This window comes from Haematobia irritans, chromosome 4, assembly GCF_050003625.1.
Source record: "Haematobia irritans isolate KBUSLIRL chromosome 4, ASM5000362v1, whole genome shotgun sequence".
NCBI lineage: Eukaryota > Metazoa > Arthropoda > Insecta > Diptera > Muscidae > Haematobia > Haematobia irritans.
In genome coordinates, this window is record NC_134400.1 from 153,459,216 (window position 1) to 153,531,304 (window position 72,089).

A 72,089-nucleotide genomic window follows, 5' to 3' on the forward strand; every position below is an offset into this window, starting at 1 on the left:
GTAAGCCAACACACTATCCACTGAGCTATGTAGCCGTTATTGTCATCAATAGATAATTACCCATATAAGTTATATTTATATAGCATAGCTTGCGGCGCCCACGAGCCGATTAAACAAAGTTTATTTCACAGAAAAATACATTTAGTTGGGCACCATGGAGCAGTGGTTGCTACGTCTGACTTGCATGCCAAGGGTCGTGGGTTCGATCCCTGCTTCGACCAAAGTTTTTTTTTTTTTTTACATATATTCCAGATATGTTAGGAAGATTCCGAAAAAATGTTCAACATTACGTTATAGTATATTAAATTTTGAACTGTAAAATGTGTCTTATTAAAGGCCTAAAGTCAGAAAAGAACAGTGTTTGATATAAACGAAATGGACTGTGTTGTTGATTCAAAAATAACTTTTTTTTATAAAAAAATTAAGATTTTGTAACAAACGAATTTTTTTGGTGATAAAAGTGTATTCTTTTCGAAGCAATTCAAAAAACTCTAACAAAAGAAAAACGTTTTCGGTACACGTTTTTCAAACGTTTTTTTTTTCTTTGCGTGCATCAGATCTGGTTGAAATTTGGTAAGTGGTGTTTGTATATGACCTTTAACACCCATGCCAAAATTGATCAATATCGGTTCATAATTGTATATAGCCCCCATGTAAACCGATCCTTAAATTTTGTTTGCGCATCCTCTTGGAGGAGCAAATTTCATCCGATCCGGATGAAATTTTGTACTTGGTAGTAGTCTACAGTTTCTAATATTCACGCTAAAATTGGTCCGTATAGGTCCATAATTACAAATAGCCTCCACATAACCCGATCGCCAGATTTGACCTCCGGACCCTCTTGGAGGAGCAAACTTCATCCGATCCGCTTGAAATTTGGTACGTTGTGTTAGTATATGGTATCTAACAATCATGCAAAAATGTATTCATATCGGTTCATAATTATATACAGCCTCTATATAAACCGATCCCCAGATTTGACTTCCCTCTTGGAGGGGAAAATTTCATTCGATCCGGTTGAAACTTGGCACGTGGTATTAGTCTATAGTCTCTAACATTTATGCTAAAATTGGTGTGTATAGGTCCATAATTTATATAGCGTCCATATAAACCGATCCCCATATTTGACCTCCGGAGCCTCTTGGAGGAGCAAATTTGGTTCGATTCGGTTAAAAGTTTGTACGTTGTATTAGTATATGGTCTCTAACAACCATGCAAAAATTGGTCCATATCTGTCCATAAATACATATAGCCCCCATATAAACCGATAGCCAGATTTGACCACCGGAGCCTTTTGGAGAAGCAAAATTCATCCGATCCGGTTGAAACTTGACACGTGATGTTAGTATATGGTGTTGTTAGCCACAAAAAGTGGTCCATATGGGTCCATAGTTATATAGAGCCCACATATCAATCTTCAGATTTGACTTCTTCCTGGATAAGCAAATTTCATTTGATCTTGCTAAAATTTGGTACTAATCACACAAAAATTGAGCCTTTATGAACCTAAATTGTATATAGCCCCTGTATAAACCGACCCCCATATTTCTCTTCTGCCTCTTTTTATACCCTCCATCATAGGATGGGGGTATATTAACTTTGTCATTCCGTTTGTAACACATCGAAATATTGCTCTAAGACCCCATAAAGTATATATATTCTGGGTCGTGGTGAAATTCTGAGTCGATCTGAGCATGTCCGTCCGTCAGTCCGTCTGTTGAAATCACGCTAACTTCCGAACGAAACAAGCTATCGACTTGAAACTTGGCACAAGTCGTTGTTATCGATGTAGGTCGGATGGTATTGAAAATGGGTCATATCGGTCCACTTTTACGTATAGCCCCCATATAAAGGGACCCTCAGATTTGGCTTGTGGAGCCTCTAACAGAAGCATATTTCATCCGATCCGGCTGAAATTTGGTACATGGTGTTGGTATATGGTCTCTAACAACCATGCAAAAATTGGTCCACATCGGTCCATAATTATATATAGCGCCCATATAAACCGATCCCCAGATTTGGGTTCCGGAGCCTCAAAGAGAAGAAAATTTCATCCGATCCGGCTGAAATTTGGTACATGATGTTGGTATATGGTCTCTAACAACCATGCAAAAATTGGTCCATATCGGTCCTTAATTATATATAGCCCCCATATAAACCGATCCCCAGATTTGGCTTGTGGAGCCTCTAAGAGAAGCATATTTCATACGATCCGGCTGAAATTTGGTACATGGTGTTGGTATATGGTCTCTAACAATCATGCAAAAATTGGTCCACATAGGTCCATAATTATATATAGCCCCCATATAAACCGATCCCCAGATTTGGCTTGTGGAGCCTCAAAGAGAAGGCAATTTCATCCGAGCCGGCTGAAATTCGGTACATGATGTTGGTATATGGTCTCTAACAACCGTGCAAAAATTGGTCCACATCAGGTCATAATTATATATAGCGCCCATATAAACCGATCCCCAGATTTGGGTTCCGGAGCCTCAAAGAGAGGCAAATTTCATCCGATCAGCCTGAAATTTGGTACATGATATTGGTATATGGTCTCTAACAACCATGCAAAAATTATTCCACATCGGTTCATAATTATATATAGCCCCCATATAAACCGATCCCCAGATTTGGCTTGCGAAGTCTCCAAGAGAAGCAAATTTCATCCAATCCGGTTGTAATTTGGAACATGGTGTTAGTATATGATCTTAACCAAGCGTGCCAGAATTGGTCCATATCGGTCCATATCGGTCCATAATTATATATAGCCCCATATAAAACGTTCTCCAAACGATTTGACCTCCGGAACCTCTTGGAGGAGCAAAATTCATCCGATCCGGTTCAAATTAGGAATGTGGTGTTAGTATATGCACCCTCAAAACAAAATCGCCTCTCTAACATATGTTCCAAACATATTTTGCAGGAAGCACATATATTATTGGATTCTGCCGAAACATTAATATGTTTGTTTTATGTGAACATATTCTATTTTTGGAAGCATTTTGAGCCAAAAATATTATATGCTTGGAAGAATTTTCCCTAAAGAAGATTGTGCTCATTCCCTAACATAATTTTCACTTCCAAGAAATTTTTTAGTTCTTGGCACCTTTTTCTGTAATACAAATAATGTTGAAGAAATTATTCAATTTTATAATTTTTTTAAATTTTACCTTTCGCCTGGACGGAGAATCGAACCGAGGACCATACAGTTTGTAAGCCAACACACTACCACTGAGCTACGTAGCTGTTATAGTCACCAGAAGACAATTATCGTCATAAGTTACATTTATATAGCATAGTTTGCAGCGCCCACGAGCCCATGCAAACATAACATTATTTAACAGAAACATACATGTGTTGGCAACGTGGAGCAGTGGTTAGCATGTCTGCCGTACATGCAAAGGGTCGTGGGTTCAATCCCTGCTCCGACCAAACACCAATTGTTTTTTTTTTTTAATTTACACATTTATATTTATACTATATTAAATTTTTATAATGAAACTTCGAAATGTGGGTTATTAAAGATTTACAGTCAGAAACAGTGCTTGATATAAACGAAATGGACTGAGCTTTTGGATAAAATATTATTTTTTTATTGCAAAAATAACAATTTTGTAATAAAAAACTGGTTTTGGTATAAAAGTTTGATATTTTGGAAGGAATTCAAAAGCTCTAACAAAGGAAGAACGTGGGGTCGAGTATAAACATACATAAATAATTTTATAATATACACAAATTAAATAATATTTAGACTTAAATTAAATAATATTTAGACTTAAGCGTATAAAATTTTTGGCCTTATCATAAAGCAGTTTTCGAAACAACATATAAGCGGTTTCACAGAAATTGCTCTCTTTCGATTCTCTCGCTGTGTTAATTTGATATCTTTCGTCAACCCTCCCGGTTTTTATCTCTATTTCTTTCTCTATACTCTCTCTCTCTCTCTGTCGCTCTCTGAATAAAATATCACAACATATATATGTTTACTCGAAATTTGTAAATTTATATATGTTTACATTCACACATATAATTTTTATGAAACATGCATGCCCCAAACATAATGTATTCTAACATATTAACATATGTGTTCCAAACATTTAGTGTTAGTTTGAGAACATTACATGTTTGCACTTAAATATATTGTGTTTAAAAATTGTGCCCGAAACACATTTTGTTTATATCGAAACATATTGTTACGAATTTGATAATTATAGATTTAAGCTTATTTAAATTTCAAATTGTAACGATAAAATTTCGCTATCACTTGTTGGAATCATCTACTCATTTTCTAGTATTTTCCTGAACTTCTTTTATGTTCTTTTGTTTGCTTACTGAAATGTTTAGTTCTTACTCTCTCATAGAATAGCAACCCCTTTGCTTTGTTATTCTGCATTCTCATTTTATCTCATTGTCTATTGTCATTGTTGTTGTAGTAATGCGAGCATATATCTATGTGAGTGTGTATGTGTTTGGCAGCCACCAGACGAACAACTTAATGGTCGTAGATCCTTCTAGCATTGTCTAAGAATGTTCTGGCGTTGCCAGAATATTGTAGTGCTACCAGAATGTTCTCGTATTGCCACACCGTCATATATAAAAGCGCTCGCATGCTGCTAACGAGTCAGTCTTAATTAAAGCGTCAAACGAATAACTTCAGTGTGAACGAATTGTAAAGTGTGAAGTCATAGTAAATAAATTGTAGATTGTCGTTATTTAAAAGAACTGTGTTTTAATTGTCCGGTAATTAAAAACGCCTAAATATAAAAACGTAACAATTGGTGTCAGAAGTGGGATAACGAAAAAAATCTACAATGAAGTTTAATGAGCTTCGAGTGGAAGACTTAAAAAAGGAATTGAGCAAACTGGAGCTGCCGACAACAGGCAATAAGGCCCAGCTTCAAAAGCGTCTACTGGAAGAGTTTGAACGGCGTAATATGGACATTGCGACGCATGAGTTTGATTATAAGGAAGACATTGATGAATCAATACTCGTCAATACAAGCAGTGTAGAAACTCCGTCTGTGGCTTCGAGTGTTGTAGATTACACATCAATGCTCAGTGTTTTGAGTAAAATGATGGAGGAAAACTCTAGAAAAATCATGGATGAGAATTCTAGAAAAATAGAAGCAAATTCTAGAAAATTGGAAGAAAAATTCGACGAAAATTCAAAAAAGATGGACGAAAATTCAAAAAAGATGGACGAAAATTCTAGAATTCTCAATGAAAAACTTCAAGAAATTTCTGAAAGCATGGAGAAACGTGTGGACCATATAGAAGGTCAAATTATAGAATTGGATAAGAAAGTTCTTTCCGTAGATGAGAAAATTGTGGTTCACGATGAGAAACTTCTACACCTGGAGAAAAAAATGGCTGACCTGGAAATTAAAGGTTGTCCCGTGCGCGTAATCGACGGCCCAAAAATCAAAACTCCTGTTTTTGATGGCTCAACGTCATTTGATGTCTTCAAATTCCAATTCGAAATGGTTGCTTGTAAAAATTTGTGGAATGACGATGATAAAGCAATTGAACTTCTATTGGCATTAAAGGGCAATGCTGCTGATGTGATACAAAGCATTCCCGCTGCTTGTAGAAATAACTATAATGAAGTAATAGCGGCACTTCAACGCAAGTATGGTGGAGAGCACAAGCAGGACATCTTCAGAATGGAATTGAGAGGAAGAATCCAGAAATCGAATGAAACCCTACAAGATTTCGCAACAGAAGTTGAGCGGCTAGTGCTTTTGACATACCCAGGTGAGAGTCATCCTCTTGTGGACCGCATCAAGATTGAGACCTTCGTCAATGGAATTCGAGATCCAGATATAAAATGTGCAACATATGCGTCACAAAAGGCTACATTCGCTGAAACAGTAACATTCGCACTTGCACAGGAGACTGCAAGATTGCTAGCACGGCCTCAAATTCACAAAGTACGCAGAGTAGAGACCGAGTGTGAAGAATCGAAATCTATCATTGACTCGATGAAAGAGGCAATGAAGCAGGTAATGCAAGAATTGAAACAGGATGCAACTAAATCCCGAATCAAATGCTATAACTGTGATAAGCCGGGACATTTAGCTCGAGAATGCAAAGCACGACGCAAACGGTCAAGATCCACATCACCATCTACATTAAACAATAGCCATAAGAAGGTGACCCCACAGTCAAGTGAGTCACCTTTAAACTAAATCGAGCTAGTTCAGCGGGGCAAGAGCTGGCTCCCACAGACGATGGCCCCACCATCTCCATAGCAATAGTTCAACAGAAAAATAACAATTTAACTATTGCGGGTGTTATTAATGGCGACAAGCGTACTTTGACGTTGGATACTGGTGCATCAAAGTCTATCATTAGATCTGATTTAGTAAAAGGAAAAGTTACACCACTGATTGGAGTCAAGCTACGCACGGCTACAGGGGAACCCGCAACCGTATATGGAAAGGTCGCCGTAAAATTAACTATTGCTAACAAATCCGTTACTTATGATTTCATTGTGGCCGATATAGTAGACGAAGTTATAATTGGAGCGGATTTCATGATTGCTTTTGGTCTCAATTTGGATATGAAGCGTCGTGTAATGACATGGTGCGATGCCGAAATAACGGTAAACGTGGGATACGACGAGAATACACCTGTCAGACGTTTGACAACGAGCCAGTCAGAGTCTATACCACCGAATGCCGAAGCAATTATATGGGTTTCTATGAATGGAGATTGTGAAGTCGGCCAATTGTGGGTTGTTGAACCAGCAGAAAACAAAAGCAACAACATCTTGATAGCAAATGCCCTGGTAACAACGAACGAAGAGAGACTAATACCAGTTCGTGTCTTGAACTTGTCTGACAATCACGAGCAAATTGTAAAATTTTCTGACATTGGCAAATGTACACCAGCTGAGGCAATAGTCAATTTGGAAGGCAACTCATCAAAGACACATGGAGCAGTGAGAAAACATCTAGAAGGGTATGTCGAGGCTTGGACACGTCATCTATCGCCGTCAGAGAGAAATAAAGCCAAGCAATTGTTGTGGAAAAACGCCTCTGCTTTTGCTTCTGAAAAGGGAAATCAAGGAAGAACATCTGTAGTGAAACATGAAATTAAAACCGCAGAAGAAAGGCCCATAAAACAGGCACCACGAAGTGTTCCCCTGGCAAAAAGAGATGAAGTTCAAAAGCTCATAAAGGAAATGGCGGAGAGTGGTGTGATCGAGCCGTCATCAAGTCCTTGGTGCTCCCCAGTTGTGCTGGTCAAAAAGAAAGATGGAAGTACCCGATTCTGCGTGGACTACAGAAAACTGAATGATGTCACCAGAAAGGACAGTTATCCGCTTCCACGCATTGATGACACGTTGGACACACTAGCCGGAACAACATGGTTTTCTACGCTTGATTTGCAGAGTGGATATTGGCAAGTAGAGATCGCCGAGAAAGACAAGGAAAAGACGGCTTTTGGCGTTAATGGCGGTCTCTGGCAATTCAATGTAATGCCGTTCGGGCTCTGCAACGCTCCGGCTACCTTCGAAAGATTGATGGAGCGGGTACTGAAGGGGTTGCACTGGAAATCGTGCATGATATACTTGGACGACATCATAGTGATGGGCAAAACATTTGACGAGCACCTTAAGAACTTGAAAGACGTTATCCAGCAATTGTCAGCCGCTGGTCTACGCCTTAACGCCAAGAAATGCTCCCTTTTCCAGCGGGAAGTTAAATACCTGGGTCATCATGTGACTGCAGAGGGCATATCCACCGATGAAGACAAAATCCAAGCTGTCAGAGATTGGCCACGACCCCGAAATCTCCACGAATTAAGAAGTTTCCTTGGGTTATGTACATATTACCGACGATTCGTCCCAAACTTCGCCAGCATCGCCGCTAGTCTCCATAAATTGACGCAGAAAGGTCAGAAGTTCCAGTGGAGCGACGAACAGGAGGATTCATTCCAACATTTAAAAGAACTTTTATGTTCAGCTCCTGTTCTAGCGTATCCTATTCCGGGCGAAAAATTTGTTTTGGATACAGATGCTAGCGCGCATGGTATTGGAGGTGTGCTATCCCAACACATAGACGGCAAGGAGAAGGTCATCGGATATTTCAGCCGAACGTTGTCCAAGCCCGAAAAGAACTACTGTGTAACGCGACGAGAGCTGCTAGCCGTCATAGAGAGTGTAAAACATTATCATAAATATTTGTATGGACAACACTTCTTGCTCAGGACTGATCACTCAGCTCTACGATGGTTGCTCCAATTCAAGAATCCGGAAGCTCAACTGGCACGTTGGATCGAGAGGCTCCAAAGCTATGATTTCAGTATCGAGCATAGAAAAGGTGGAAAACACGATAACGCTGACGCTTTGTCACGTCGACCTTGCAGTATAGAATGCAAGCACTGCTCGAAAGCTGAACATAAGGAGGAGATTGTTGATATTCGGCTGTTACACATCGAATCTGGAGTGGACTGGCCAACAGAACAGCGTAAAGATCCCATTTTGAACAAAATTATTTCGGCAAAGGAAGAGAACGAGAAGTCCAGTAAGAAAGACATCGCAGCCGAAAGTCCACTTATGAAATCATACTGGGCTCAATGGGATAGTTTAGTTCTAGTCAATGGATCCCTGCAACGTAAATGGGAAAGCGAAGATGGCAAGAGCAGCCGAAATTTGATCATCGTTCCAGATTCCAAAATAAGAGACGTTTTGGCGGAGTTCCATAATGGTCCCAGTGGAGGTCATCTGGGAATAACCAAAACCGCCGAGAAAGTGAAGCAACGATTCTACTGGGTTGGATGCCAGAAATCAATTGCTGAATGGGTAGCCAATTGCGAGAAGTGCATGAAGGCGAAAGGTCCAACAAGGAAAAGTCGAGGTCCTATGCAAGAGTATAGACCAGGAGCCCCGTTTGAAAGAATAGCAATGGACGTGGCAGGCCTTTTCCCAGTAAGTGATTCTGGAAACCGTTATGTCCTTGTGGTCATGGATTACTTCAGCAAATGGCCGGAGGTGTATGCAATTCCAAACCAAGAGGCAAAAACGATTGTGGATGTGGTCAACAAAAACTGGATATGTCGCTACGGTGTGCCGTCCGAGATTCACTCACACCAGGGAAGAAATTTTGAATCGGCCATATTCAAAGAGATATGTGAATCCCTTGGTATCAAGAAAACGAGGACTACGCCATTACATCCACAATCCGATGGCATGGTAGAAAGGTTTAATCGCACCCTGGAGGAACATCTTCGAAAAGTGGTGGACAAGGGCCAGAGGGACTGGGACGAGCATATACCAAAGTTTTTGCTGTCCTATAGATCTGCCATTCATGATTCCACCTCTCGAACACCGGCCAATGTTCTATTCGGAACTGAGTTAAAGTTGCCTGGAGATCTGATATTCGGCGCTAAACCTTATGAGCTCGCCATGGAAGAAAACAGAAACGACATCCCAAACACTTTCGGAGAAGTTCACGAATCAGTGCGCAACAAAATAAAAATGGTCAGCAACAGAATGAAGGCGAGATACGATCGTGCTGTAAATACTGAGGGCTTCCAAGAAAAAGAATTGGTTCTGCTATTTAACCCGCAACGAAAGAAAGGACTGTGTCCCAAACTGCAAACCCAGTGGGAAGGCCCATACAAAGTCATCAAGAAGATCAATGATGTTGTATACCGGATTCAGAAGGACGACAGCCCTAGATCAAAGATGAAAGTTGTACATCTGGAACGATTGGCTCCTTACGGAACAGGTTCTGTGCCTGTTCGGGACGAACAGGCTTAAGCGGGAGGCAGTGTTACGAATTTGATAATTATAGATTTAAGCTTATTTAAATTTCAAATTGTAACGATAAAATTTCGCTATCACTTGTTGGAATCATCTACTCATTTTTTAGTATTTTCCTGAACTTCTTTTATGTTCTTTTGTTTGCTTACTGAAATGTTTAGTTCTTACTCTCTCATAGAATAGCAACCCCTTTGCTTTGTTATTCTGCATTCTCATTTTATCTCATTGTCTATTGTCATTGTTGTTGTAGTAATGCGAGCATATATCTATGTGAGTGTGTATGTGTTTGGCAGCCACCAGACGAACAACTTAATGGTCGTAGATCCTTCTAGCATTGTCTAAGAATGTTCTGGCGTTGCCAGAATATTGTAGTGCTACCAGAATGTTCTCGTATTGCCACACCGTCATATATAAAAGCGCTCGCATGCTGCTAACGAGTCAGTCTTAATTAAAGCGTCAAACGAATAACTTCAGTGTGAACGAATTGTAAAGTGTGAAGTCATAGTAAATAAATTGTAGATTGTCGTTATTTAAAAGAACTGTGTTTTAATTGTCCGGTAATTAAAAACGCCTAAATATAAAAACGTAACAATATGAAAAACATATTTTTCTAACAGTGTGGTCGCTAACAACCATACCAAAATTGGTCCAATCATGGTTGCCACTAGAGCCAAAAGTAGTCTACCAAAATGTTATTTCTATAGAAAATTTTGTCAAAATATTATTTCTATAGAAAATTTTGTCAAAATTTTATTTCTATAGAAAATTTTGTCAAAATTTTATTTCTAGAGAAAATTTTGTTAAAATTTTATTCGGTTCATAATAAAATTTTCATCATTGTCAAAATTTTATTTCTATAGAAAATTTTGTTCAAATTTTATTCGGTTCATAATCATGGTTGCCACTCGAGCCAAAAATAATCTACCAAGATTTTATTTCTATAGAAAATTTTGTCAAAAGTTTATTTCTATAGAAAATTTTGTGAAAATGTTTTTTCTATAGAAAATTCTGTTAAAATTTTATTTCTGTAGAAAATTTTGTCAAAATTTTATATCTACTTTGTCAAACTGAATTATATACGTATTGGATCGATCTTTTTTGATTTAATATGTACCACGTATGGACGTACATACAATTTAGAAGATGGTGTTAGGAGGTTTTAAGATACCTTGCCATCGGCGAGCGTTACCGCAACTTAAGTAATTCGATTGTGGATGGCAGTGTTTAGAAGAAGTTTCTACGCAATCCATGATGGAGGGCACATAAGCTTCGGCCTGGCCGATCTTACGCCCGTATATACTTGTTTTACCGTAAAATTTCATACCAGTCAAAAACTGAATTATATAGGATTTTAAAATGGCTTTTTTGCCTAATGTATACCCATGTATATAATGTATAATGTATAACTTACAATTTAGAAGACGATGTTAAGGAGTTTTAAGATATCTTGCAAGTATTACCACAACCCGAGTAATTCGATTGTGGATGACAGTCTTTAGTAGAAGTTTCTACGTAATCCATGATGGAGGGTACATAAGATTCGGCCTGGCCGAACTTACGGCCGCAATTTGTCTAGCACAATATTCAATATTCAGGCTTTTGTTTTTTTACTTCATTCAGTGTTTTTTTGTTGCTTTTATTCTTAATCAAATTTAGTTGCTCCCTATAGGACCATTTTGTCTAATGTCCTATCGTCGTTTCCATTGACAATATAACTTATGGTGATCATTGCTTCTAAATTAATTGACGATAATAGTTCTTTCATGTTAAAAATAAACTCTCCAAGATTCTGAAGACGACATCTTCTTAGTCCTTAATTGTTCATGGTCGTCCTTGTTATTTAATTGCGATTTAAACTCTTTTTACTAAACATACATTAAATTGAACCCAATATCAGAATAAACGTCAATAATTAAAGGCAGTGGTGGCAATATTTTAACATCGTCAACGTCACAACTCAATCGGTGGCGGGAATACTATATTGAATAACAACGAACCCTCGACAACAGCACATGGCAACGTCAACACCATATACAAAACGAAATACTTGACTTTTCAATCGAGCCTCCATCAAAATGGGAAATCGAAAGATTTTGTCTTTGCTCTAATTGTTTTGGTATTGATTCTGAGCCAAAGAAGCGGACAATTGAAATAACGACGCATTTAAGATACAGTTCTCTTTGAAAGTTGAGTTTAGCATACTTGATTCAAGGAAACAAATCTTAATTTAGTAGCTTTTTCATATTTTTTCTACATGTGCTACACAGAAATTTTCCGTAATTAAACTAACGCTAAATTTATAACTTAGTTTTATTGCAAAAAATAAAAAATATTTGTTTCTAGTTAAATTTTATTATTTTTTTGTGGCGACAATTTCCACAGCTCAATGAAATTTTTACTTTTCATACCCCGCTCCACACTGTGGAACAGGGTATTATAAGTTAGTGCATATGTTTGCAACACCCAGAAGAAGACGAGATAGACACATAGTGTCTTTGGCAAATATGCTCAGGGTGGCTCAAGAAGTCGATATAGCGATGTCCGTCTGTCCGTCTGTCCGTGAACACATTTTTGTAATCAAAGTCTAGGTCGCAGTTTTAGTCCAATCGACTTCAAATTTGGCACAAGTATGTGTTTTGGCTCAGAATAGATCCATATTGATTTTGGAAGAAATCGGCTCAGATTTAGATATAGCTCCCATATATATATTTTGCCCGATATGGACTTATATGGCCCCAGAAGCAAGAGTTTTACCCTAATTTGCTTAAAATTTTGCACAAGAAGAACAATTAGTACTATAGTCAAGTGTGCCAAATTTTATGGAAATCGGTTCAGATTTAGATATAGCTCCCATATATATCTTTCGCCCCATATGGACTAATACGGTCCCAGAAGCCAGAGTTTTACACCAATTTGGTTGAAATTTTGCACAGGGAGTAGAATTAGCATTGTAGCTATGCGTGGTTGAAATCGGTTTAGATTTAGATATATCTCCCATATATAGCTTTCACCCGATTTCCACTCATATGACCACAGATGCCAATTTTTAACTCCGATTTAGTTGAAATTTTGCACAGGGAGTAGAATTAGCATTGTTGCTATGCGTGCCAAATTTGGTTGAAATCGGTTCAGATTTAGATATAGCTCCCATATATAGCTTTCGCCCGATTTAGACTCATATGACCACAGAGGCCGATTTTTAACTCCGATTTAGTTGAAATTTTGCACAGGGGTTAGAATTTGCATTGTAGCAATGCCTGCCAAATTTGGTTGAAATCGGTTCAGATTTAGATATAGCTCCCATATATATGTTTTTCTGATTTCGACAAAAATGGTCAAAATACCAACATTTTCCTTGTAAAATCGCCACTGCTTAGTCGAAAAGTTGTAAAAATGACTCTAATTTTCCTAAATTTCTAATACATATATATCGAGCGATAAATCATAAATAAACTTTTTCGAAGTTTCCTTAAAATTTCTTCAGATTTAAACGTTTCCCATATTTTTTTACTAACATTGTGTTCCTCCCTAGTGCATTAGCCGACTTAAATTTTGAGTCTATAGATTTTGTAGAAGTCTATCAAATTCTGTCCAGATCGAGTGATATTTAAATGTATGTATGTGGGACAAACCTTTATATATGGTATCGAAAATTTAGATCTACAAAGTGGTGCAGGATATAATATAGTCGGCCCCGCCCGACTTTAGACTTTCCTTACTTGTTTAAGTATGTCTCAAACTTGGTATGATCTAAACATGGGTATAAAATTCAATGATTGTACAGATAAGTTCAGTATGAACTAAGGTAAATGAAAATTTTCGTACGATTCCCAAAAATAGTAAGAATGAACTACTGTACGGTTAAAATGGTCATGATTTGGCGCCAATGATTTTCTTCTTTACATTTAGTTATTTTTTCCTCTATGAGAGGCCGTAATTTCGTAAACTGCAGTTTAAAAGTACAAGAGGGCATTAAATTTTCCTGGTTTTAACAACGCTTTGTGGAAATCTCAAATGTGGACTACAATTTAGTTCAATTTGCGTACGAGTTAGTTTATTCTTCCTATAAAATAGTTTATTCTTTTTTCGGTGTATTTTTTTTCAGGCTCGACTAAAAGTACAAATTATACGTCTTCGAAATAAAGTGTTAAAAACATCTCCTTTAATTAAACGCTTTTTTGCTTTGTAGCCAAGCTGCAAAAAGTCAACAAATTTAAAGACTGCGATTGCGATTGCGATAATTTAAAAGTTTTGTTTTTAGAATTAGTACACCCTCAAAAAAAATCGCTTCTTTAACATATGTTCCAAACATATTTTGCAGGAAGCACATATATTATTGGATACTGCCGAAACATTAATATGTTTGTTTTATGTGAACATATTATATGTTTGGAAGCATTTTGAGCCCAAAAATATTATATGCTTGGAAGAATTTTTCCCAAAGACGATTGTGCTCATTCCCTAACATACTCGTAATTTTCACTTCCACGAAATATTTTAGTTCTTGGCACCTTTTTCTGTAATACAAATAATGTTGAAGAAATTATTCACTTTTATAATTTTTTTAAATTTTACCTTTCGTCTGCACGGAGAATCGAACCGAGGACCATACAGTTTGTAAGCCAACACACTATCCACTGGGCTACGTAGCTGTTATGGTCACCAGCAGATAATTATCGTTATAAGTTACATTTATATAGCATAGTTTGCAGCGCCCACGAGCCCATGCAAACATAACATTGTTTAACAGAAACATACATTTGTTTGCCACGTGGAGCAGTGGTTAGCATGTCTGCCTTGAATGCAAAGGGTCGTGGGTTCAATCCCTGCTCCGACCGAACACTTTTTTTTTTTTTTTTTTAATTTACACATTTATATTTATACTATATAAAATTTTTACAATGAAACTTCGAAATGTGGGTTATTAAAGATTTATATTCATTAACAGTGCTTGATATAAACGAAATTGACTGATTTTTGGATAAAATATTATTTTTTATTGCAAAAATAACAATTTTGTAACAAAAAACTGTTTTTGGTACAAAACTTTAAAATTTGGAACGAATTCAAAAACTCTAACAAAAGAAGAACGTGGAGTCGAGTAGTAACATACATAAATAATTTTATAATATAAACATAAATTTATTTAGGCGTGAACAGTTTTTTACTAGCATTTAACACCATCGGTCTAAAATGCCTTTTATTATTCTTTAATAATTCATTTTAAAGAAAATAAACTTTTTAAATTGTTTTAGCTGCAAAACTCGAACTTAATGCCCGCTTTTATATTTGAAGGTGTCCGTCAACTCCTCTTGGACTACTTATTAATAAAGAGGAACTAAACTTTGTTTTTATACATTTTACTGTGTAATTTTTCACTATTTCCTCCTTATTTAATTTTACTGTCCCAACTCTAAAAAGAGAATAGTGCCCTTTCGTTACTTTTATGAAGACCCCTGATTTCTTTTAACGCACCAAGAAAAAAATTGTTCCCATAATGCCAAAATGATAAACAAAACACATGTCCACACATACATAAAATGCTGCTCTCAAGGCGAAAACACATGCTTTTTTCAAATGTCTATTCTCTTGGTTCCGAATGTCCATTCTCTTTATTCAAATTAAATAATATTTAGACTTAAGCATATCAAATTTGTGGCCTTATCATAAAACAGTTTTCCGAAACAACATACAAGCAGTTTCACAAAAATTTCTCTCTTTGGATTGTTTCGCTGTGTTATGTTGATATCTTTCGTCAACTCTCCCGGTTTCCATCTCTATTTCTTTCTCTATACTCTCTCTGTCGCTTTGGATAAAATATCACAACATATGTATGTTTAGTCGAAATTTGTAAATTTATATATGTTTGCATTCACACATATGATTTTTATGAAACATTTATGCCCCAAACATAATATATTTTAACATATTAACATAGATGTCCCAAACATTTAGTGTTAGTTTAGGAACATTACATGTTTGCCCTTAAATATATTGTGTTTTAAAATTGTGCCCGAAACACACTTTATTTATATCGGAATATATGAAAAACATATTTTTCTAAGAGTGTAAAGCCAAGTTAACCAAGTCAAACAAATTTTTCTTTCATCTTAACATACCTAATTTAAAGTCGAATCACTGAACTATAACGACAAAACGACTTCATTGAAATGTTTATCGACCAAAAATTGTAGATTGTTTTATTGGTAGAATTTTTGATGTTTTGGTAGATTTTGCAAATTATTCATTCGAACTAAAATGACCTTTACAAATTTTGTATAAAAATAGAAATTTGGCAAAATTTTCTGCAGACATAGAATTTTTATAAAATTTTCTTCAGACATAGAATTTTAACAAAACTTTCTATAGAAATAAAATTTTGACAAAATTTTCTATAGAAATAAAATTTTGATAAAAATTTCTATGGAAAAATTTGTTGACCAAATTTTCTATAGAAATAAGATTTTGACCAAATTTTCTATAGAAATAAAATTTTAACCAAATAATCGACGGAAATAAAATTTTACAAAATTTTCTATAGAAATAAAATTTTAAAAAAATTTTCTATAGAAATAAAATTTTGACAAAATTTTCTATGGAAATATAATTTTGGGCAAATCTTCTATGGAAATAAAGTTTTGACCAAATTTTCACTTGAAATAAAAATTTTACCAAAGTTTCTATGGAAATAAAATTTTGACAAAACTTTCTATAGAAATAATATTTTGACCAAATTTTCTATAGAAATAAAATTTTGACAAAATTTTCTATAGAAATAAAAGATTTACAAAATTTTCTTAGAAATAAAATTTTGACAAAATTTTCTATAAAAATAAAATGTTGACAAATTTTCTACAGAAATAAAATTTTGACAATATTTTCTATAGAAATAAAATTTTGACCAAATTTTCTATACAAATACAATTTTGACCAAATTTTCTATACAAATACAATTTTGAAAAAATTTTCTATAGAAATAATTTTTGACAAAATTTTTGTCAAAATTATATAAATAAATAAAATTTTGACAACATTTTCTATAGGAATCGAATTTTGGCAAAATTTTCAATAGAAATAATTATTTGGCCATATTTTCTATAGAAATAAAATTTGGTCCAAATATAGAAAATAATTTTTGAACAAATTTTCTATAGAAATAATATGTGTTAAAATTTTCTTTAGAAATAAATTTTTTACAAAATTTTCTATAGAAATAAAATTTTGAGAAAAATTTCTATAGAAATTAAATATTGAAAACATTTTCTGTAGAAACAAAATGTGATACAATCTTGACCAAATTTTCTATACAAATACAATTTTGAAAAAATTTTCTATAGAAATAATTTTTGACAAAATTTTTGTGAAAATTTTATAAATAAATAAAATTTTGACAACATTTTCTATAGGAATCGAATTTTGGCAAAATTTTCAATAGAAATAATATTTTGGCCATATTTTCTACAGAAATAAAATTTGGTCCAAATATAGAAAATAATTTTTGAACAAATTTTCTATAGAAATAATATGTGTTAAAATTTTCTTTAGAAATAAATTTTTTACAAAATTTTCTATAGAAATAAAATTTTGAGAAAAATTTCTATAGAAATTAAATATTGAAAACATTTTCTGTAGAAACAAAATTTTCTAGAGAAATAAAATTTGGACATTTTTTGTAGAAACACAATTTGATAAAATTTTTTATAGAAAAACAATTTTGATAAAATTTTCTGTAGAAAAACATTTTTAACAAAATTTTCTATAGAAATAAAATGTTGACAAAATATTCTATGGAAATAACATTTTGGGAAAATCTTCTATGGAAATAAAATTTTGACCAAATTTTCTCCTGAAAAGTTTTTATGGAAATAAAATTTTGACAAAATTTTCTATAGGAATAAAATTTTGACAAAATTTCTATTAAAATAAATTTTTTACAAAATGTTCTATAGAAATAATATTTTGACAAAATTTTCTATAAAAAATAAAATTTTGACAAAATTTTCTATAGAAATAAAAGATTTACAAAATTTTTCTATAGTAATAAAATTTTCTACAGAAATAAAATTTTGACAAAATTTTCTATAGAAATAAAATTTTGACAATATTTTCTATAGAAATAAAATTTTAACCAAATTTTCTATACAAATACAATTTTGACAAGTTTTTCTATAGAAATAATTTTTGACAACATTTTCTATAGAAGTAAAATTTTGACAACATTTTCAATAGAAATAGAATCTTGACAAAATTTTCAATGGAAATAATATTTTGGCCAAATTTTCTATAGAAATATAATTGGTCCAAATATAGAAATGAATTTTTGAACAAATTTTCTATAGAAACCAAATGTGTTAAAAATTTCGTTAGAAATAAATTTTTGACAAAATTTTCTAGGAAATAAAATTTAGACAAAAATTTCTATACAAATGAAATATTGACAACATTTTCTGTAGAATCAAAATGTGATAACATTTTCTATAGAAATGACATTTTGACAAAATTTTTATAGAAATAAAATTTGGACATTTTTTATAGAAACAAAATTTGATAAAATTTTTTATAGAAAAACAATTTTGATAAAATTTTCTGCAGAAAAACATTTTTAACAAAATTTTCTATAGAAATAAAATTTTGACAACATTTTCTATAGAAATAAAAATTTTACAAAATTTTTTATAGAAATAAAATTTTGACAAAATGTTCTATTGAAATAAAATTTTGACAAAATTTTGACAATATTTTCTATAGAAATAAAATTTTGCCAAAATTTTCTGTAGATATAAAATTTTGACAACATTTTCTATAGAAATAAAATTTTGATTTTTATTGAAGAAACAGCCATAAGTGAATAAAATGATATGGAATCTTCTCCCAGCTGGACAAAGTGAAAATGAAATTTTCTTAGGAAATAGGTTCATACGTAAACTCTACAGCTGATGAATTACACGATTACGCAATTCGCTTTGTTAACACTAACAATTCATTTATCGATTGGATACTATTGTTGTAGAGATATACAAGTAGGTGCCATGTGGACTAGATCACATCATGCATTGCAATTTCTTTCATTCATAGGTGTTGCAAGCATTTGTTGACAACATTTTCCTTACATTGTTGTTACTGTGGAATACACCATCCAACGACTACAATTTGGAGCAACGGGTCACAATAGAAACCACTGGCTTATGGCTTCACACAATCTCCTCCTAGACGTGTATTGTCAATGAAGTCAATATTGCCAATCAATTTGAAAAATTCCTCTATTGACTGTCCTGTAAATTGCACACCTGTGGAAAAGAGCACTTAGTGCAATTTTATTGCATCTCGTAGGCATGGAAAGGTGTTGGACGGATGGTGTGCCGCATTCATAGGTGTCTGTCTCGTTACCTTTTATTATTCAATTTCTGATCAGAGTAGGAACTTATCGTGCAACAATGAAGAGCAGCATAATTGATTTATTTCGTATTGAGTTGTAGTCCGTAAATCGTTGTCCGGGAAGTTATTGCAGCAGTTCAATGATGCAGGACAAACAAGAGCTCTTGTTTCTATTAGAAGTTGAATAGGTGGCATGTGGTTTTCGTTATGTGTGAATCGTATAATCGCCTCTGGTGCATCCTGTAGAAAAAAAATTAGTTGGGAATGTAGTCTTGTTGGCTAGTCGGTATATGTTGGAGCTTCTTCCAAAGGAAATTCTTCATTAATTTCTTCTAATTGAGGAAATGTTTGTTCCAACATTGTCGGCAATTTTCGAAAGATTGAAAAAGTAAATGTAATTATTGCTGATAATTGCAATTTGCTACGATGAACAATGGCAGTTATTCCAGTCTATAATGGGCAGAGTGCTTTGCAAATTGTTTTAACTTAAATGGGACATTTTGATTATCAGGAGCAGCATATTATGAATTTAAACCAAAGTTTAGATTTAAGACTACCCTACGGGAAATTGGGGCAAATTGCCACTAACGGACTTATTGGATATACTGAAATCAAATTCTAAGAATAATTTGTTATTCAACCCACCCAGAAAAAAGAGGCCCGTTCTTTAAGTTAAAATTAATTAACTAATTTTAAAGAAATTTGAATTTTGTATAGCGCCAAAGACATTTTTTTAGCGATATGGTTTTCGTAGAAATTAGGAAGACTGCATTCTATATATATTAGTTAATATTTTCCTTTATTTATGTATGACAAAATTTTGTATAGAGATAACATTTTGACAAAATTTTCGATAGAGATAAAGTTTTAACAAAATTTTCCATAGAGATAAAATTTTGACAAAATTTTCGATAGAGATAAAATTCTGACAACATTTTCTATAGAGATAAAATTTTGATTAAATTTTGGATAGAGATAAAATTCTGACAAAATTTTCTATAGAGATAAAGTTTTAACAACATTTTCCATAGAGATAAAATTATGACAAAATTTTCTATAGACATAAAATTTTGACAAAATTTTCTACAGAGATAAAATTTTGACAAAATTTTCTATAGAGATAAAATTTTGACAAAATTTTCTATAGAGATACAATTTTGACAAACTTTTCTACAGAAATAAAATGTTGACATAATTTTCTATAGAGATAAAATTTTGACAAATTTTCTAAAGAGATAAAATTTCGACAACATTTTCTATAGAGATAAAATTTTGACAAAATTTTCTATAGAGATAAAATTCTGACAAAATTTTCTATAGAGATACAATTTTGACAAATTTTTCTAAAGAGATAAAATTTCGACAACATTTTCTATAGAGATAAAATTTTGACAAAATTTTCTATAGAGATAAAATTCTGACAAAATTTTCTATAGAGATACAATTTTGACAAAATTTTCTATAGAGATACAATTTTGACAAAATTTTCTATAGAGATACAATTTTGACAAAATTTTCTACAGAAATAAAATGTTGACATAATTTTCTATAGAGATAAAATTTTGACAAATTTTCTAAAGAGATAAAATTTCGACAACATTTTCTATAAAGATAAAATTTTGACAAAATTTTCTATAGAGATAAAATTCTGACAAAATTTTCTATAGAGATACAATTTTGACAAATTTTTCTAAAGAGATAAAATTTCGACAACATTTTCTACAGAAATAAAATGTTGATATAATTTTCTATAGAGATAAAATTCTGACAAAATTTTCTATAGAGATAAAATTCTGACAAAATTTTCTATAGAGATAAAATTTTGACAATATTTTCTATAGAAAAAATTTTGGCAACATTTTCTATAGAGATAAAATTTTGACAAAATTTTCTATAGAGATAAAATTTTGACAAAATTTTCTATAGAGATACAATTTTGACAAAATTTTCTACAGAAATAAAATGTTGACATAATTTTCTATAGAGATAAAATTTTGACAAATTTTCTAAAGAGATAAAATTTCGACAACATTTTCTATAGAGATAAAATTTTGACAAAATTTTCTATAGAGATAAAATTCTGACAAAATTTTCTATAGAGATACAATTTTGACAAATTTTTCTAGAGAGATAAAATTTCGACAACATTTTCTATAGAGAGAAAATTTTGACAAAATTTCTATAGAGATATAAGTCTGACAAAATTTTCTATAGAGATACAATTTTGACAAAATTTTCTATAGAGATATAATTTTGACAAAATTTTCTACAGAAATAAAATGTTGATATAATTTTCTATAGAGATAAAATTCTGACAAATTTTCTAAAGAGATAAAATTTCGACAACATTTTCTATAGAGATAAAATTTTGACAAAATTTTCTATAGAGATAAAGTTTTAACAACATTTTCCATAGAGATAAAAATATGACAAAATTTTCTATAGAGATAAAATTCTGACAAAATTTTCTATAGAGATAAAATTTTGACAATATTTTCTATAGAGAAAAAATTTTGACAACATTTTCTATAGAGATAAAATTTTGACAAAATTTTCTATAGAGATAAAATTTTGACAACATTTTCTATACAGATAAAATTTTGATAAAATTTTCTATAGATATAAAATTTTGACAAAATTTTCTATACAGATAAAATTTTGATAAAATTTTCTATAGATATAAAATTTTGACAAAATTTTCTATAGAGATAAAATTATGACAATATTTTCTATAGAGAAAAAATTTTGACAACATTTTCTATAGAGATAAAATTTTGACCAAATTTTCTATAGAGATAAAATTTTGACAAAATTTTCTATAGAGATAAATTTTTGAGGAGAGTTTCTATAGAAATCAAATTTTTGACAAAATTTTCTATAGAAATAAAATAAGATTTTTTTATTTTATAATTTTTTGGTAAAATGTTTTGCAAATTTCGATAGATTGTTTTAGGTTCGAGTACAGCCATGATTGGAAGACAACAATGAAGCATTTATTTGTGTGATATCGGCCCAAATCGGAGGTTCGGTTTATATGGGAGCTATACTAAAAATTTTCTATAGAGATACAATTTTGACAAAATTTTCTATAGAAATAAAATTTTGCCAAATTTTTTATTGAGATAAAATTTTGACATAATTTTCTATAGAAATAAACTTTTGCAAAATATATACTTTTTTTTTGTAGTTTTTTGTTAAAATTTTCTCCAAATTTTGGTAGATTATTTTTGGCTCGAGTAATAACCGTGATTAGAAGACAACAATGACATTTATTTGTGAGATACCGGCCGGAATGTTGCAAAGAGTATGCCAAAATTCGCTTAAGATGGACCATTTGAGGCGCATTTGGCGTATATATGTTAGGTTAGGTTAGGTTAAAGTGGCAGCCCGATTAAATTTCAGGCTCACTTAGACTATTCAGTCCATTTTGATACCACAGTTAACTAAAAGTACCTATTACATATGGGCACTTCTAGTCTTAACCACTGAACCTTCTCTATTATTTACTTTTTTGGAACCAACCAGATTGCTCCAAAAACATTAACAAACTGGTTAAGTTAACGTTTTTCAGGTCCGCCAGTAATCTAAAGCTATATGCTCCTAAAATTCGCTTACGCCTTACACAAAAAGCAGGACACTCACACCAGAGGTGTTTAATTGATTCCTTTTCCTCCACATGATGACAGCTTATACAATAGTCATTATACTTCGCACCTATAGTTTTTGCAAATTCGCCTATCAGGCAGCGACCCGTTAAAGCAGATATCAGGAGTGCTATCTGACGCCTTGAGAACACTAGCATATCTAGTGTGCGGTTTAAGTTTAAATGGGGCCATATTTGCTTGGTGTCGTTACAACCTTTGCAATTCTCCCATCGAATATTGGCCATCATAACAGCCTCCTCACGCAGTAAGAGCTTGCAGGTGGCCAGAGGCATACCAACAGAATCTAGTTCCCCTGGAATATGTAAGGTAGTTCCTAGCCTTGCTAACACATCTGCTTCCCAGTTCCCCGGTATGTTCTTATGGCCAGGCACCCATATTAGGTGAATATTGTACTGCTCAGCCATCTCGTTGAGAGATGTGCGGCAGTCTATGGCCGTTTTCGAGTTAAGGAACAGAGTCCAAGGATTTTATTGCAAGTTGACTGAGTATATATTAATGCCAATATTTGTTGAAACATTACTTCTCAGCCAATTCACCATCTCTCTTATTGCCAATATTTCAGCCTGAAAAACACTACAGTGATTAGGTAATCTTTTCGCTATTCGAATTTCCAGATCTTTAGAATATACTCCGAACCCCACTTGTCCATTCAATTTGGAGCCATCAGTATAGAAATCTATATATCTTTTACAAGCCTCACTGTTGGGAATTAGAGTTTCAAACTTTTTGTCGAAAAGTGGTTTTGCCAGGGTGTAATCCACTACGTTAGGCACATCTGGCATTATTTTGAGGACCGAATTGTGACCGTACATTTTTTCCGACCACAGCGATAGCTCGCGCAACCGCACAGCCGTTGATGCAGCTGACTGTTTGGCCAAAATGTCTAAAGGCAATAGATGTAGCATGACATTAAAGGAGTCTGTTCCTGTCTTACTAAATGCGCCTTGGTTTTGCTCTAAAAATCTCCTCGGAAGCGATTGTAAATTTTATTAATTTATTTATTATTTATTTATTAAATTTTATTTTATTTTATTTTTTTTTTAATTTTGTTATACCACACACTTTAGGTGTTGTATAATATCAGCTAGTTTCGCCTACTTTTAGCCCTTTTTCCTCGCTTGGTTCCATGAAAATGATATATTGACTATTATGGCGCCACAGGAGTTACACATATCCGTTATTTCAGCATCATTGCCAGAGATTTATGTACACACTTGGCAGCTTACGACGTATTACTCACATGGAGCACTTAACTGATTTTATATGAGCTTAATTCTAGGGGAGGGGAATAAACCAAATCCCAAGCGGAATTCCTTTGTAGGAGTAGGTAAAGAGAAAATAGCGCAACATCGACACAACCAAAGGAGGATGAATTGTCAACAAGGAGGTGGAAAGAAAGTAGTTGTCAACTTTTAAAACAAACGCTTATTTAACCTTTGCCAAAAAGAAAAAAATAAAATAAAACAAGTATATACGGCCGTAAGTTCGGCCAGGCCGAATCTTATGTACCCTCCACCATGGATTGAGTAGAAACTTCTACTAAAGACGGTCATCCACAATTAAATTACGTAATTGTAAGTTAGTCCATGCGGGATATATATTAGACAAAAGAAAGGTCGATTAACTACGTATATATTCAGTTCATGACAGGTACATATATGAAAGAAATAATTGCGAACCGATATGAACTTTGCGCGGTAATTATAGAGACAGAATTGAAATACGGGAGTTGCTTTATATGGGGGCTATATAAAATTATGAACACGAGTCTACCAAAAATGGTAGAGTTTTTACTGTTTGGTAGATTGGTAGAATTCTTGATGTTTTGGAAGATTTTGCAAAATATTCATCTCCAACTAAGAGGTACTTCATACATTTTCTATAGAAATAACATTTTGACAAAATTTTCAACAGAAATAAAATTTTGACACAATTATCTATAGAAATAAAATTTTGACAAAATTATCTATAGAAATAAAATTTGTTTTTTTTTTTTTTTTTTTTTTGATCTCAGCTTAAAGCCATGCATTGACTAAACTACAAGTGTAGCTTAACCAACAGAGGAAAAGTATGCTTGTCAAATTTATTTGGGCAAAGCCCTATAGACTGCAAGATGGTTGGATGTACAGCTGTTTCGGAATTACCACATTCCTCATCAGCATCCTCTACTTGCAGCAAAACTATCAACCAATTATCAGAATAAATTCGGGTAATTCACTCAACCCAACGTGAACTACACTTGAACCTCCCGAAAAAGGGTTTGATAGTCGGCTACTGCCTAAACAAATTTGCCAGCATATCTCTTTTCCTTTGCCAAACTCAAATCATCGATTTGTATGTATTTGGCTGGGTTTGTTTTTGAGCGTGCTTCCTCTATCTTCATTCGTTTTGTTTGTTATTGTTGGCTTCTCTTCAATCGTTATTGTTGTTTTTTTTTTATCTCAGCTTAAAGCCATGCATTGACTAAGCTACAAGTGTAGCTTAACCAACAGAGGAAAAGTATGCTTGTCAAATTTATTTGGGCAAAGCCCTATAGACTGCAAGATGGTTGGATGTACAGCTGTTTCGGAATTACCACATTCCTCATCAGCATCCTCCACTTGCAGCAAAACTATCAACCAATTATCAGAATAAATTCGGGTAATTCACTCAACCCAACGTGAACTACACTTGAACCTCCCGAAAACAAAAATTTTCTATAGTAATAAAATTTTGAAAAAATTTTCTATAGCAATAAAATTGTGACAAAATTTTCTAAAGAAATAAAATTTTGACAAAACATTTTCTATAGAAATAAAATTTTGATAAAATGCTCGCTAACATTTTGACAAAATTTTCAACAGAAATAAATTTAGAGCCAGAATTGAAATACGGGGGTTGCTTTATATGGGGGCTATATAAAATTATGAACACGAGTCTACCAAAAATGGCAGAGTTTTTACTGTTTGGTAGATTGGTAGAATTCTTGATGTTTTGGAAGATTTTGCAAAATATTCATCTCCAACTAAGAGGTACTTCATACATTTTCTATAGAAATAACATTTTGACAAAATTTTCAACAGAAATAAAATTTTGACACAATTATCTATAGAAATAAAATTTTGACAAAATTATCTATAGAAATACAATTTTTACAAAATTTTCTATAGAAATAAAATTTTGACAAAATTTTCTATAACAATAAAATTGTGACAAAATTTTCTATAGAAATAAAATTTTGAAAAAATGTTCTACATAAATAAAATTTTGACAAAATTTTCTATATAAATAAAATTTTGATAAAATGTTCTACAGAAATAAAATTTTGACAAAACATTTTCTATAGAAATAAAATTTTGAAAAAATGTTCTACATAAATAAAATTTTGACAAAATTTTCTATATAAATAAAATTTTGATAAAATGTTCTACAGAAATAAAATTTTGACAAAACATTTTCTATAGAAATAAAATTTTGATAGAATGTTCTACAGAAATAAAATTTTGACACAATTTTCTATAGAAATAAAATTTTGATAAAATGTTCTACAGAAATAAAATTTTGACACAATTTTCTATAGAAATAAAAATTTGACAAAATTATCTATAGAAATAAAATGTTTACAAAATTTTCTATAGTAATAAAATTTTGACAAAATTTACTATTGAAATACAATTTTGACAACATTTTCTTTAGAAATAATATTTTGACAAAACATTTTCTATAGAAATAAAATTTTGATAAAATGCTCGCTAGAAATAAAATTTTGACAAAATTTTCTATAGAAATAATATTTTGATAAAATGTTCTACAGAAATAAAATTTTGACACAATTTTCTATAGAAATAACATTTTGATAAAATGTTCTACATAAATAAAATTTTGACACAATTTTCTATAGAAATAAAATTTTGACAAAATTTTCTATTGAAATAAAATTTTGGTAAAATTTTCTATAGAAATAAAATTTTGACAAAATTTTCTATAGAAATAAAATTTTGAGAAACTTTTCTATAGAAATAAAATTTTCACAAAATTTTCTATAGAAATAAAATTTGGTAGATTATTTTTGGCGATATGGACCAATTTTTGTTTGATTGGCTATCTGCTATTTATTACTATAGACCGATATGGACCAATTTTTGCATGGCTGTTAGCGGCCATATATATTAGCGCAATGTACCAAATTTCAACCGAATCGGATGAAGTTTGGTCCTCCAAGAGCTTCAGGAGTTGAAATCTGGGGATCAATTTATATGGGGGTTATATATAATTATGGACCGATGTGGACCAATTTTTACCTGGTTATTAGAGACCATATACGAACACCATGTACTAAATTTAAACCGAATCGGATGAATTTTGCTCCTCCAAGAGTCTCCGGAATTCAAATCTGGGGATCGGTCTATATGGAGGCTATATATAATTATGGACCGATATGGACCACTTTTTGCATGGTTGTTTAGGACCATATACTAACACCACGTACCAAATTTTAACCGAAAGGGATTGTGGAATTGTGCTCATCCAAGAGGCTCCGCAAACCAAATCTGAGCGTCGGTTTATATGGGGGCTATACGAAAAAGTGGTCCGATATGGCGCATTTTAAATACCATCCAACCTACACCAATAACAACTACTTGTGCCAAGTTTCAAGTCGTTAGCTTGTTTCCTTCGGAAGCTAGAGTGATTTCAACAGACGGACGGGCAGACGGACGGACATGCTTAGATCGACTCAGAATGTCACCACGACCCAGAATATATATACTTTATGGGGTCTTAGAGCAATATTTCGATGTGTTACAAACGGAATGACAAAGTTAATATACCCCCATCCTATGGTGGAGGGTATAAAAACCGACGATGAGAAGCAAAGTGAAAAATGCGAAATAAGTAACAATAAAACAAAAAACAAACTTTGACATATTCCTCGAAGGTGGTCCAAATGTGGATAGTGTATGGGAATTGGAGTCCACATCGACATAAAATACACACGATATCATAAGTAGCAAAGATTGTTGATAATTTTTACAGTGTGAAAAACAAAGAAAACCTGTATCGAAAGTTTTGCTCAAACGACATTTTATGATGTGTCAGCATGAGATATTAACCACCATCCGATTGACTTGAAGCGTTGAGAAACTATCACAAATTAAGGACTTATTAATATTTTTTTGGCAAAACAAAAAAAAAAAACAGCTAATGTCAACATCTTAAAGTACTATAGAAACCACCTATTACTCGAATGAGCAGTAGATGTAAAATCGGGAAATTTTAATTGTAGTATCGTGCAATTCGGATGGTTAGTGCACCTTTTATCACCTCAAGAAGGATTATATAAAACTATATAAGGATTATATAAAACTTATTCCGATATAAACAACATTTGCAATATATCTCATGGTTCTAACATACCTCTACATTTACTTTTTCAAGATAATCGGATAAAAATTGAGGTGTATGGATGCCAAAGAATTCAAAACGGGAGATCGGCCGGTCGAACTTATCAAACTATGGACCGATTCAAATCAAAATCGACACATGTTTTTGTCAACCTAAAACCGACGGATATACCCCATATTTGGTGTCTAGATACCAAATCGGAGGTTCAGTTTTGGTTTTCACCGCATATTTTTGCAACATATCCTCTGAAATTTAAAGCGTAGCAAAGAAAACTAGAGAAAGTTTTTTTTTATGCAAAAAATGCTCAAAGAACAATAATTGAACACTTTAAGATTTCCAAGCAAAAAAAAAAAAAAAGAAAACATCTTTTCTCCTTCTTTTCATCTTGTATGGGAACTTTCCTGGATGAAATAGAATGGAATCGCTTAAAAAGAAGAATAAGTAAAAGTTTAAAACTTTACGTATTTACCGCATATATATTTGTAGTGTCTTTTCGTTAATCGAAAGGGATCCGAAAATGTGGGAAATAAAAATTGAAACAGTGTTCCGACTGTTAAAAAATAAATAAATTCTCCATTGAAATTTAAGTTTACAGTGAGAGAGACAGATATAGAGAGTGGCCAAACAGGGGATAGTTGATTTTTCAAGGGACCCAATCTAGCCCAAAATTACAAAACTTCAATTTATATTTTCCATTTTTGTCCCCTTTAAGTGCTCACCTTAAAATATGGGTTGCGAACAAATCAAGAAGTATCAAAGCGGTATGCCAAGATGCATAAAAAGTTCTAGGTCCATGACTGTGGTTTCTTTTTAAAAATACCAAGCGACGCATAACATTTAAATATGAGGGTAGCCTTTTATATAAGGGATTGGAGAAGAAAACGCATCAACCGCTTCTTTGGGTATTAAAGAACGTTGATCTCTCATTCTATTTTTTACGTACGGGAATAAAACGAAGTTATTCGGTGCCAAGTCAGTATTATATGGCGAATTTCCTATCAAATCGATATTTTGAGTGCACCCTCAAAAAAAAAAAATCGCTTCTGTAACATATACCCCACCGTGGAGCCACCGTGGTGCAATGGTTAGCATGCCCGCCTTACATACACAAGGGCGTGGGTTCGATTCCTGCTTCGACCGAACACCAAAAAGTTTTTCAGCGCTGGATTATCCCACCTCAGTAATGCTGGTGACATTTCTGAGGGCTTTAAAAGCTTCTCTAAGTGGTTTCACTGCAATGTGGATCGCCGTTCGGACTCGGCTATAAAAAGGAGGTGCCTTGTCTTATCAGTGATAAGAGAGAAGTTCACCAATGTGGTATCACAATGGACTGAATAGTCTAAGTGAGCCTGATACATCGGGCCGCCACCTAACCTAACATTTACCCCAAACACATTTTGCTTCGACCATATATATTTTCAGGATTGGTCCAAACAAAATATTGTTTGTATTGTTCAAACATATTATGTTTCACCTTAGGGCATACACTGGTAGTAAAAAATTTTGATGAAATTTTCGTTGTGTGGATATATTTTTAAGGTGCCAATTGGTTACTTGCAGAATACTCTCTAGGTCTCTCTTTCTAAACACATATATGTTTATAGGCTATTTCCAAATTAATATATGTTTGCATCTAAGAATATTATATTTACAAACATTTTATGTCCCAAACATAATATGTTCTAACATATTAACATATATGTCCCAAACATGTTGTGCTAGCTTATGAACATTAAATGCTTGCACTCAAAAATATTGTGGTAAAAACTTTGAGTTCCAAACATATAATTTTTACACCCAAACATATGAAAAACAGTCTTTGTCGTCCGTGTGGTCACAAATGCAAATGTTTTAGCCGATGTGTGAGAGCTCACATTGTCATCTTCGGTTCTGATTTCGTGGAAGACAACTGGCAAAAAATGATTGTGTACCACTCAGAATTTCCTGTTCTGCATTGTTCTAGTGGTACAATTTTTCCGAAAAAAGGCGATAATTCGCTTAGAAAAGCCTCATGCGCGAACATTTTTATACCCTGCGATACACTGTGGAACAGGGTATTATAAGTTAGTGCATATATTTTCAACACCCAGAAGGAGACGAGATAGACACATGGTGTCTTTAGCAAAAATGATCAGGGTGGGCTCCTGAGTCGATATAGCCATGTCCGTGTGTTTTATTGAAATCGGTTGAGATTTAGATATAACTCCCATATATCTCGTTCGCCCGATTTATACTCATATGACCACAGTGGCCAATCTTTTACTCCGATTTAATTGAAATTTTGCACAGGGAGTAGAATTAGCATTGCATCTATGTGTGCCAAATTTGGTTCAAATTGGTTCAGATTTAGATATAGCTCCCATATATAGCTTTCGCCCGATTTACACTCATATGACCACAGAGGCCAATTTTTAACTCCGATTTAGTTGAAATTTTGCACAGGGAGTAGAATTAGCATTATATCTATGTGTGCCAAATTTGGTTCAAATTGGTTCAGATTTAGATATAGCTCCCATATATAGCTTTCGCCCGATTTACACTCATATGACCACAGAGGCCAATTTTTTGCTCCGATTTAGTTGAAAATTTGCACAGGGAGTACAATTAGCTTTGTAGCTACACTGAAAAAAAGCATACCCGGTTCCAAAGATTTTGTCTTTACTTTAAAAAATTTGGTATTGATTCCGAGCCAAAGAAGCGGAGAATACAAGTAAGGATACTTTTAAGACACAATTCTCTTTTAAAATCGGGTTTTGTGTAATTGCTTCTAGGAAGCAAATTTTAATTTTTCGCTTTTTCAGCTTTTTTTCTTCATATGCTATCAAAGTCCTTTAAAAACAAGTTAACGACGACTTTAGTTTCCAAATTAAGACTCGACTTCTAGTAGAAATTATGCTGTGTTGAAAAACATGTCCTATATTTGAACGATTTTTTGCTTTGTAGTCAAGATGCAAAAAGACAACAAATTTAAAGACAATTTCATTAAATTTAAAGATTTTTTCTAAATTATTAAAGTCAAGTTGACCTTAGCCCAAACATTTTTTCTTTCATGTTATGATATCCATTTTTAAATCAAATCACTTAATTATAAGGACAATACGACTTCATTGAAAAGTTTATCGACCTTTGGTCAAGGAAAAAAACTTTATACTAGAGAAATGCGTCTTCTATGCTAAGCAAAATTTGCATTCGTATTTTAAAGACATGAAATCTTTGACCTCACGACAATAATTTTTTCAGTGTATGCGTGCCAAATTTGGTTGAAATTGGTTCAGGTTTAGATATAACTCCCTTATATATGTTTTTCTGATTTCGACAAAAATGGTCAAAATACCAACATTTTCCTTGTAAAATCGCCACTGCTTACTCGAAAAGTTGTAAAAATGACTCTAATTTTCCTAAACTTCTAATACATATATATCGAGCGATAATACATAAATAAACTTTTGCGAAGTTTCCTTAAAATTGCTTCAGATTTAAACGTTTCCCATATTTTTTTACTAACATTGTGTTCCATCCTAGTGCATTAGCCGACTTAAATTTTGAGTCTATAGATTTTGTAGAAGTCTATCAAATTCTTCCAGATCGAGTGATATTTAAATGTACGTATTTGGGACAAATCTTTATATATAGCCCCCAACACATTTGACGGATGTGATATGGTATCGAAAATTTAGATCTAGAAAGTGGTGCAGGGTATAATATAGTCGGCCCCGCCCGACTTTAGACTTTCCTTAGTTGTTTTCTTCATATGCTGTCAAAGTCATTTAAAAACGAGTTAACGACAACTTTTTTCTGCAAATTAAGACTCGACTTCTGGTAGAAATTAAGTTTTGTTCCAAGTAAAAAACGTCTTTAAAATAAAGTGTTAAAAAACATGTCCTATATTTGAACGATTTTTTGCTTTGTAGTCAAGATGCAAAAAGACAACAAATTTAAAGACAATTTCATTCAATTTAAATAATTTTTCTGAATTATTAAAGTCAAGTTGACCTCAGCCCAAATATTTTTTTTTTCATGTTATGATACCCATTTTTATGTGAAATCACTTAACTATAAGGACAATACGACTTCATTGAAAAGTTTATCGATTTTTGGACAAGGAAAAAAACTTTACATTAGAGAAATTTGCATTTGTATTTAAAAAAAAAATTTGCATTTGTATTTTAAAGACATGAAATGTTTCACCTCACGACAATATTTTCTACAGTGTATGTTGGTTAAAATTTACTAAAAATATTCAAAATTTTCTTCCTGGTGGGTTCACTGTTTTTTTTCAGTGTTGTTGTGATGTATTAATAAAGCTGTTCACTTACAAACAAATTCCAGTTTGGAAAAATACTATTTCTTTGGATGCAAGTATACTTGTGCTTTTCCTGAATTAACAAAACCCTTAAAAAGCTATGCAAGCTTCTCAAAACGCATTTTATTTTGTTTGAATACAGAACACTGTGCCACACACTGGTAGACCCTCAAGCATACAAAGGTATGCAGAATTACGTATAAAAGTAAAAAGTTTTTTTCAAACTGATGCAGATCCATCCATTCAGTGGAATAAATTCAAAAAACCAAAAGTGGAGTAAGAAACCAAAAGTTTGGTAAAACGAACATGACAAAGAACTCAAAAAAGAAGTTCCGACAAACGCCCAAGCGATAACAAACAACAACAAATATTTTCAGTTAGATCCAAAGGAGGGGTATAAAAAGCACCCCTTTCAGAAGCGGTAAAACGTTATGCTCCCATCTTTTTATAGATGGCCTGTGACCAGAAATCTGTATGGAATAACACGAAGAGGAGATGAGAAATAAGACATAAAAATTTCTGTTTGTGATGAATCATAAAATTGCAAATTCATGTTTGTTTTTGCATTGAAAATAAACAGAGTGAAATATTCCAAAGTAAAAGATTCAAATAAATGCACTGAGAAAAAAATGTGTGTAATGCAATTCTACATCATTTATTAAGGCCTTAAATTTAATATAAAGCGTGACAGATGAATTTGATGAAACATATATTGCCTCAGAGAGATCGGTTTTCGTAGTTACATCTACTATAAACGATCATGGAACCTAAATTCTAGGATAGACAATTTGCACAACAGTAAAGCCAAATATAATTATAATAAACAAGTAAGGAAAGTCGGGCGGGGCCGACTATATTATATGTTGGGGGCTATACGTAAATGTTTGTCACAAATACATACATTTAAATATCACTCGATCTGGACAGAATTTGATAGACTTCTACAAAATCTATAGACTCAAAATTTAAGTCGGCTAATGCACTAGTGTGGAACACAATGTTAGTAAAAACAAGTATATACGGCCGTAAGTTCGGCCAGGCCGAAGCTTATGTACCCTCCATCATGGATTGCGTAGAAACTTCATCTAAACACTGCCATCCACAATCGAATTACTTAAGTTGCGGTAACGCTTGCCGATGGCAAGGTATCTTAAAACCTCCTAACACCATCTTCTAAATTGTATGTAAGTCCATACGTGGTATATATTAAATCAAAAAAGATCGATCCAATACGTATATAATTTAGTTTGACAAAGTAGACATAAAATTTTTAAAAAAATTTTCTACAGAAATAAAATTTTAACAAAATTTTCTATAGAAATAAAATTTTCACAAAATTTTCTACAGAAATAAAAATTTTGACAAAATTTTCTATAGAAATAAAATTTTCACAAAATTTTCTACTGAAATAAAAATTTTGACAAAATTTTCTATAGAAAGAAAATTTTGACAAAAATTTCTACAAAAATAAAATTTTAACAAAATTTTCTATAGAAATAAAATTTTGACAAAATTTTCTATAGAAATAAAATCTTGGTAGATTATTTTTGGCTCGAGTGGCAACCATGATTATGAACCGAATAAAATTTGAACAAAATTTTCTATAGAAATAAAATTTTGACAAAATTTTCTACAGAAATAAAATTTTGACAAAATTTTCTATAGAAATAAAATTTTGACAATGATGAACATTTTATTATGAATCGAATAAAATTTTAACAAAATTTTCTCTAGAAATCGTATCGGTTTATATGGGGGCTATATATAATTATGAACCGATGTGGACCAATTTTTGCATGGTTGTTAAAGACCATATACCAATATCATGTACCAAATTTCAGGCGGATCGGATGAAATATGCTTCTCTTAGAGGCTCCACAAGCCAAATCTGTTGATCGGTTTATATGGGGGCTATATATAATTATGGACCGATGTGAACCAATTTTTGCATGGTTGTTAGAGACCATATACCAACACCATGTACCTAATTTCAGCCGGATCGGATGAAATGTGCTTCTCTTTTAGGCTCCGCAAGCCAAATCTGGAGATCGGTTTATATGGGGGCTATACGTAAAAGTAGACCGATATGGCCCATTTTCAATACCATCCGACCTACATCGATAACAACTACTTGTGCCAAGTCGGTAGCTTGTTTCGTTCGGAAGTTAGCGTGATTTCAGCAGACGGACGGACGGACGGACGGACGGACATGCTTAGATCGACTCAGAATTTTACCACGACCCAGAATATATATACTTTATGGGGTCTTAGAGCAATATTTCGATGTGTTACAAACGGAATGACAAAGTTAATATACCCCCATCCTATGATGGAGGGTATAAAAATATGGGAAACATTTAAATCTGAAGCAATTTTAAGGAAACTTCGCAAAAGTTTATTTATGATTTATCGCTCGATATATATGTATTAGAAGTTTAGGAAAATTAGAGTCATTTTTACAACTTTTCGACTAAGCAGTGGCGATTTTACAAGGAAAATGTTGGTATTTTGACCATTTTTGTCGAAATCAGAAAAACATATATATGGGGGCTATATCTAAATCTGAACCGATTTCAACCAAATTTGGCACGCATAGCAACAATGATAATTCTACTCCCTGTGCAAAATTTCAACTAAATCGGAGTTAAAATTTGGACTCTGTGGTCATATGAGTGTAAATCGGGCGAAAGCTATATATGGGAGATATATCTACATCTGAACCGATTTCAACCAAATTTCGCACGCATAGCTACAATGCTAATTCCACTCCCTGTGCAAAATTTCAACTAAATCGGAGCAAAAAATTAGCCTCTGCGGGCATATGAGTTTAAATCGGGCGAAAGCTATATATGGGAGCTATATCTAAATCTGAACCGATTTCAACCAAATTTGGCACGCATAGCTACAATGCTAGTTGTACTCCCTCTGCAAAATTTCAACCAAATTGGGGTAAAACTCTGGCTTCTGGGACCGTATTAGTCCATATCGGGCGAAAGATATATATGGGAGCTATATTTAAATCTGAACCGATTTCTTCCAAAATCAATAGGGATCTATTCTGAGCCAAAACACATACTTGTGCCAAATTTGAAGTCGATTGGACTAAAACTGCGACCTAGACTTTGATTACAAAAATGTGTTCACGGACAGACGGACATCGCTATATCGACTCAGGAGCCCACCCTGAGCATTTTTGCCAAAGACACCATGTGTCTATCTCGTCTCCTTCTGGGTGTTGCAAACATATGCACTAACTTATAATAGCCTGTTCCACAGTGTGGAGCAGGCTATAAAAACTTTAAATAAAGTGATATTGAAAATCTTGGTTAAACATGTTTGTTTAATTAAATTTCAGTTCATTAAATTTTTGCGTCCATCCGTTAAATCTGTACGTTTTTGTAGCCGAAAACTCAAAAGTTAACTTCTCCAAATTTTAAAAAAGTCGAATAGTCGATTTTTCAAATATTGAAAAATCCTATAAGCGAATTGTCCATATTTAGAAAAACTTGAAGGATGGAAAAATTGACCTTGACAAATTTTTGAGAATTCGAAATGTCAAAAATTGTGTTTTTTCCAAATTTAAAAAAAAAAAAGTTGAAAATTCAACTTACTAAAATTTCAGAAATTTACAAATTTTACCGAAAGCCTTGCAAAATTTACTTTTTAAATTTATGAAAAAGAATAGCCTATATTTAGAAAAAGAATCGTATTTTACAAACTTACAATAAGTTCGAAAAATCGAATTGTCGACTTTTCCGTTCAACGTGTTCAAATTTTCAAAAAATCGAGAAATCGAAAATTTTACTTTCCAAAGTTCTAAATTTAGAACAATTTTAAAGGTTCAGAATTTGACGTTTACAAAATTGAACAAAGTGAAAAATTTTGAAAAAAATCGACATTTCCAAATTTTCTAAAAGTCAACCTCTCCAAAATGTTCAGATGTTCAATTTACAATATTGTTTCATATATCATATAAAATCTCGAAATATCAAAAAATCTAACTTTAAAATTTTTTAAAAACTTGAAATATAAACAATTTATTTTTTTTTTTCAATTTTCAAAAAGTCGAAAGGTCAAAAGGACGACATTTTATAGTTTTCAACTTTAAAACGACCTCAAGAGGTCGCAATTTCCGTTCAATCTGTTCAAAGTTTGAAAAATTCTAAATTATGAAAATGTCGAAAAGTCGACTTTTCCTAATTTAGAAAAATTGTAGATGTCAAAAATTTTACGTTTGCAAAATTTTAACAAATTGACATTTAAAAATTTTGAAAAAAAAATGTACTTTTCCAATTTTCTAAATGTTGAATTGTCAAAATGTCGACTTCTCAAAAATAAGATAATTTGAAAACTCTAACAGTCGAGTTTCAATATTTAGAAAAAATCGAAAGATTGAAAAATCTAACTTATAAAATCGACATGTCACAAATTGAGTTTTTTTTCAAATTTTGAAAAAGTTGAAAGGTCAAAAAGTCGACTCTTTAAAAATTTCAGAAATTTACAAATTTTATCGAAAAACTCTAAAAGTTTACTTTTCATAACTATCAAAGGTTCGAAATGTTTAAAACTGGACTTACCCAAATTTTAAAAAGATAAAAAAGTTGACTATTTCCACATGTCAAATATTTACAAATTTTGAAAAACTCTAATAGTCCATATTTAGAAAAAGAAATCGATTGAAAATTCGCCTTTTATAAACTTACAAAATTTCGTGAACTCAAGAGGTGGATATTTCCGAGATCAATCAGTTCAAATTAAAAAAAAAATAGAAAAATCGAAAAATTTATTTTCAACAAGTTGACTTTTCCAATCAAAAAAAAAAAAAAATTATAGGTGGAAAATTTTACTTTTACAAAATTTTAACAGATTGACATTTACAAATTTCGAGAAAAACTACTTTTTCAAATTTTCTAAAAGTCGAAGTTTTCAAATTGGCAAAAAGTCGACCTCTCAAAAGTATACAAATTTTGAGAAATTCTGATAGTTGAATTTTCTATATTTGGAAAACCTCGAAATATCAAAAATCGACCTTTACAAATTTTTAAAAATTCGAAATGCCACGAATTGAGTTTTTGTTCAAATTTTGAAAAAGTCGAAAATACGAAAGGAAGAACATTTTCAGAAATTTAAACATTTTTCGAAAATTTCGATTTCGAAATTTACTTTTCAAAATTATGAAAACGTCGTAAGGTAGAAAAATCGCCTCTCAACAACTCGAATAGTAAACTTTTCCATATTTGAGAAAAACTCGAAAGTTCGAAAATGAACATTTACTAATTTTAAAGTCAATTAAAAAAAGAAAATTCGAAAAGTCGGTTTTTACAAATGTGGAAAAAAGGTCATAAAGTGGAAAGACCGACTTTTTAAAATGTTTAAAAACTCGATATCAACTTTTACCAATTTTAAAAAATTACTAACATTTACAAATTGTGAAAAGTAGAATAATTCACCATTCCAAATTTGGAATAACTCAAACGTTCGAAAACCAACATTTAGAAATTTTGAAAAAACGACCTTTTCAAGTTTCCAAGCAGCCGAAAAGTCGACGTTTTCAAATTTAGAAAAATTCGAACGGTCGAATAGTCGATTACAATCCCAATAGCAGAGTTTCCAAAAAAAAAATCTTTCCCCACATCACCACATCATAAACTGATCCCCACATCAATATTAGAGGTGTGCACTGACACGAAATTGGCGTGACTCACGAAAATTTTCGTGATTCGTGCGTGAGTCACGCTCACGCGTGAGAGTGATTAACAAACTAAAATGTCGTGCGTGAGCGTGAGTCACGAAAATAATATCTTCGTGAGTGTGCGTGAGTAACGAATTACGTTCACGAAAATATTCCTGCTCACCAACATAAAACCCTTAAGTGTTAAATTCAATTACAATTTTAGTGACACCTGAGATGTTAAGAGTTTAATAATACTCTCGATTTTAATAATGCTCATGTTTTCAGACACTTCGGTAAGGAAAATTAATCATAAAATTGTGGGGGAACCCACATACTACTTGGTTAAAAATCGAGTAGGTTTTCAAATAAGAATTGTGACAACTAAAAAATAAATTTTTATTCTGTACATTTTTTCAACTTCAGAAGTTTAATAAAATAAAAAATAAAATTTTCTTATCAGATAATTTTATAATTGGTGACCCCGAACGTTTTCAAATGTCACGAAGAACAACAAGATCATCATCTGGACCAACGGTACCAAACGGATCAGAACCCAACGTTCAATTTTATAAAATTATTCGTGAGTCACGATATTTTTCGTGAGTCACGATATTTTTCGTGAGTCACTACGTTTTCGTGCGTGAGTACAAATTTTCTTTTCGTGAGTGTGCATGAGTCCTACCAAAAAATATCGTGCGTGAGTATGATTTCTCAGTCGTGAGTGAGCGTGAGTAAACTATTACTCACGTGCATACCTCTAATCAATATGCGTGGTAAGGAGACAAGCACCTTTTTTCACTGTCAGATCTATGCCACTTTGATTGTGTCAGATTTGGATGGTTTTGACAATTTCGTCCAACATCGGGCACTGCACATCCCTCACAGAATAGCCAAAGTGATCATTTACATATAAATTTTTTTGTTTAGTGTACGTAGAAAGAGTCATCTACCATATTAGATCACTAACCAGCCATTCAGGCAGGCAGGCAGGCAGGCAATTCACAACCAGTTCCTTAGCCGATTTGCAAATAGCCGGCAAAGCAACGAAGAAGACAGTCACACCGACGACCCCATAGTAAGAAGAAGAAGAAGAACCCAGAAGAACCACATTCCTCAGGTTCATCTCTCTCACTCACTGATGCATGATGCATGCAGCAGCACACACAAAATTTACGAAAACATGTTCCAAACTTGCCACACAAAAAAAAGGAGTTTGCATTGAATTGGTGGTCTGTGGTGTGGTATGGCTGTTGCCTGGTTAGGTTCTTGCCTCACTTTCAGAATTAAGTTCTAAATTTTAATTTTTTGGTTCAAGTTTACCTTTTTTGTTTGGCCCATTACTTGCTCTGGCTGACACTGCTTGGCAGGCAGGCAAGCACCTCTTCAGTTCAGTTCGGTTCAGTCAGCACCACCATCATCACCAGCACTTGATAAAAAAAAAAAAAAACAAAAAATATGAGACGGCATAGCTTTGGGAACGGTATAGAGCCTGAACAACACGAATCGACTACCAAACAAACATCGAACCTAGCCATAATGGCAATAATATCACAGGCGCAACCATTGTGTCGGACGGATGCTTTGTTTAAAAATGCTATGGAATGTTTCATGTTTCCTTCTCACCGGTCCGAAACAGGAGGGTCAGGTCGGTGGTGCTTATCTTAAGGCATGTGTTGTGCTAACCAAAGAAGGGAATCATTTCGGGGATGAAAGGGGCCAGGAAAGTTGAGAATATGTTTTGGCAATACACACATTAAATTGCCTGGAACAACACCGGCAATCACTAACCACTAACTTCGGCAACATCAGGAGCAATACAAAATTTATAATATACGAGGGTCGGGCTTTAGCTAACCCTATACAAAACAAGTAAGTAAAGTAGAAATACTATATCATACCCTAAACCACCATTACAGAATTAGTAATCATAAGCATTTGTGGGGTAACATATAGGTCTGGGAGATAAACCGCAGTTGCATATTTAAGAAAATTAAGGGGTACATGTCTATGGGTGCTTTGTGTCAATCTGACTATAGCTCATTGTTCAGGTTGACACCCTGTTAGATTTAAGTTTCATGAATTGTAAAATACACCCCTGAATTATAACGATATCTGAAAAAATGACAAATGACTTATCGAAACTTTCTCTTACTTACTCTCTCGCTCAAATACCCGAAGGTACGAATACCCCCGCCAATAAATTAAATTTTAATTTATCTTTTTAAAACCCGAAATTTAATTGTGTTTTTATTTATTTCCCCCCCTCATTGATAAATTATTTTATTTAATTCCCCGCCTTTTCATTGGTCCTTCGAGCCGGATTAAACCGCCCGAGATTTAAAATAAAATAATTTATCATTGAGCTTCTCTTTTTAGAGCCCGAAAATCAATTGGTTATTTTGGTATTTTTTACCCCCTAAATTATTGGCTATCACCATTGTTTTCCCCTATAATATTCATCATACCAAGGTAAGGTTGTTGACATTTATTAGTGGTGAAAATAAAGTAAACAAAAGTGCAAGAATATCAATAAAATAAAAGAAATAATAAATACAAAGTCACTCTTTCGTTTGCCTGTGTGTTGTTGTTGTATTTTCATTTGCCCATACGCTTTGGTTTCTAACAACCAAACGAAAACAACAGCTTGCATTATTACCCCCACTCCCGTCTCTCTTATCAAGTAGTGTGGTTGACTGTTATACGGACATACGTGTGTGTGTTGCATTCAATTGTACTACATGTTGCATTGCATGTTCGAGTGAGTTGTAACTGAACATTGCACAGTGGGCCCGATAGGAACAAAAGTTGTTCATTAAATAATTTTGAAAATTATTTTACATTGAAAAATAAATATTCAAATTAATTATTTTAATTGATTAATTATTGGAAAATATTGCAAGTAAAAGGCAATTGTGACTGTTTCGTATAATAAATAATAGTGATATCGAACTAACCCCGTAGTTTCACCCGTTTGAAATATTTTTGATTCTTGCACATTGTATCGTATACTAATACGTAGTTTTGTTGCACAGTGGTGTTGGTAAGACCAAAATTGAAATATTTTTTAATTTACGAAAAATATTCAAAGGCATTAAATATTTGTTTATTGCCAATAATAAAAAAAAAATCATAACTTTTTTTAATTTTTTGAACCCTATTTACGTTTGTTGTTGGAATTGAGTTCTGCAACCCCGTTTTCATACCAAATTAAACTTTTTACTCGAAATTTGAATTTTATTGAAAATAATAATGTCTGATATCAAGAATTTGATTAAAAGCGCAGACCGCTTAATTGATTTGGATATGTTCGTGACTTCGCTCAAGGAGGATGATCACACCGTCCACAGCCTCAACATTCATAAACAGGAAATTATTCGACTTTGGGAGAATTTCCGTGAAATTTATGAGGAATTGTGTGACACTATGGGTTCTAGTGATGATATTGCCAAAGTTAAGGCAAAATATATCGCAACATATAAGACGTATGTGCGTGGACTAGCCCTTATTGAGTCTTTAATTGAAAAGCTCAATGCGAAGAAGAAGTCTTCTAGTTCATCCCTTCCAATTCACCTTCCCCCTTGTGATACTGAGATTTTTTCTGGTGATTATAAATCTTGGCCTACGTTCAGAGACATGTTCTCTGCCCTATATAAAGATAATGAACATATCAGTAATATTCAGAAAATGTATTATCTGATGCAAAAGACGGAAGGTGAAGCCCGCGATATAATCAAAACATGTCCGATTACTAATGAGGGTTTTCAGATGGCTTGGCAAAATTTAGTCGATCGTTATGAGAACAAAAGGGTTCTTGTAAACGCCCAACTCAAGATTTTATTCAATCTTGCACCCGTTTTAAAGGAATCTGGCCCCTCTATTAAGCAATTGCAGCGTACTATGAGCGATTGCATAACTAATTTGTCTCTTTTGGGCATTGATACGAAGAATTGGGACGTTATATTTGTTTTCATATGTTCCACCCGTCTTCCTGAAGTTACCCTAGGACATTGGGAGCAATCTCAAGGGTCAAGTTCTGACCTACCTAAATGGGAAACAATGGATAAGTTCTTGACTGCTCGGTATCAGACCCTTGAGTCCGTCTTTGACATTAAAGGCGCCCATAATATTTCGACGTCTTCTGGTCCGAGTTATGTAAGGAAACCTACTAGCCCAAAGAGAAAGTCAATTACTACTAATAATGGTAATAGAAGTTTTAAGAGCTTCTCTACTACTATACCATCTAATCCTCAGCAGAAATGTCCTCTTTGTTCCGAATCGCATCCCCTACGATTATGCGAAGAATTTCTTCAAATGTCGGTTAACAATCGATTGGAAACCGTCAAGCGACTCAAATGTTGCACAAATTGTCTAGCTTCGTCGCACACTTTTAGCAATTGTAAGAGCTCAAATATATGTTTCTTCTGCAAACAAAAACATCATTCTCACTTGCATAGAAGGGAATCCTCAGCACAAGTAAGTCGAGATTCGAGCTCACGACCTGGAATGACCCGCGATATGGGAAATCCAGCCCGATCAGCTTCTGACGATGTTCCTTCTACATCAGAGGCTGCCCGTTCGTTGCAAACTTTTGCAACTGCTATGGAAACATCACAGTTTTCTACAGTTCTTTTGGGAACTACTGTGGTAGATTTGTGTTGTCATGGCGTGAAGTGTTCTGCTAGAGCATTGATCGATCCTGCCTCGCAAGCAACTTTTATTTCCCGAAAATTGCAAAAGAAACTTGCTTTGCCGATATTCCCAGTTACTTCTGCGAATATTGTTGGCCTAAACGGCACGATATCGGCGAAGTCTACTAATGTTTGTAGGATCTCTTTGTGCTCCCCTATTGACCCAACTTTTGAGTTGTCGACAGATGCGTATGTGGTTGACAAGTTAACTGGTCGTTTGCCTACTTATTCATTGTCACAGCTACTAGATGTAGATCTGCCCGAAGTCACGATGTGTGATCTAAAGTGTTCTCATATGGACCTTTTACTGGGTGGTGATATATATTCTCGGATAATGCATACTGATGTTCATAAGCACCCTAATGGTGATCTTATTGCCCAGAAATCAGTTTTCGGTTGGATCGTGACTGGCAAAGTCTCCCAAACCAAGCCCCTACAGTCGGTGGTATCATTTTACAGCCACATAGAGTTGAATGATCAACTTGCTAGGTTTTGGGAAATCGAAGATGTACCGAAAGTATGCACTATGTCAGAAGAGGATAGATGGTGTGAGGAATTATACCTACGAACGACTTATCGTAATGATAATGGTCGATATGTTGTTTCACTGCCTTTTAAGCGTGAATACCCCAAAGATTTGCAACTTGGTTTGTCCCGGAATAATGCCATTTCTCAATTTAAGCGAAATGAGTCGCGGTTAATGAGAAATCCCGAGCTGAAGATTCAGTATGACAGGGTACTACTAGAGTACGCTGATTTGGGACATATGACCATGATTGATGAGAATAAGGTAAATTCTTCTAATACTGTGTATTATTTACCCCATCACGCTGTTTTCAAGCCTGACAGCGCCACCACTAAATTACGTGTGGTGTTTAATGCTTCCAGTGTCACTTCTAATGGCGTTAGTCTTAATAACGTATTGTATACTGGACCCGTTCTACAAGCAAATCTAATTGTTTTGATTCTCCGATGGAGATTATTTAGATTTGTCTTCAATGCCGACATCGAGAAGATGTATAGGCAAATTCTGATTCATCCCGATCAGGCGTCATATCAGCGAATTGTTTTCCGTCTAGCCCCTGATGATATAATCCAAGATTTCGAATTGAACACGGTCACATTTGGTGTGAACTGTGCCCCATATCTTGCTATTCGGACCCTACTTAGACTTGCTGATGACGTCGTGGGTGAGTTCCCGACTGCTGCGGAGATAATACGTTCGCAGATGTATGTCGATGACATTTTGGCAGGAGCTCACAGTTTAGATGGTGCCATGAAGAGCCGTGATGAACTTATGGAAGTTCTAGGTTCTGCTGGGTTTAGTCTAAGAAAATGGACTTCTAATGTGCAGGGTCTTTTGTTAGATTTACCCCCCGAATACTTATTGGATAATGACTTTTTGAATATTTCCAATGAAAGTACCGCCAAGACTCTGGGTTTACGTTGGAACGCTGGAAAAGATGTTTTCTTTTTCAAGTTGGTTTCAGCCCCTACTAGATCTTCCGTCACCAAACGAGCTGTTTTGTCTGAGATAGCTAAATTGTTCGATCCAGCAGGTTGGCTGGCCCCTAAGATAATAGTTGCTAAGATTATAATGCAACAAATTTGGAAGGACAAAACAGATTGGGACGAATGTTTGAAACCCATGACTCTGAATAGATGGTTTGCGTTTTTGGACGATTATAGTGAAATCGAACGGATAGAGATCCCCCGATGGGTTGGTTTCAGCCCAGACCATGAAGTTCAGCTTCATGCATTTTGTGATGCTTCTGAGAAAGCATATGCGGCTTCACTATACGTCCGAATTAAAAACGCCCCTGGTGATTATGTCACGCATCTGCTCGCAGCACGAACTAAGGTAGCGCCAATCAAGGTTGAATCCTTGCCCCGTTTAGAGCTCTGCGGTGCAACTCTATTGGCTGATATGGTTGAGACTATTCGCTCCGAGCTGAGTCTCCCAGAAATTGAGACATTCTATTGGACTGATTCGACGATAGTTTTGTCGTGGCTTCAGAAGCCCCCGTGCCACTGGCCTACGTTTGTTGCGAATCGAGTAGCTAACATCTCTACGAAAATCGGTACTAGTAATTGGCATCATGTTCTATCACACGATAATCCCGCCGATATAGCCTCGAGAGGTTCGTCAGCGCGCGATCTTCTAACGAATAACCTTTGGTGGAAAGGTCCCGCTTGGTTATGTCGCCCTCGCTCCGAATGGCCAAAATCTACGTTTAGAATCATGACGAATCTTGAAACTAAACCGATTCAAGTCAATTTGAACCAATTATCCCCTCCTGAGGATATTTTGGCCCGTTTCTCTGATTTATCCAGAGCCCTAAGAGTTTTGTCATATGTATTCAGATTCTTTCATCGAATACACCCGAAGTTTAAATCGACACAGACGCATTCATCCTTCAACTTGGAACAGGGTGAGATCAACTTTGTGAAAGGTCGTCTTGTTGTCCTCTGCCAGCGTCGACATTTCCCTGAATATGTGGCGCTGGAGAACAATGCGCAGTTATCTCGAAAGAGCCCTCTGTTGAACTTCAATCCGTTTATAGATTCTGTTGGATTTATGCGGATGAATGGTAGACTTGCGCGTTCCCCTACTCTCACCTATGACGAGAGATTCCCCAAAATTCTACCCTATGATGCCCGGTTTACCAGATTGTACCTGGAGTACATTCACAAGAATACGGTGCATGGTGAAAATTCATTAATGTTGAGATTAATGAGATTGGAATTTTGGGTACCCAGATTGAAGAATCTCGTAAGGACAATCATCCATAATTGCCGTGCATGCGTATTGTTTCGGAAGAAAACTGTAGACCAAATTATGGCCGCTCTTCCCCCTGAGAGAACTACACTGTCTCGCCCGTTTACATGCACTGGAGTCGACTTTGCAGGCCCCTTTGATATAAAGACCTACATTGGTAGAGGTTGCCGTATCACTAAGGGATATGTGCTTGTGTTTGTCTGCTTTGCGACTAAGGCAATTCATTTGGAAGCGACAAATGACATGTCGACTGATTGTTTTATTGCTGCGTTCACCCGATTTTTCTCCCGAAGAGGCTGCCCTTCTAAGATGTTTTCGGATAATGGGACATCTTTTGTAGGAGCTTCTAATGTTCTTGGTAGAGACCAAGCCCGATTTCTCGCTGAAGTGAAGCAAAATCTTATTTCGCTTAACGCCTTCCAATTATTAGAATGGAAATTTATTCCCCCTGGTGCGCCACATATGGGTGGTCTTTGGGAGGCAGGAGTTAAGAGTTTCAAGACTCATCTTAAGAAAGTGTCTCACGCTCAGAAGTTTACTTTTGAAGAGTTCAGCACAATGCTAGCTAGAATCGAGGCATGCCTTAATTCTAGGCCCCTTAGTCCTATGAGCGATAATCCAAACGATTTGGCTCCTTTGACCCCAGGACACTTCCTTATAGGTTCTGCCCTTCTCTCCCCACCGGAGCCCGACACGGCAATTGAGTCGTTAAGTTATGTGAATAGATGGCAGAAACTTAAGGTCCTTTCTCACTCTTTCGCCAAAAGGTGGAAAGAGGAATATCTCGTTGAACTCCATAAGCGAAATAAGTGGAAATTTCCTCAAAGAGATTTTGCCGTTGGTGACCTGGTAGTAATCAGGAAAGATAATTTGCCTCCACCAGAGTGGAAAGTAGGTAGAATCGAAAAGATCTACTTAGGCCCCGACAACAAAGTGCGAGTTGTTGACATCAGGGTTGGAAATTGTACTATTACAAGGCCCGTTGTCAAACTCGTACTACTACCTGTTGATGGACAAAATTAATAACATTTTATTTTCTTTGTGTGTGTGCTGTCCCCATTTTTCGTATTTCCAGACATGTCTGGCCCATCACGTCGTCTCACAAATGAACGCCCTGAGGCAGATAAAGACGTCACCCAACGCACGAAGAAGGGTAGTGAGGTGCGGTGTAAGATATGTTTGCAGCCTCACGTACTTCGTCTCTGTCCTCGTTTTCGTGCGATGGATTCGGCAAAACGTCGGAGAACAGTGATGAAGCTCGGCTTTTGCTTCAACTGCTTGGCGGAGTCCCATAAACGCTTGAATTGCAAGAGCCGTGAAAGATGTATGGAATGCTGTGGTGAGCACCATACGATGCTCCACCCGAGGTTTGTTGGGAAGCGTGAAAATCCCCCCAGTGCCGTCGCTAGCCGACCCCAGAATTCTAGGAAGGCCACGGAAAAAGCTAAACCTAGGAAGAAAACTCCACGACGAGACACCCACCAAAGGCGCTCGCTAGATGCTCGTAGCAACACCAATGCAGCCAATAGTATGTCGACAAATCCGGAATCGCATCAACCTCGAGCCGCCGGCGGACGATGCACCTGTGGTCACAATCCGGTCAACACTTCCACTGTTAGCCCCAACACCGGCAGTGGACCTGCTACGATTGTGATTCACGTCCATTCTGGGTCCCATTGAATTTATTTATTTATGTTTTTTGTATTTGTATGTCCATTGAATTGTAAATTGAATTCTCGTTTTTTATTGTCCCCTAGCTCCTGCTTGCCCCTATGTTGCATTCCTGCAAGGGGGGCGGGATGTTCAGGTTGACACCCTGTTAGATTTAAGTTTCATGAATTGTAAAATACACCCCTGAATTATAACGATATCTGAAAAAATGACAAATGACTTATCGAAACTTTCTCTTACTTACTCTCTCGCTCAAATACCCGAAGGTACGAATACCCCCGCCAATAAATTAAATTTTAATTTATCTTTTTAAAACCCGAAATTTAATTGTGTTTTTATTTATTTCCCCCCCTCATTGATAAATTATTTTATTTAATTCCCCGCCTTTTCACTCATAGTCAATGTTGCCAGGGAAAATGTTCGGTTTACCCTACAAGGACATAAAAAGTTCCCTACTTTCCCATACATTCCCAAACAATTTTCCCTACTATATTTTTCGTTAAATTTAAAAAATTTTACAAAACAAAAATGGTTCTGAGTACTTTATTATCTTAAAACATGAATATGCACCGTATATAACTTAGAATATAAATTTGTATTACCACTACGGTTGCCACAGTTGGTAGAATTCTACCCAAATTAGTAATCTTTTTTGTTAAATCTCTATAAAAATAAAATTTTGGAAAAAGTTTCTATAAACAAATTTTTGTGAGAAATTTTTCTATAGACATAAAATTTTGACAATAAATTCTATAGAAATAAAATTTTGAGAAAAAATTCCAAAGAAATAAAATTTTGAGAAAATTTTTTATAGAAATAATATTTTGAAAAAAATTTCTATAGAAATACAATTTTGACAAAATGTTCTATAGAAATAAAATGTTGACAAAATTTTCTACCGGAATAAAGATCAAGCCTTGCCGGCTTCTAATTTCCTCCTCTAGAGCCACCAAAATGTAAAAATTATTACAAATTGTGTTGAGTGAAAATGTCCCTACATTGTGGACCTAGGTCCCTACAAGACGCTAAATATTAGAAAAAACCCTACATATAGGGAATGTCCCCTACTGGCTGTGTTGATATTGCGCCTACGGAGTTAGTATGCCACTAATATTGAGCCCATTATTAAACAAGTATAAACGGCAGTAAGTTCGGCCAGGCCGAATCTTATGTACCCTCCACCATGGATTGCGTAGAAACTTCTACGAAAGACTGTTATACACAATCGAATTACTTGGGTTGTGGTATCTTACACCGTTTTCTAAATTGTGAGTTAGTCCACACGTGGTATATATTAGACAAAAATGTACAGCTGCGCTCAAAATAATAGTAGTAGCAAATAAATTAAAGCACCATCGTGATTTACAGTTTTTGTCGTAAAATTGGTACTGTACTCAGTGTTTTTAGGTTGCCGAACATATAGACGGGATCCTCTTCAATCATAAAGCACCATTTTTGACTCATCCATCCAATGTTCCTCCATTTCTGTACTGGGGAATGTTCCTCCATTTCTGTACTGACCAATGGAAATCCTCTTGGGCATACTTTATTCTTTTCGATACATGTTTTTTTTTTTTTTTTGAAAGGAGAGTGACTTTTCTTGGACTATGGACAGCTAAATTATTTTCGTCTTTTAATTGTTTGTAAGCTAGCTTATAACCCTTTTATTTGTTTTGGAGCTTGCAAAGGGATTCTTCTTATGTCGATTTTTTTACAACAACAATAGCATCAGAAGTTAAACCAACGGTATTTTTTTATTATGCACACTCCAAACAATGATATAGTAAAAAACAAAGATAAAATAAACCTTTAGTGGAAGGAATAGAAGAAGCAGAAAAAAAATTCAGCACAGCACTACTATTATTTTGAGCACAACTGTATGTAAGTCTACAAATAATTACGAATCGATATGGACTTTTGCACGGTACGTAGGGAGCCAGAATTGAAATATGGGGGTCGCTTATATGGGGGCTATATACAATTATGAACTTGATATGGACCAATTTTTGTGTGATTGGGTATCGATTTATCTGAGGGCTATATATAACTATAGACCGATATGGACCTAGTTAGGCATGGTTGTTAACAGCCATATACTAGCAAAATGTACCATGTTTCATTTACATGGACATTTACTGCTCCAAGAGGCTCCAAAACCAAATCTTGGGATCGGTTTATATGGGGGCTATATATGATTATGGACTGATATGGACCACTTTTGGCATGGTTGTTAAATATCATATACTACCACCACGTACCAAATTTCAACCAGATCGGATGAATTTTGCTCCACAAGGCACTGGAGGTCAAATCTGGGGATCGGTTTATATGGGGGCTATATATAATTATGGACTGATATGAACCAATTCATGCATGGTTGTTGGATACCATATACTAACATCACGTACCAAATTTCAACGGAATCCGATGAATTTTTCTCTTCCAAGGGGCTCCGGAGGTCAAACCTGGGGATCGCTTTATATGGGGGCTATACATAATTATGGACCGATTTCGACCAATTTTTGCATGGGTGTTAAAGACCATATACTAACACAATGTACCAAATTTCAGCCGGATCAATTGAAATTTGCTTCTCTTAGAGGCTCCGAAAATCAAATCGGGGGATCGGTTTATATGGGGGCTATATATAATTATGGACCGATGTGGACCAATTTTTGCACGGTTGTTAGAGGCCATGTACTAACACCATGTACCAAATTTCAGCCGTATCGGATGAAATTTGCTTCTCTTAGAGGGTCTGCAAGCCAAATTTGGGGGTCCGTTTATATGGGGGCTATACGTAAAAGTGGACCGATATTTCCCATTTGCAATACCATTGGACCTACATCAATAACAACTACTTGTGCCAAGTTTCAAGTCGATAGCTTGTTTCGTTCGGAAGTTAGCGTGATTTCAACAGACGGGCGGATGGACGGACATGCTCAGATCGACTCAGAATTTCACCACGACCCAGAATATATATACTTTATGGGGTCTTAGAGCAATATTTCGATGTGTTACAAACGGAATGACAAAGTTAATATACCCCCCATCCTATGGTAGAGGGTATAAAAAAGAGAAAATCGTTAAATTAGTGTGGGTAAAAATCGAGCAATATTCTTATGTAAGAGCTACAAGTACGTATAAGTACGATCGGCTAGTACATCAAAATTTGAAATTTGAGTAACATTGGTTAATAAATAAGAGTACTATGGCCAAATTTGGGAAAATCGAGCAATGCATATACATGGAAGCTATATCTAAATCTCAACCAATTTGCATAATATTTTGCTGGTTTGATTAATACCACAAAAGGTTACCTTGTGCAAGATTTGAGTAAGATCAGTTAAGAAATGAGGCCTGTATGGTCAAACATAAGGTTATTAGGGGCGAATTTTTCAAAATCGGGTGATACATATATGGGAGCTATATCTAAATTTGAACCGATTTCGATGAAATTTTGCACATATAGTTAGTACTATAGAGGACTGGATCTAGCCAACTTTTAGTAAGATCGGTTAATAAATAAGGGTTCCATGGCCAAACTTGGGAAAATCGGGCTATACATATATATGGGAGCTATATCTAAATCTGAACCGATTTCGATGATTTTTTGCACATATAGTTAGTGCTATAGAAGACTACATGTAGCCAAATTTGGGTAAGATCGGTTGATAAATAAGGGTTTTATGGCCAAATTTAGAAAAGTCGGGCGGTACATATATATGGGAGCTATAGCTAAATCTGAACCGATTTGGATGAAATTTTGCAGACTTGAAGGGCTATGGAAAAGATTACCTTTTGCCAAATTTGGTGACGATCCGTTTGAAAAACGCGCAACGTGACCCCATTTGTCGAAATCGGGCGATATATATATATATATATATATATATATATATATATATATATATGGGAGCTGTATCTAAATTTGATCCGATTTCTTCCAAATTCAATAGCGTTCGTCCTTGTGCCCAAAAACCTCCCTATACCAAATTTCATCAAAATCGGTTAATAATTGCGACCGGAATCCTGTGAACAACAAATACATGGACAGACGGACGGACGGACACCAAGCGCTAGATCGACTCAGGATTTGATTCTGAGTCGATCGGTATATATTTTATGGGGTCTAAAATCAATATTTCTGGTAGGCACATTTTTTGGCCGATCAAACTTATTATACCCTGACCACTATGTGGTTTAGGGTATAATTAATGAAAAATCTAAAATCATAGAATTTTTAATTGACCTAGGATTAGCACAACCAACGACACAGTTCCAAAGAAACACCAAAAATTTCAGCGGTGGATTATCCCCTCTCTTGCCCTATAATAATATTGACATTTCTGAGTGTTGCAAAGTTTCTCTAAGTGGTTTCACCGTAATGTGAGGTCCATTGTTACTGTGATAACAATAGAAGCAGGCGGCACTCATTGATATTGATATCATTGACAATACTTGTGGTATTACAATGGACGGAATAGTCAGTCATGTTGAAGTTCTGTGTCGGTCTAGCGATTTCCATCTATCCAAGCACAATCGGCTTGAAACTTGGCAATAGCAAATACTTGTTATTGGCGTAGCTCGAATAGTATCGAAACCCGGTCATGTCGAAGCACTTTTAGAGACTTCATGTGATCGAAATACGTGCTTGCCCGAGAGCTGAACATATCGCAAGAGCGGAGGCAACACATATTGAAAAATGAGCGTGGACTAAAGCCATTGATGTTTCAAAACAGTTAGACGGAAGGAGTTGCTTCGCTTGAAAAGTCATTCCAAATTGAGCAGATTGTTAACAATGGACTGAATAGTCCAAATGAGCCTGAAAATAAATTGGGCTGCCACTTTATGATGGATTTGTCGGCCGTTTGAAGGCCATAATTCGAGTCAAAATTGGCCACAATTCGAACATTCCATTCGATTCTAAAAATTAATGTTATTTCGGACATTTGTTGCTTTCGAACAATAAAATTAAAAAATCCAAATTTAGCGCTTTAGCATCACAAAAAAGTTTTGTTACAAAATTTTAATTTTTGCAATATTGTTTTTTAATCACAGTCCATTTTACTTACATAAGTCACTATTTTCGCTTAAGACTTTGTGTCTTAAGACCTTTTTTAACATTTAGCTCTAGGAGGTCATCATATTCATTCTCTGGGTGTACGTCTGAATGAAATGTAAAATTTGAAGAATTTATAAAATCGAATAAGTTTTTCTACATTGTTTGTATTACAGAATAAGAGCTGAGTAGGGAATATACAAATTTACAATGGTAAACTATATTTATTTGGCTAAAATTTCGTTTGGTACACTCAAAAAAAAGTGAACTCTCTATTTCACTAAAGCCAATTTTAATTCATACAATTATTATGTTTGCAGAAAGTTTGCTTTACTCCAATAATTTTTTGCGTACGTTAGATAAATGAATTAAAAAACGGGAAAAAATCATACACAATTTAAGCATAAAGATTTACTAAATTCGTATTTCTCACAAAATATTTCATTATTTCTTTAAATTTGTAAATTTTACTACAAAAGCGTCCATCATGAACTTAAAGGGTGATACGGTCAAAATTTGGTCAATATAAACTTGATGTATTTCTTTCAATTTTGCATTTAAAAAACCTGAACACCCCTCATTTTGAAGGTGTGTGTGTAGAATGTTGCTCCTATTTTGATTTTGGAATTCACTCTTCAGTTGTCAAAATGCCGTCTAAGCAAGAAGAGCAGTGTATCAAAAATTTCCTCGCGCATCGCGAAAATCCGAGCTACTCGCACGCAAAGCTGGCAAAATCGCTAAAAGTTGCCAAATCAACCGTTACAAATGTAATTAAAGTGTTTGGGGAACGTTTGTCGACAGCCAGGAAGTCTGGATCGGGGGGAAATCGAAAACCGGAAGCCGCTGAGACGACAACGAGAGTTGCCGGTAGTTTCAAGCGAAACCCTAACCTCTCTCTCCGAAGTGCCGCAAATAAGCTGGGTGTATCGTCTACAAAAGTGCATCGAGCCAAAAAACGAGCCGGACTATCGACTTACAAGAAGGTAGTGACTCCAAATCGCGATGATAAACAAAATACGACGGCCAAAGCGCGATCCCGGAGGCTGTACACGACGATGCTGACGAAGTTTGACTGCGTGGTAATGGACGACGAAACCTACGTCAAAGCCGACTACAAGCAGCTTCCGGGACAGGAGTTTTATACGGCAAAAGGAAGGGGAAAGGTACACACAGAATAAAGTGACCTCTTCTTTAAGTTAAAATGAACTCATTGTGAAGAAAGTTGAACTTCGTATAGCGCCAAAGACATTTTTATTTGTTTGAACGATGTGATTTTCGTAGAAATTAGGAATAATGTATTCCATATATTAGTTAACATTTTCCTATATTTATATACCACTATACTACAGAATGAAAACATTTAACTAATTTGAATTCATATATGGAATGATTTTATTGAAATTTTTTCATTCATTTCGACAAATCTTACACATTTGTGGTAAAACTTTTACTTCATAATTAGAACTGCTTACCTTCGTTTTTAAATACAATTTTATTTATTTCTATAAGCAATTTTATCTTCAATAAAAGACATGTTTTATTAATATATTGAATATATTTATTAAGAATCAACAGCATCGAATCTCTTTGAAATATTAGTTTATTATTCCACTATTTCCAATTTCCGTGTGATATTATCAACTGTAAAACGCACTTTTTCTTCTTCTTGTACTTTTCACTTTTAATAAGTTGCTGCCTAACGATTTTGTCCTCCTTTTACAATTTCAATACCTACAAATATAAAAAATCATAAAACATTTTTGTTGCAAAAGGTTAGCGTCACTGAATATTACCTGATAATTGAAGATTCCAAAATGAAGACAAATGAAAGGGTTGTTATTCTGCTGGTGTTTTCTTTCTTTATACACTATCGCGAACATTGATAGATTTATTTAAAAAAACGAAAATTTTTCTCACTAATTTAAAATAACAAATATTTTATATATTTTATTTGTTATTTATTATATTATTTTACCATATTATTTTTTAACAATCTCTCCGTATACCAAAACAACGCGATTCCAACTAAAAAAACAACCGACGCGCAAATATATCGATTACACCCACGCGCAAACACATCGATTACGATGACAGGTATCGATCACAGGTAGACAATAGAAATATAGGAAATTTTCCTATATTCTAACTAGTGTGTTTCCTTAAGTTTTGAAAGGATTGCATACTTCTTAGTACGAATGAACTAAAATATTTTTCTATGCCAAGTGTTGTTCGTATGTATGAAAAACTTTCTATTATAAAGGAAGTCGCAATTATCATTTTATAAGAAATTTTACTAATTTTGAGGAAACTTGGTTTTAGTTCGGTTTTTGTGTATTTTTACGAATGCTTTGTTATCGGTGAATAAAATTTTCTTTTTCAGTAGTAAATTCTTATACCCAGCGAAGAAAATAGTATGAGTAAAATTCCAAGCCTTATTCTAGTTAATGAACTATTCCTAACTGCTTACAGTTTAGGATTTTTTTTACTGAAACGAGTAAATTTTATTATTTTTCACAAAAATTTACCTTAATGGAAATAAAATGGATAAACTATATTGATGAAAATTTTTTCCTTTAGTTTCGAAGGCACTTTTTTCTGGGTGTAGCAGATATTTTCAAGCACATAAAACTGTCAAAGTTCGCAAAGAAATATCTGGTTTGGCAAGCCATCTGTACCTGTGGCTTGAAAAGCAGCATTTTCATAGCTTCCGGGACTGTCAACCAAGAAATTTACGTGAAAGAGTGTTTGAATAAACGTCTGCTGCCTTTCCTGAAGAAACACGGTTGTTCCGTACTGTTTTGGCCGTATTTGGCATCTTGCCATTACGGTAAAAAGGCCATGGAGTGGTACGTGCAGGTGGTTCCCAAGGACAAGAACCCTCCCAACACGCCAGAGCTCCGCCCAATTGAGAGAAGACCAAAAAAACTGCTAAGGACGAGCAGCAGTTCAAGGCAAACTGGCTTTCTGCGGCGAAGAAGGTGGACAAGGTGGCTGTACAAAATCTGATGGCAGGTGTCAAGCGTGAGGCCCGGCAATTCGGATTTGGAAAAGCGAAGCCTGAATTTTATACTAATTGAACTTGAAAAAGAAATTTAATTTGATTTTTTAAATAAACGATTTCACCGATTTACACGCGTTTTCCTTTGACCAAATTTTGACCGTATCACCCTTTAAAGTTCAGTTGGCTTTAGCGCCCCCTTTTTTTGGGTGTTGAATATTTTGTAAAATTTACAAAATCAATGAAACTGTCATTGTTTCAATGAAGAATCTACGAAGAATAGTTCAGGAAGTATGTTACGTAAAACTAACGAATAGAATTCCATAGGTGTACACAAATGTAAATTCGTTATGTCTAATACCGCTGACTGACTCGCACGACCCTCGTATTATAGTCAGATATTGCATCAACATTCATACATTGGGGTCATTGTTAAGATTCGTGAATACTACCCAAACCAAACAGCACCAATCTTTGTCTTCTTCGCCCTACTCTTGTTTTTATTTCGTTTATTTTTTCATTTTGTTCCCGTACTTTCGGCATAACATAGAAGAGAAGAACTCAACTGACTTTAAGTTGGAGATGAGGAGGAAAACATGATTTAAGACTTGTTCCTTTTAAGTTATGCAAAACATGTTGTATAACCAGATTTTGTTCTCTCTCTCCCTCTGCTCCTACCTCCCCGTCTCCTGATTTCTTCTGGATTCAATTTCGCTTAAGATGAGTACGAGATATTCCTGGATACAAAAATTCATTGTTTAATATTTGAATACCCTTTGTGGCACTCACACACATACCCACACGCACGCCCATGCTCGTGTAACTATGGTAGTTGTGAGAATGCCCACTTATACACATAAATAATGGTATAGCATGTCTGTCTATACACATACTGCAGGCACTTACAGCATTCTAACTGGATTTGTATCGAATGGAGTTGGTAGAATGAAGCAGATGAGAATGGGAAGGTAATCCACATTTAGTGCAAATCAAGGATTTTTATGTGTGGTAGAGCAATATATGATTTACTATTGAAACATTTTTTAGAATCAGAGAGTACTCCCATAGGGAAATTGTGTATGGCTGTATGAATGTATGTGTGAGTGTGTGTTATTCAATATAAATTCCTGTCATTTTTACGAAAAATTAATAAGGGCTTATCATAAACTCATCTATCAATGAAGTATTTAATTTTAGTAAATAAACAAACTGGAAATTTAGATTCTAAACCAAAACCAAATGACTGCCACTCTATATGTACAACCTCAAAAAAAAACTCCCTTCTGCAATATCTACCCCCACATATTCTGCTTCAAGCATGGTCCAAACAAAATATTATATGTAACTAATGTTCAAAAAAAAATAAAAAAAAGGCCATCGACTGCCGCAAATCTCTCAACGAGATGGCTGAGCAGCACAATATTCACCTAATATGGGTTCCTGACCCTAGAAACATACCGGGGAACTGCGAAGCGGATGAGTTAGCAAGGCTAGAGACTACCTTACATATTCCAGGGGAACTTGAATCTGTTGGAATGCCTCTGGCTAGCTGTAAGCTCTTAAGGCATGAGAAGGCTGTTATGATGGCAATTGCAAGGGTTGTAACGACACCAAACAAATATGGCCCCATTTAAACTTAAACCGTACAGTAGATATGCTAGTGTTCTCGAGACGTCAGATATCACTTCAGATATCTGCTATAAAGGTCGCTGCCTGATAGGCGATTTTGCAAAAACTATTGGCGCGAAGTATAATGACTATTGTATGAGCTGTCATGATGCGGACATTTTGTGCATTTTGTGCAAGGCGTAAGCGAATTTTAGGGACATATAGCTTTAGATTACTGGCAGACCTGGAAAACGTTAACTTAAGCAGTCTTCTAATGATTTTGGAACAATCTGGTTGGTTCAACAGAAGAAAATAATCGAGAAGGTTCAGCGGTTAAAGCTAGAAGTGCCCATATGTACACGCACAGAAAAACCGTGTTTGGACATGGTTGCCGCATCCATTTAATGCTTATCTAGAGCATGTAATTGCCGCGAAAACCATGTATTTTGTCTTTGTAAAAATAGTTTTCGAGCGGAGAAAAATGTATGGTGGCAATAAGCATTTGAATGGTTCTCAAATACCGCAAACATGTTCTATCATTTAAATGATAGAATTTGAGACCATTAAATGGTCGGGAAAATCATGTACCTGACCATTCAATTTTTTTACTTTTTTACAAGGAAAAAAGTATTTTTATAGGTTAAGTATAGACATGTCTAGAACCATTACATGGCCATAAAGACCATTTACATTTTTTTCGTGACCATTTAATTTTGCAGCATGTTTGCAGCGAAAAGAATTTTATAAAAACATTGAGCAGGTACACACGATTTTAATTTTGCGCGTCAGTCGTGTGTTGATTGTTTCTTGGAATGGACGGAGAATACGGATTTACTGTGTTTTGTGTTAATTTATTTATTTAGAAGTGGCACGTGGTTTTATGTGAATGTGTAACTGAAAAAATGTACCTGTTTTTTATCCTGCATTTTGCTATATGGTATCATTTATTTTTATTTGCAGTTACATGATGTCTGCATTTGTACATTTGATGCGCACGATGTAAATATGGAATAATTACTTATTGTTGAAATTGAAATAAAATATAGTGTGTAAAAATATATGATGTTTGCTTGAACGGCATTATAAATACAAATAAACAATGAATTAGTTTATAAATAAATAAAAACAAACAAATAAAGTTAATTTTGTGTTTTCTTTTCTCAAGTGGCGTCCTTTTTTCGACGATGAAAAAAGTCTTTCATAAAGATCAAAACATTTTAGGTTGTGACCCTGTTCTTTTAACTAGGAGAAAAACATTTTTAATGAATACCATAACATTTTAAATCGTGACCATTGTCTTTTCATTCAAACAAAATTCTTTTTATTAATATAATAACATTTTAGATGAGGACAATTACATTTTTCTTAGAACCATGTTCACTGAGCCAACATGGTTGCAGGTTAAAATGTTAAATGGTCGCCGCAAAAATAGCTCCTATCATATTATTTTGCTCTTCGAATATGATTGTGACAATCATGTTTCTTCTCTGCGTGTAGGTATAGGTTCTTTTAGTTAATGTGGTATCACAATGGACTGAATAGTCTAAGTGAGCTTGAGACTTAATCGGGCTGCCACTTTAACCTAACCATTGCTCAAACATATTATGTTTCACCTTAGGCATACATACTCTGGCAAACAAAAAAAAAAGTAAGGAAAGTCTAAAGTCGGGCGGTGCCGACTATATTATACCCTGCACCACTTTGTAAATTTAAATTTTCGATACCATATCACATCCGTCAAATGTAAATACATACATTTAAATATCACCCGATCTGGAAGAATTTGATAGACTTCTACAAAATCTATAGACTCAAAATTTAAGTCGGCTAATGCACCAGGGTGGAACACAATGTTAGTAAAAAACAAGTAAGGAAAGTCTAAAGTCGGGCGGGGCCGACTATATTATACCCTGCACCACTTTGTAGATCTGAATTTTCGATATCATATCACAGCCGTCAAATGTGTTGGGAGCTATATAAAGGTTTGTCCCAAATACATACATTTAAATATCACACGATCTGGAAGAATTTGATAGACTTCTACAAAATCTATAGACTCAAAATTTAAGTTGGCTAATGCACTAGGGTGGAACACAATGTTAGTAAAACAAGTAAGTAAAGTAGAAAGTCGGGCGGGACCGACTATATCATACCCTAAACCACCATTGCAGAATTGGTAATCATAAGCATTTGTGGGGTAACATATAAGTCTGGGAGATAAACCGCAGTTGCATATTTAAGAAAATTAAGGGGTACATGTCTATGGGTGCTTTGTGTCAATTTGACTATAGCTCATAGTCAATGTTGCCAGGGAAAATGTTCGGTTTACCCTACAAGAACAAAAAAAGTTCCCTACTTTCCTATACATTCCCAAACAATTTTCCTTATTATATTTTTCGTTAAATTTAAAAAATTTTACAAAACAAAAATAGTTCTAAGTAAACATGAATATGCAACGTATATAACTTAGAGTATAAATTTGTATTACAACCACGGTTGCCACAGTTGGTAGAATTCTACCCAAATTAGTAATCTTGTTTGTTAAATCTCTATAAAATAAAATTTTGGAAAAAGTTTCTATAAACAAATTTTTGTGAGAAAATTTTCTGTGAAAATGTCCTACGTTGTGGCCCTACGTCCCTACAAGACGCTAAATATTAGAAAAACCCTGCATATAGGGAATTTCCCCTACTTCTAGCAACACTGGCTGTGTTCATATTGCAGCTACGGAGTTAGTATGCCACTAATATTGAGCCCATTATTAAAAAAGAGAAAATCGTTAAATTAGTGTGGGTAATAAATACAAATTTGTAAAAATCGAGCAATATTCTTATGTAAGAGCTACAAGTACGTATAAGTACGATCGGCTAGTATATCAAAATTTGAAATTTGAGTAACATTGGTTAATAAATAAGAGTACTATGGCCAAATTTGGGAAAATCGAGCGATGCACATATATGGAAGCTATATCTAAATCTGAACCAATTTGCATAATATTTTTCTGGTTGATTAACACCACAAGAGGTTACCTTGTGCAAGATTTGAGTAAGATCAGTTGAGAAATGAGGCCTGCATGGTCAAACATAAGGTTATTAGGGGCGAATTTTTCAAAATCGGGTGATACATATATGGGAGCTATATCTACATCTGAACCGATTTCGATGCAATTTTGCACATACAGTTTGTACTATAGAGGACTGGATCTAGCCAACTTTTAGTAAGATCGGTTAATAAATAAGGGTTCTATGGCCAAATTTGGGAAAATCGGGCTATACATATATATGGGAGCTATATCTAAATCTGAACCTATTTCGATGATTTTTTGCACATATAGTTAGTGCTATAGAAGACTACATTTAGCCAAAGTTGAGTAAGATCGGTTGATAAATAAGGGTTTTATGGCCAAATTTAGAAAAATCGGGCGGTACATATATATGGGAGCTATAGCTAAATCTGAACCGATTTCGATGAGTTTTTGCACATATAGTTAGTGCTATAGAAGACTACATTTAGCCAAATTTGAGTAAGATCGGTTGATAAATAAGGGTTTTATGGCCAAATTTAGAAAAATCGGGCGGTACATATATATGGGAGCTATAGCTAAATCTGAACCGATTTCGATGAGTTTTTGCACATATAGTTAGTGCTATAGAAGACTACATGTAGCCAAATTTGAGTAAGATCGGTTGATAAATAAGGGTTTTATGGCCAAATTTAGAAAAATCGGGCGGTACATATATATGGGAGCTATAGCTAAATCTGAACCGATTTCGATGAGTTTTTGCACATATAGTTAGTGCTATAGAAGACTACATGTAGCCAAATTTGAGTAAGATCGGTTGATAAATAAGGGTTTTATGGCCAAATTTAGAAAAATCGGGCGGTACATATATATGGGAGCTATAGCTAAATCTGAACCGATTTCGATGAGTTTTTGCACATATAGTTAGTGCTATAGAAGACTACATTTAGCTAAATTTGAGTAAGATCGGTTGATAAATAAGGGTTTTATGGCCAAATTTAGAAAAATCGGGCGGTACATATATATGGGAGCTATAGCTAAATCTGAACCGATTTCGATGAGTTTTTGCACATATAGTTAGTGCTATAGAAGACTACATTTAGCCAAATTTGAGTAAGATCGGTTGATAAATAAGGGTTTTATGGCCAAATTTAGAAAAAATCGGGCGATACATATATATGAGAGCTATATCTAAATCTGAACCGATTTGAATGAAATTGCAGACATAAAGGGCGATGGAAAATATTAGCTTTTGCCAAATTTGGTGACAATCCGTTTGAAAGAAAGCGCAACGTGACCCAATTTGTCGAAATCGGGCGATATATATATATATGGAAGCTATATCTAAATTTGATCCGATTTCTTCCAAATTCAATAGCGTTCGTCCTTGCGCCCAAAAAACTCCCTGTACCAAATTTCATCAAAATCGGTTAATAATTGCGACCGGAATCCTGTGAACAACAAATACATGGACAGACCGACGGACGGACACCAAGCGCTAGATCGACTCAGGAGGTGATTCTGAGTCGATCGGTATATATTTTATGGGGTCTAAAATCAATATTTCTGGTAGGCACATTTTTTGGCCGATCAAACTTATTATACCCTGACCACTATGTGGTTTAGGGTATAAAAAGTAAGTAATGTCTAAAGTCTGGCGGAGCCGACTATATTATACCCTTCACCACTATGTAGACAAACATTTGTGTTACCATCTCAACTACTTAAAATTTGCTGGGAGCTATATAAAGGTTTGCATTTCCAGATACAAATACTTTTAATGGAAACAATTTTTTGTACTTCTACAAAAACTCTAGAATTAAAATTTAAATCGAATAACGCCCTGGGATGAAACACAATGTTAGTAAAAAAAGATGGGAAATATGAAGCGAGAGAAATTTTAATGCAATTGTACAAAAGAGATTTATGATTTTTCAGGCGATACATATGTATTCGAGATATAGGACAATTAAAGTAATATTTACGATTTTTGCAACTCAGCAGTGGCGATTTTACAAGGATATTGGTTAGATCTCGCCAAGATATGTGGTCAAGTGTGGGTTGTGATATACTATTTTGTCAAGTCGGGCGACTTGGAGCATTATTTAAAACTCGCCCGTTCTGTGGAAATTTTGGCATTGCAGTGTGTAGGATATGGCTAGGATATGGGGAAACCATCACAGAATTTTATGTAAAGTGTGAGAATTTTGGCCATATTTGTATTCTCGGTGGAAACTATCCAGTCAATTGGAGGAAACTCCCATTGAAAATGGGTCTAAAATATGAAACAGTCTACCATATTTCCCCAACTCTGGTGTACGTATATATGGGAGCTATATACAATCTGAACCGATTTTGACTAAATTTGACATGCATAGTTAGAATAATAATTCTGCTATCTATGCGAAATTTCACGTAAATGGGAGTATAACTTTGGCCCCCCTGGTCATATGAGTGCAAATCGGACGGGAGATATATATGGGAGCCATATCTAAATCTGAACCGATTTCAACCAAATTTGGCACAATTACCTATACTACTAAACGAACTCCTTGTGCGAAATTTGAAGCAAATCACGGCAAACCCCTGGATTTTGAGGCCATATAAGTTCAAATCGGACGAAAGATATATATGGGAGCTATATCTAAATCTGAACCGATTTTAACAAAATTTGACACACTTAACGATACTATTAAACGTACCCCTTGTGCAAAATTTGAAGTAAATCACGGCAAAACTCTGGTTTTGTGGCCATATAAGTTCAAATCGGACGAAAGATATATATGAGAGCTATATCTAAATTTGAACCGATTTCAATCAAATTTACCAAGCAGTGGTAGAATGTCAATGCTACCCTCTGTGCAAAATTTCACGAAGATCGGTAGTAAACTTTGGCCTCTGTGGTCATATGAGTCTAAATCGGACGAAAAATATATATGGGAGCGATATCTAAATCTGAACCGATTTGGCTGATATTTTGCAAGATTTTCGAGATTCATAAAATATTTGGATGTACGGTATTTCAAGAAAATCGGTTGATAAACACGCTAACTATGACCACATCGGGGATAAATATATATGGCAGCTATATCTAAATCTGAACCGATTTTTTCCAAAATCAATAGCGATTTTCTCTGTCCCAAGAAACGGCCCTATGCCAAATTTTAAGACGATCGGACTTAAATTGCGAGCTGTACTTTGTGCACAAAATTACATATACAGACAGACGGACGGACGGACAGACAGACAGACGGACATCGCTAAATCGACTCCGAATTTAATTCTAAGCCGATCGGTATACTAAAAGATGGGTCTATGACCACTATATCTTGGCGTTACATACAAATGCACAAACTTATTATACCCTGTACCGCAGAAGTGGTGAAGGGTATAAACAGTCTTTTTCGTCCGTGTATTTATATGTGTTCGGCAGACGTCAAAATGGCGTTGTATTATCCTGAAATTACAAGGCAGTTGCCAACTTTAGAACACATAGTGTGAGCGGCGACTCCACCTTGCATACTTTCAACTACGTGTACATTTTCGACTAAAACTTATATAAGAAGGAGTTGGAAGGATATAGGGACGGAAGATCGGAATATAATTTTTGTTGGGTAGTTACTACCTGTATTATAATATTATGGAATTATTAGTTTTTTTCCTGTGTTACTAGCGCTAGTGTCAACTTTCGACTTTTCATGAGCGCCTAATGCAAAGGAGCAAATGAACTTCAATTGTTTTACCAAATTTGGCAGAAATGGACATGACCTTGCTAAAGGGCACCGTGCCCGATCGATGACATTGCAATGACAATGCAAAAACTTTTGGGTCATTGTTAAAGTGTTTCTTGTGGAATTTTTACATATATATTTTTGTTGTTTTACACTGACAGTATGTGTTTCGTGATGATAGGTAGTTGATTTGATGTAATATATCGTTTAAATTTATGGCAGCAATCAGGAAAATTGAAGGAGAATCCAAATTTTTTTTTTGTTTTTGTTTGGGACCGAAATTTTTATATTTTTACTTGCCAAACATTTTGCGTTAACGTAGTCAACATTACCTTTATGGCGATTAGGTAAAAAGATAACCCTTTACAAAAATCGATTTGAATTCTTTTAAAGAATGGAGTCAGGAGAGTCTGACATAAAGACGGAAGAACTCCTGAAATTTGGTACGTGGTGTTCGTATACAGTCTCTAACAACCATGCAAAAATTGGTACATATCGGTCCATAATTATATATAGCTTCCATATATATGGATCCCCTGATTTGACCTCCGGAACCTCTTGCAGGAGCAAAATTCATCCGATTCGGCTGAAATTTGGAACATGGTGTTAGAATGTAGTCTCTAACCAACACGCAAGAATTGGTCCATATCGGTCCATAATTATATATAGCCCCCATATAAACCGTTCCCCAGATTTGATCTCCGGAGCCTCTTGGAGGAGCAAAATTCATCCGATCCGGTTGAAATTTGCAACGTGGTGTTAGTATAAGGCCGCTAACAACTATGCCAAAATTTGTCCATATCGGTCTATAGTTATATATAGCCGATCCTCAATCACACAAAAATTTGTCCATATCGCCAAAAACAATCTATCAAAATTTTACTTTGATAGCAAGATTTTATTTCTATAGACAATTTTTTAAAAATTTTATTTCTATAGAAAAGTTTGTCAAAATTTTAATTCTGTTGAAAATTTTGTCAAAATTTTATTTCTATAGAAAATTTGGTCAAAATTGTATTTTCTTTCAATAGACAATTTTGCCAACATTTTATTTCTTCAAAAAATTGTTTAAAAATTTTATTTTCTTTCTATAGAAAATTTTTTAAAAATTTTATTTTCTTTCTATAAAAAATTTCGTCAAAATTTTATTTCTATAGAAAATTTTGTCAAAATTTTATTTCTATAGAAAATTTTGTCAAATTTTTGTCGTATTTAATCGCCCTTTGTTTGTTTAATATATACCCGGTATGGACTAACTTACAATTTAGAAGACGGTGTTTGGAAGTTTTAAGATACCTTGCCATCGGCAAGTGTTACAACAACCCAAGTAATTCGATTATGGATGACAATCTTTAGTAGAATGCAATCCATGTTGGAGGGTACATAAGATTCGGCCTGGCCGAACTTACGGCCGTATATACTTGTTCTGTATACAAGTCGTTAGGTTAGGTTAGATGGCAGCCCGATGTATCAGGCTCACTTAGACTATTCAGTCCATTGTGATACAACATTGGTGAACTTCTCTCTTATCACTGAGTGCTGCCCGATTCCATGTTAAGTTCAATGACAAGGGACCTCCTTTTTATAGCCGAGTCCGAACGGCGTTCCACATTACAGTGAAACCACTTAGAGAAGCTTAGAAACCCTCAGAAATGTCACCAGCATTACTGAGGTGGGATAATCCACCGCTGAAAAAGTTTTTGGTTTTCGGTCGAAGCAGGAATCGAACCCACGACCTTGTGTATGCAAGGCGGGCATGCTAACCATTGCACCACGGTGGCTCCCTACAAGTCGTTGGACCAGTCTCCACATTTCCTGTGAATTTCATGTGTGGTTTGTCAAGAGGTGGCATCCTTCTCCTCATCATACCGGAAAACTAAGCACCCAACATCCATTTCATAGGCTACCCAATGTTTCCTATAAATTCCAAGTAAATCGAAGAAGTTTAGATTTCTCACTATCCCCATTCCCCGAACAGATTAGATTTTGCTCTATTTTAAAAACAAAAGGTCCTAAAATTGTCCTTAACATTTCAAGAATGGGGCCAAGAAGAAAGTCCCCCCTCTTTCCAAACATGCAAAATATATTGATTCAATAACTTCCCCCTATGCCCATTGTAAATTTCAAGTAAATATGAAATTTTCAGTTATTTCAATATATTAAAAACTATCGAAATATGATGTAGCGTATCTTTGATCATACAACCAAATTCCAGTCTACCCGTCTTTTCTAATAAAAACTTTAAATTAAAATTGTGTAACTGTCCAACGTTCGACGTTTTTTTATATACCCTGCGCCACACTGTGGAACAGGGTATTATAAGTTAGTGCATATGTTTGTAACACCCAGAAGGAGACGAGGTGTCTTTGGCAATAATGGTGTCTTTGGCAATAATGCTCAGGGTGGGTCCCTGAGTCGATATGACCATGTCCGTCCGTCCGTCCATCCGTCCGTCTGTCTGTGAACACATTTGTGTCCAATCAAGTCCAATCGCCTTCAAATTTGACACATGTTCCTAATTTGGGTCAGAATAGAACCCTATTGATTTTGGAAGAAATCGGTTCAGATTTAGATATAGCTCCCATATATATCTTTCAACCGATATGCACTAATATGGACCCAGCAGCCAGACTTTTATACCGATTTGTTTAAAATTTTGTACAAACATAACACCTAGTCGTATAGTCAAGTGTGCAAAATTTGATTGAAATCGGTTCAGATTTAGATAAAGCTCCCATATATATCTTTCGCCCGATATGCACTAATATGGACCCAGCAGCCAGAGTTTTATACCGATTTCCTTGAAATTTTGTACAAATATAACACTTAGTCGTATAGTCAAGTGTGCAAAATTTGATTGAAATCGGTTCAGACTTAGATATAGCTCCCATATATATCTTTCGCCCGATATGGACTTATATGGAAGAAGTCAGATTTTTGGCCGAATTTGGTTGAAATTTTGGACTAGGAGTACAATTAGTAGTATAGTCAAGTGTGCAAAATTTGATTGAAATCGGTTCAGATTTAGATATAGCTGCCTTATATATCTTTCGCCCGATATGGACTAATATGGTCCTAAAAGCCAGAGTTTTGACCTAATTTGGTTGACATTTTGCACAGGGAGTATATTTAGTATTGTAGCTATGCGTGCCAAATTTGGTTGAAATCGATTCAGATTTAGATATAGCTCCCATATATATATTTCGCCCGATATGGACTAATATGGTCCTAGAAGCCAGAGTTTTCGCCCAATTTGGTTGTAATTTTGCACAGGGAATAGATTTAGCATTGTAGCTATGCGTGCCAAATTTGATTGAAATCGGTTCAGATTTATATATAGCTCCCATTTATAGCTTTCGGCCGATTTACACTCATATGACCACAGAGGCCAATTTTTAACTCCGATTTAGTTGAAATTTTTCACAGGGAGTAGAATTAGCATTGTAGCTATCCGTTCCTAATTTGGTTGAAATCGGTTTAAATTTAGATATAACTCCCATATATATGTTTTTCTGATTTCGACAAAAATGGTCAAAATACCAACATTTTCCTTGTAAAATCACCACTGCTCGAAAAGTTGTAAAAATGACTATAATTTTCCTTAACTTCTATACATATATATCGAGCGATAAATCATAAATAAACTTTTGCGAAGTTTCCTTAAAATTGCTTCAGATTTAAATGTTTCCCATATTTTTTAATAACATTGTATTCCACCCTAGTGCATTAGCCGACTTAAATTTGGAGTCTATAGATTTTGTATATGTCTCTCAAATTCTGTCCAGATCGAGTGATATTTAAATGTATGTAGTTGGGATAAATCTTTATATATAGCCCCCAACACATTTGACGGATGTGATATGGTATCGAAAATTTAGATCTACAAAGTGGTGCAGGGTATAATATAGTCGGCCCCGCCCGACTTTAGACTTTACTTACTTGTTTTTTTTTTAAACTTTCTCCACCCGGCGCCATAATTTTTAATTGAATTGATAAAGCGGAAGAACCACCCATTTCCGGCGAGGTACAGCCGCAGCAACACGCCAAGAGTGCCACAGCTTTTTCACAAATCCTGTCCATTACAACCAGTCTCATAAATATTTGTTTGTCATGACCTCTTCTAACATGACATGATGAATTGTATTTTGATAATGGGCATGTGAAATCCCTTAGGAGGCACCGTGGTTAGCATACCCGCCTTGCATACACATCGTCATAAGTTCATCCCAGTTTCGACAAAACACCAATAAGTTTTTCCAATATTGGTGACATTTCTGAGTGTTTAAAAGCTTCTCTGAAGTGACTTCACCGCAATGTGGAACCCTGTTCGGACTCGGAATTAAAAAGGAGGTACGTTGTCATTGAGAGCTAAATATGGAATCTGGCAGCGCTCAGTGATAAGTTCATTAGTTTACACTCAAAATGTACACTTGATGGAAATCAAATTTTCTTATGTATTTTGAGCTGCTGAATTCGAAAAAAATGTTTAAACAGTTTTTATGGAACATTTTTTGAGATATCCCGTTATTTTCAAATTTTCGCTCTTTTTTCACTAAACACAATATATCTCGAGTTAGGAATGTCCGATTATAACGTTGTTGGTACTAAAATGAAGGGTAATAAGATGACGAATAATCGTGTATAATTGGATCTGTGATAAGTTAAGTGGTTCAAAAAATATCAATGCGAAAAATCAAAATTTAAAAAAATCGTATTTTACAATGGTCCTTTTCCGCCAGAAAAGTAGAAACTATTTAAAAAAAAACAAGTATATACGGCCGTAAGTTCGGCCAGGCCGAAGAAACTTCTTCTAAACACTGCCATCCACAATCGAATGACCTAAGTTGCGGTAACGCTTGCCGATGGCAAGGTATCTTAAAACCTCCTAACACCATCTTCTAAATTGTATGTAAGTCCATACGTGGTATATATTAAATCAAAAAAGATCGATCCAATACGTATATGATTCAGTTTGAAAAAGTAGAAATAAAATTTTCACAAAATTTTCTATAGAAATAAAAATTTTTACAAAATTTTCTATAGAAAGACAATTTTGACAAAAATTTCTACAGAAATAAAATTTAAAAAAAAAATTCTATAGAAATAAAATCTTGGTAGATTATTTTTGGCTCGAGTGGCAACCATGATTATGAACCGAATAAAATTTGAACAAAATTTTCTATAGAAATAAAATTTTGACAAAATTTTTTATAGAAATAAAATTCTGACAATGATGAAAATTTTATTATGAACCGAATAAAATTTTAACAAAATTTTCTCTAGAAATAAAATTTTGACAAAATTTTCTATAGAAATAAAAATTTGGTAGATTATTTTTGGCTCTAGTGGCAACCATGATTATGAACCGATATGGACCAATTTTTGTGTCATTGGACCAATGTTGGTATGGTTGTTAGCGACCATATACTAACACCACGTTCCTAATTTGAACCGGATCGGATGAATTTTGCTCCTCCAAGAGGCTCCGGAGGTCAAATCTGGAGAACGTTTTATATGGGGGCTATATATAATTATGGACCGATATGGACCAATTCTGCCACGGTTGTTAAAGATCATATACTAACACCATGTTCCAAATTACAACCGGATTGGATGAAATTTGCATCTGTTGGAGACTTCGCAAGCCAAATCTGGGGATAGGTTTATATGGGGGCTATATATAATTATGAACCGATGTGGACCAATTTTTGCATGGTTGTTAGAGACCATATACCAATATAATGTACCAAATTTCAGGCGGATCGGATGAAATTTGTTTCTCTTTGAGGCTCCGCAACCCAAATCTGGGGATCGGTTTATATGGGCGCTATATATAATTATGGACCGATGTGGACCAATTTTTCCATGGTTGTTAGAGACCATATACCAACATCATGTACCAAATTTCAGCCGGATCGGATGAAATTTGCTTCTCTTTGAGGCTCCGCAAGCCAAATCTGAGATCGGTTTATATGGGGGCTATATATAATTATGGACCGATGTGGACCAATTTTTGCATGATTGTTAGAGACCATATACCAACACCATGTACGAAATTTCAGCCGGATCGGATGAAATATGCTTCTCTTAGAGGATCCACAAGCGAAATCTGGGGATCGGTTTATATGGGGGCTATATATAATTAAGGACCGATATGGACCAATTTTTGCATGGTTGTTAGAGACCATATACCAACATCATGTACGAAATTTCAGCCGGATCGGATGACATTTTCTTCTCTTTGAGGCTCGGCAAGCCAAATCTGGGGATCGGTTTATATGGGGGCTATATATAATTATGGACCGATGTGAACCAATTTTTGCGCGGTTGTTAGATACCATATACCAACACCATGTACCAAATTTCAGCCGGATCGGATGAAATTTGCTCCTCTTTTAGGCTCCGCAACCCAAATCTGGGGATCGGTTTATATGGGGGCTATATATAATTATGGACCGATGTGGACCAATTTTTGCATGGTTGTTAGAGCCCATATACCAACACCATATACCAAATTTCAGCCGGATCGGAGGAAATATGCTTCTTTTAGAGGCTCCACAAGCCAAATCTGAGGGTCCCTTTATATGGGGGCTATACGTAAAAGTGGACCGATATGGCCCATTTTCAATACCATCCGACCTACATCGATAACAACTACTTGTGCCAAGTTTCAAGTCGATAGCTTGTTTCGTTCGGAAGTTAGCGTGATTTCAACAGACGGACGGACGGACGGACGGACGGACGGACATGCTTAGATCGACTCAGAATTTCACCACGACCCAGAATATATATACTTTATGGGGTCTTAGAGCAATATTTCGATGTGTTACAAACGGAATGACAAAGTTAATATACCCCCATCCTATGATGGAGGGTATAAAAATCTCTTCATGGTCGTATAGACGAAACTCTAACGTAAGTAATAAGACCAACTAGACGACGACCGAAAAATGACAAAGTTACATGCAATTGAGTGAACAAATCCGATGGCAAATCATGCAAATATGAGCCAATCACCCACACAAAAATTTTTCTCGGCCAGAGAGAAATTCAAATATGCATGGCTCATATTTGAATGATTTCACATCATTCAATTTCGAACTCGAGATATATTGTGTTTAGGGAAAAAAGAGCGAACATTTAAAAATAATGGCATATCTCAAAAACTGTTCCATAAAAAATTTTCTTAAAAATTTTTCGAATTCAGCAGCTCAAAATACATAAGAAAAGTTGATTTTTATCGAGTGTACATGATTTTTTTTTTTGTAAACTAGTGATATTTATACTTGGCTACCTCTAATGATTTTGCAACAAAAATGATCCCTGTATTTATTGGGATGTTTCTATGAAATTCCTTCATTTTCTCTATAAATTCTACACTAAATTTGCTTACGTATGCATATGATTGCATTCGAACTACACTACGATTTAAATTGAGCAACCAAGCAAAAATATTTAAAAATATCGTGGTTATATGACTGCTCACTCAAACACAATTCAAATCAATTTACAAGCGATGAAATGAATCAAACCGAGTGAGCCGCAAAAACTCAACGAAACATTAACTACAGCGGTTACAGTGCAGTACCTCATTATCAGTCCCATCATCACCATCCAGCCCACATTGTGGAGGAGCAAAAATTATTGTAAGCGCTGGCATCATCATTCCATAGCGGGTTGATTGTAGCTATCATTACCAGCATTATCATCATCATCGTTATTTGTCCTATCTAGGTGGAAATGAAGGGCAAGCTGCCTGTTGTCTCATTTGCGTGATCGGTACCATGGTGGTTGGGATAGTTGCCTACATCATAACCATCATCACCACATGTAGAAATGCAATCATTACCGCAGAACAAAACAAGTAAGGAAAGTCTAAAGTCGGGCGGGGCCGACTATATTATACCCTGTACCACTTTGTAGATCTAAATTTTCGATACCATATCACATCCGTCAAATGTGTTGGGGGCTATATATATAACCACCATGTAGACCAACATTTGTGTTACCATCTCAACTACTTCAAATTTGCTGGGAGCTATATAAAGGTTTTCATTTGCAGATACAAATACTTAGAATGGAGACAATTTTTTGTACTTCTACAAAATCTCTAGAATTAAAATTGAAATCGGCTAACGCCCTGGAATGAAACTTAGTGTTAACCCTTTCGACCCCGAATTTTTATAGGTATCGCTAATTTGTATACCCTCCATCATAGGATGGGGGTATATTAACTATGTCATTCCGTTTGTAACACATCGAAATATTGCTCTAAGACCCCATAAAGTATATATATTCTGGGTCGTGGTGAAATTCTGAGTCGATCTAAGCATGTCTGTCCGTCCGTCCGTCTGTTGAAATC

The 72,089-nt window shown here is 34.7% G+C and overlaps 2 protein-coding genes across 2 annotated transcripts; both read left to right on the forward strand.

The window, feature by feature from the left end:
* The first annotated feature begins 40,532 nt into the window (after positions 1 to 40,532).
* On the forward strand, positions 40,533 to 47,525 carry LOC142236334 (uncharacterized). Its single transcript, XM_075307588.1, has 2 exons — positions 40,533 to 40,640; positions 46,714 to 47,525. Exon 2 carries the CDS (start codon positions 46,716 to 46,718, stop codon positions 47,316 to 47,318), a length of 603 nt encoding a protein of 200 aa, XP_075163703.1. The 5' UTR covers positions 40,533 to 40,640; positions 46,714 to 46,715; the 3' UTR covers positions 47,319 to 47,525.
* LOC142235828 (uncharacterized) lies at positions 41,421 to 46,661 on the forward strand. The gene has a single exon (XM_075307085.1). The coding sequence runs from the start codon at positions 41,421 to 41,423 to the stop codon at positions 46,659 to 46,661; it is 5,241 nt and encodes a 1,746-aa protein (XP_075163200.1).
* Positions 47,526 to 72,089: the final 24,564 nt, after the last annotated feature.

Excerpts from the sequence above, each read along its gene's own strand:
- LOC142235828 (XM_075307085.1), top strand. The coding sequence starts at position 41,421 with ATGTCTGATATCAAGAATTTGATTAAAAGCGCAGACCGCTTAATTGAT.
- LOC142236334 (XM_075307588.1), top strand. The coding sequence starts at position 46,716 with ATGTCTGGCCCATCACGTCGTCTCACAAATGAACGCCCTGAGGCAGAT.